The sequence below is a fragment of the Scyliorhinus canicula genome, chromosome 13 (assembly GCF_902713615.1).
Source record: "Scyliorhinus canicula chromosome 13, sScyCan1.1, whole genome shotgun sequence".
NCBI lineage: Eukaryota > Metazoa > Chordata > Chondrichthyes > Carcharhiniformes > Scyliorhinidae > Scyliorhinus > Scyliorhinus canicula.
In genome coordinates this window covers 143,525,399-143,597,487 of record NC_052158.1, presented here as the reverse complement: position 1 = coordinate 143,597,487, position 72,089 = coordinate 143,525,399, and positions in this window count along the sequence as shown.

Genomic DNA, 72,089 nt, shown 5'->3' with positions numbered 1-72,089 from the left:
TATCTGAAAGAGTATTCCACCCAAGGTCACTTACCCGCCCTGTTCCAATAACCCCTTAACATAATCTACACATCTTTTTTTTAACACTGAGGGGCAATTTATCATGGCCAATCCACCTAACCTGCACATCTTGGGACTGTGGGAGGAAACCAGAGCACTTGGAGGAAACCCACGCAGACACGGGGAGAAAATGCAGACTCCACACAGTCATCCAAGGCCAGAATTAAACCCGGGTCCCGGGAGCTATGAGGCAACAGTGCCAACCACTGTGCCACCATGCTGCCCAGGTCCCTTTATGTGTTAAATTTTGATAAAGCTCCTGTGAAACACAATGGGCTGAATTCTCCCAAAATGAGACTATGTGTGGCGTAAAAATGGTGGAGATGTACTCCCGAAATTCCTATTAAAAAGTTGACCTAATTCAATGCCTGGCAGGGGGCTAGCAGGGACCCGGAGTAAATCTCGCAGCTTTAGCTGTGGATACGGGCTCCCGCACTTCTGGTTTGGAGTCTGTGCATGCGCATGGCGGCGGCCTCCCCAAGCTCCGTGGCGGACTCGGACCGCAGAGCCAGACAGAAAAATGAGACCCACCCGATCGGCCGCACACCCGAACATCTAACGCCACACATCTAATCCCTAGCTGCCTATAGGGGCTCCCCTCCGGTCTCCGATCCCCCCGCCCCTGACCAGGGCGACTGCGGACTGAGTCCATAGATGCCACGACAGCATGCCGACTGCCAATAGGTGGTTAGTTCCACGCCATCGGGAACTCGGCCGGTCGGGAGCGGAGGATTACTGGGCGGGCCTCTGGCAAAGCCCCCCCCCCCCCCCCCCCCCCCCCCCGGCGGTGCGGCGTACTCCGCGGTTACGCCGATATTCGGGTTCCGGAGAATCGCCGAACTGGCGCCAGACCCTATTACGCCGTGAAAGTGGATTCTCCACCCCCGCGCCGGCTGCGATTTGACGCGACACTGCGGAGAATCCAGCCCCATGTATATATTTTCAAATTGTTGGCAGCCATCTACCTCCTCAGCCAATGGCTTGTGCCATTGTGGCTAACTCTGTGTTAAGCATAGCCTGGTGTGGCTCAGGAGCCTCACCTTGGCAGAGTAGTCTCTGCTGCATTTGCTGCCGAGGAAGACTATGAAGGTACAGGATTCACTGGCCTCTGTTTTCTCTGGACCCTCTTCTCAGCTAGCTAAGCTTTTTTGTTTCTACTCACCTATGTCAATGCCGTTCCAAACAGTCAACCTCCAGGGGTACAGCCTGGCATGACTGTCCCCCAGTTCTTCATATTTTGCTTGCAGACATCCTGATAGAGGAGGATAATGACCAGGAAATTGAGACCTAGTATCCAGTTCACCGCACAGAAGGTTTGGCTTTTCTCCTGCCTAGCTGGCATACATTGTCCAGGTCTCACCAAATTAGAGGAGTGCACTGAGGACACGGGCTTGGTCGACTCACAGTTTGGTGATCTCAGTCAGTTCGCTCTTGCCCACATGGTTTTTTATCAGCTTGGACATAACAACTGCTGCTTTTGCGGTGCGTGTATTGATTCAAACAGAAATTGACAGATTGCTGGTGATTGTCGAGCCTAGGTATGTGAATCTTTCAGCAACTTCCAGAGCCACATTGTCAATGCTGATAGATGGTGGCACGGAACATCTTGGACCATGACCTTTTCTGTCACATTTCAGAGTAAATGCAAAATGTTTCAAAAAGTACTTGTGCTTGTCATGACAACACTTCACATTCCGTCAATAGATTCCATCATGTAAATTCAGCAATATATCCAATGCATTTTAATTATAAATAGGATAGCAAAGTGTCTTTTTCACAAAGAAAAGTGCATCTTGGCACCAATTTCTGGATATCATAGATTTGGCTTTTGCCTGAAGTTTCTGTACCATTTACACGTCAATAACAGAAAGCACCCTGACCCTCGTCATCATTTTGACAGCAACATCTGGGCTAATGATACCAATCCAAGTCACAATATGGATCTCATACTTAGTTAATCATTCTGTTTTGGCTAAAAATTAGGTTATCTGTTACCAATATCCTTCAGTTCAGTGTGCAAAATGTACAATCACAAAACAAAAGATCAAAATGATAAAGCAAATTATTGTGGTTCATGTCAGGTAATATTCGGCACAGAATTGCAACCGATGTCACACCTTCAAAGTCAAGGGGAGGCGGTGGTGTAGAGGTAGCGTCACTGGACGAGTACTCCCGAGACCCAGGGTAATGTCCTGGGGATTGGGTTTGAATCCCATCACTGCTGATGTTGACTTTTGAATTCAAGAAAAATATGGGGTGCGATTCTCCGCTGCCCACGATGGGTCGGAGAATAGCGGGAGGGACTTCCCGACAATTTTCATGGCCTCCCGCTATTCTCCCCTCCCTCCGGCCGCCCCCTGACACGAATCGCTGCTCGCCGTTTTTTACGGCGAACAGCGATTCTCCGCAGGCCGATGGGCTGAATACCGCGGAGTTTACGGCCGTTTTCATGGCCGCGATCTCACCTGCTTTCAGCGTTCGTGAAAACGGCCGCAAAGTGCCCGTCCCGGACAACTATGGCACCGATTGGCACGGCCAAGGGTGGCATGGGCCTGCGATCGGTGGGCACCGATTTGTACCTATTTGTTCTTCCGCTGCCCCGCAGGATCAGTCCGCGGGGCGGCTGAGGGGCATGACGGTCCGCACATGCGCGGGTTTGACGCGTGAGCCGTCCAACCCGCGCATGCGCGGCTGACGTCATCGTGTGCGTCAGCCGCCATGACTCTTGGCGGATGGCGTTAGCGACGTTCGCTAACTCCGCGTCGCCGTGATTCCCCCGGCCCCGATATTAGCCCCGCCCATGGGGGAGAATCGGGTCCCGGGACGGAGCTCCGAGGCTGGTGTGAAACAAGGGCAGTTTCACGCCAGCCTTCACGGCACGCCGGATTTGTGGAGAATTGCGCCCATGGAATTAAAAGTCTAATAGTGACCATGAAACCATTGTCGAGTGATGTACACAACCGTCTAGTTCATCAATGTCCTTTAGGGAAGGAAATCTGCTGTCTTTACCTAGTCTGGCCTACACGTGACTCCAGACCCAGAGAAATGGGGTTGACTCTCAGACAAGCCACTCAGTTGAATGGCCATTAGGGATGTGCAATAAAAGCAACACCCAAATCCCACGAATGCATAAAGAAAAACTTTGTGCAAGTGATCCAGTAATGCAATTTTAGCTAATGAGTTCTAACCACCTTGTTTAATTCAACTGATTGAATACTTCAAACCCATATACTGCAAAAAAAAAAGACCTTAGAATTATTGGGAGTGTGAAGACTGCAAAGTTTGTAGAACTAGATATTTTTGTCCATAGGTAAGGATGTTTCTCTCGAAATCTCTTTGAAATGGGATAAACTTTATAATCTATTGGTGCATGGTCAGATGTACAGGACCCTGAAGAATGCTGGGTGGTGTTTTCAGCTACCTCTATTTTGAAAGTGGCCTGTTGCCTCTCGTTGAATGTGCTTTGGCACCAAAGCTTTTGCAAGTTCGTCAAGAATTCTTTAATCAAGCTCCATTGTGCACATCTGAAGACTAAAACAAAAAATGTTCAGCTCCTCATGCTGCCAAAGGCGGACCATTGTTTTATGTGATTAAAAAAATAAAAATAAAACCCGAGTAATGGCTAAATGGGAGAAGCATTTTAATTATTTTTGATGAATCGAGATTGGGAAAACTGGCGCTTTTTCCACGCACCGTTTGCGTATTCAGACCAATAATTATCCTGCGCAGCAATTTTATGATCAATCAGATAGGCGATAAAAGATTAAGCAATTTTCTGATTGGGCTGTGATTCTCAATTTTCTTTCCCTTTCTCTCTCTCTTTTTTAAAAACAATTCTGATAAATTAAACATTAAATAAAATGCTGGAAGTTTTGGCAGGCTTGGAAGGAAGCTGTCATGTCAGAGTCTGAATGAAGACCATATGAATGTCATACAGGCATATCATTATAGACTGATGAATATTTTACTAACTAATATTAAATATTATAATTTTTTTGTTGGATGGATTGAATAAACACAATCTAACCTGCAAGCTGCAAGATTACTAATTTCCGCTTTCTTAATAAAGACTATAAGTTAATGGAATTCCTGGGAGATGCTTTGTATCTGGTTAAAACTACAATATTTTTAATTATTGGCTAATGCAGGCTGAAATAACACAATCTTTGTGCTTGATATGAGACACTTTATTACAGTAAGTATCATATATAAATTACTTATTGAGCCATTCTCTGAAGACATTAGTAATACAGGATCGTAGAACCAGCTGGGTATATCTCAGAGAGCTATTATGCCAAAGATTGCTGAGCTGCATTTCGGAGTGCATCAAGAGGAAATCTGTCACATTTTGTTTGTAGTTTATTTAATTTAAATTTCATTTTAATTTTTTTTTGACAAACGGGCATTGATATTGTATCATTTTTTAAAAAACGGAATGATGTGATTCGAATGGTAGCAAGCCCAATGTCCCCACTCTCGCCAGTATTTCTTCGCTCCTGTAACAACTGCTGGGATGTACAGTTCGCCAAATGCCAGTATCTTGTCCAAATGGACACTGTACATCTATCAGTTCAGATTGTAAATGAATGAGAACAATTTCATTTAAATACTACCTCTCATTAAACAGTGCCCATTAAGTTCTTTTGAAGTTTAGTTGCAATAGAGGGAAATGTGGAAACCAATTTGAGCACAGCAAAATCGCAAGATTGGCAATGAATTAATGGCTTGATAATCTGTTTTAGTAATATTGGTTGAAGGATGAATATTGGTCTGGCCACTGAAATGAAAATCGCTTATTGTCACGAGTAGGGTTCAATGAAGTTACTGTGAAAAGCCCCTAGTCGCCACATTCCGGCGCCTGTCCGGGGAGGCTGGTACGGGAATTGAACCGTGCTGCTGGCCTGCTTGGTCTGCTTTAAAAGCCAGCAATTTAGCCCAGTGAGCTATGTAACTTCATGCAGTAGAATCTGATTCACTACTTCCAAAAATTGTCCAATTTGATGTTTCGAAAGAAATTAAACCATGAAAGCAATAACAGCTGATTTTCTTAAAATAGCACAATATCATTACAATCTGGTGGCTGTTCCTCTTGAATTAAGTCATTCGCCATGATCACACTTTACATTTATTTTACACATGCTAAGCACAATAAACCTGCCTAATTCTTAAACTGTTAATCAGACAATTTGCACCATGCCAGAAACTTAATACATTTGAAAATTATACTTTCCTTCCATTATTCAGAAGCTGAGAAACAGCTCCGCTGTGCAGAATATATTTTATTGTATCTATGCTGAATTCCAATTACAGGAGCAGTTGTAATAAAATTAAAATGTTAACCTTAAATGTACCTTAATCGGCTGAAGACTTCGGAAGCAAATTATGATAAGAATCAGAGAATTATTGAATGATGCAGCTACAGAGGGCGGACAGCACCAACATTTCAGGGAAACCAAACATGGAGAAGAAGGGTAATCTTGGACAGAATTCTCCGGCCATTGGGATTCCCTTTTCTCACTGATGGTGGGTTTCTCGACAGCATTGAGTGGCTTCAATGGGAAATCCCATTGACAAGCGGCAGGAAGAAAGAGAGCTCGCCGCCAGCGACCAATGCGCCGCCGAGAATCACGCGGCTGGGGGACGGGAGAATCCCACCCCTTGTTGACACCCTGAGAACAACTGGAATAATGACCATTCCACATAGAACATAGTACAGCACAGAACAGGCCCTTCGGCCCTCGATGTTGTGCCGAGCAATGATCACCCTAATTAAACCCACGTAACCCATATACCCGTAACCCAACAATCCCCCCATTAACCTTACACTACGGGCAATTTATCATGGCCAATCCACCTAACCCGCACATCTTTGGACTGTGGGAGGAAACCGGAGCACCCGGGGGAAACCCACGCACACACGGGGAGGACATGCAGACTCCACACAGACAGTGACCCAGCCGGGAATCGAACCCTGGAGCTGTGAAGCATTGATGCTAACCACCATGCTACCGTGAGGCCCCGTTACGTATAGCCTCACATATAGCCTCAAAATCACTCCTATTGTCTTTAATCTTTTATACGCATTGGCCTTCATCTGGTTGCACCATTTGGATGGTAGGGCCTTGCTTCTGAAGAGTCGGCGGGGAACACATTCCCCCGTCAATTCTGAGTGCCCCTGCTGCCATTTTACGCTCGACTGAGGGTTAAGTGGCTCAGCCGGGACTTCCGTCCCTCACTTGGGAGGAGGTCCCTCCTCAGGGAGCTGCAGTCGACTCAAAAGCAAGAGGGCGTCTGAGACTAAGTCTGGCCAATGGAGACTCGGGGGAGAAGTCCGGGGGTGGAGATCTGGAGGCCACCGGACTAAGGGGGCTTCTTATGGAGGTGCCCCCCCCCACCCCATCTCCCCCCCTTCCCGCCCCCCCCCCTCCCCACCCCAACCCGCCCCGGCCTCTGTCTTCCCCATCCAACCTGGGACTTAAGTCCATTGATATTCATGCTTCGTCCACGCAAGGTCAGTCCTCCTGCCAGCCCTAAGATTTTGAGGCTGGGCGGGAAACCACACATAAGTGGACAATACGGGCCACAATTGGGGCAAGGGCAGGCTTCCCGTCTGATGGCTTGCATGCTCCATCGTAAAATCGTTGCAAAGTTGGGATGGGCTGGTACCCGGAGGGAAGCCCGTTCTTTCAATTTCACGCTTTACCCGCCTAAAAACCCTCTGGCAGTGGAGCGTGAAGTTCTGGCCGATGCCCCTGTCCAGATCTCTTGAACAGAAAGGCTTGGACTTTCCGGTAAGTGGTAAAACAAGGGTGCTTGCCGCTGACCTTGAAGAAAACTGTCCACAAAGACCGAGCAATCTCTATGGTATGGCTTTCTCAATGACTGATTACATCTGGTGCCAGGTCAAGGGGATCTGCTGCCGTGTTACTGCAGTGTTATGTGACAAAAAGGGAGACAATCAGGTTGATACATTTACAGGCAGCATACCAGGATGTTAAACGCTACTACTATCATAAATTTTAAATTAAATTTTCAAATAGTTGAAAAAATAATTACATGAAGAAAAAAACTAATGCTGCCTCACGGCGTCAAGTATCCAGGTTCAATCTCGGCTCCGGGTCACTATCCGTGTGGAGTTTGTACATTCTGCCCATGTCTGCATGTGTCTCACCCCCACAACCCAAAGATGTCCAGGGTAGGTGGATTGACCATGCTAAATTGCCCCTTAATTGGAACAAAAGATAAAAACTGAAACAGAGAAAAGATTTTGGAAAGGAAAAAGGATTTTATTTTGAAAGTGGATTTTTTTGTATCGCTATGGAGATATTTGACATTCTACAAATGTAAAATTGGTATTCCAATTATCAAGTAGACACATTGTTAAAAACATTGTTACACCACATTCAACAAGGCTTAACTTTTATAAGGGTTTGTACCATGAAACTAACCGTTTTGGTGATTTCCATTGACTGCAGTTTGGGTCCTCAACCACACACCCTCTGTTGGAGTGCACAATCACTGACAGCAACTTCTGATTTCTACAGTATTCTGCATATGCACGGATTCTGCAAGCTATTCTAATCATAATAATCTTTATTAGTGTCACAAGTAGGCTTACATTAACACTGCAATGAAGTTATTGTGAAAATCTCCTCGTCGCCACAATCCAGCGCCTGTTCAGGTACACTGAGGGAGAATCCAGAATGTCCAATTCACCTAACTGTACATCTTTCGGGACTGGTGGGAGGAAACCAGAGCACCTGGAGGAAACCCACACAGACATGGGGAGAACGTGCAGACGCCACACAGACAGTGACCCAGTCGAACCTGGGACCCTGGCGCTATGAAGCAACAGTGCTAACCATTGTGCTACCATGCCGCCAATGGTGGAGTAATGACAGCAAACACTGACAGTTCTGCCATCATTCTTTCTTTCTCTCTTCGGGTACCATGTCATGTTGCACTGGATCTTTGTTGGTGGCACATTCATCTAGTTTGTGAGGCTCCTCAGAAAGATCATTCTTTGTCTATCCCCATCTCTTTCACTGATGACCCTTCCCATCAACGTCATTACTACCACAAGATCCACGCTAATCTGTCTGGAAAAAGCTAACAATCTACTTTCATACGATGCTTCCTTCACCATACACTTTCATGAGAGATGACGGGCAACAATTCAGTCATTTCTGATAAGCTGCCGCCTTTGCTTGTTCCTGGCCACGATTCTCCTGGTGTTCCCTGGTGGCGGGATTCTCTCATCCTGCCACCAGCAGACCCCCATCCATGGATTTCCCGGCAGCCTGGGTTGGCTTCAATAGGAATTTCCATTGACAGTACTGGGAGCAGAGAATGGTGCACCGTCTCCTGCTACCGAGAAACACAAGGCTGGGAGGCCAGAGAAGTCCACCCCGTCCTTGGTTCTTGTGGTAGTATTCTCTATTTTGAGTGTCAATGTCCCAGACACAACTATTACCATTCCTGGGTCTGCCCTCTCTCACCGGCAGGACAGACCCAGCAGAGGCGGCAAACAGTGATACACAGTCAGGAGGGAGTTGCCCTGGGAATCCTCAACATCATCTCTGGACCCCAAGGAATCTCAGGGCTTCAGGTTACAGATGGGCAAGGAAACCGCCTGCTGATTACCACGTACCGGCTACCATCAGTTGATGAATCAGTACTCCTCCATGTTGAACACCACTTGGAGGAAGCACTGAGTGTGGCAAGGGTACAGAGTATACTCCGGGTGGGAAACTTCAATGTCCATCATTAAAAGTGGCTCAGTAGTACCGCCACAGACCGAGTTGGCCGGGTACTAACTGACATCCCTGCTAGACTAGGATTGCAGCAGGTGGTGAGAGAACCAGCAAGAGGAAAGAACATACTTGACCTCATACATCTGCCTGCTGCAGATGCATCTGTCCATGACAGTATCAGTAGAAGTGACCACCATGCAGTCCTTGTGGAGACAGTGTTAACCACTGTGCTACCGTGCCGCCGATGGTGGAGCAATGACAGCAAACACTGAGAGTTTTCCCATCATTCTTTCTTTCTCTCTTCGGGTAGCATGTCATGTTGCACTGGATGCATGGATCATCTTTGTTGGTGGCACATTAATCCAGTTTGAGAGGCCCTTCATCGTGTTGGATGGCACTACCAATGTGCTAAATGTACAGATCTAGCAACTTAAGACTGGGCATACATGAGGTGCTGTGGGACATCAACAGCAGCAGAAATATATTCAACCACAGTCTGCAACCTCATAGGCTGGCATATCCCCCACCCTATCATTTCCACTAAGCCAGGGGGTCAACCCTGTTTTAATGAAGAGTGCAGGAGGGCAGGCCAGGAGCAACACAAGGAATATCGAAAAATGAGGTGTCAAACTGGTGAAGCTACAAAACAGGACTACTTGTGTGCCAAGCGGCAAAAGCAGCAAGTAATAGACAGAGCTAAGCGATTCCACAACGAACGCTGCTGGGACCTGCAGAGGTCTCAACTCTGTACTCGTGGATGCTCAGTTTGGGTTCTGCCAGGATCACTGATCTCCTGACCTTATTACAGCCTTGGTTCAAACATGGACAAAAGAACTGAATGCCGGAGGTGAGATGAGAGTGACTGCCCTTGATATCAAGGCAGCATTTGACCGAATATGGCATCAAGGAGCCCTCGTAAAACTGTGGTCAATGGGAATCGGGGAAAACGCTCCGTTGGTTGGAGTCATACCTGACACAAATTTTGTGGTGGTTGGAGATCAATCATTTCAACTCCAGGACATCACTGCAGGAGTTCCTCAGGGTAGTGTCCTGGCCCCAACCATCTTCAGCTGCTTCATAAATGACCTCCCTTCCATCAGAAGGCCAGAAGTGGGGATGTTCGCAGATGATTGCACAATGTTCAGCACCATTCACGGCTCCTCAGATAATGAAGCAGCCCATGTCCAAATGCAGCAAGACCTGGACAATCCAGGCTTGGGCTGAAGGTGGAATGTTACATTCATGACACAGGTTCCAGGCAATGACCATCTCCTACAAGAGAGAATCTAACCATCATCCCTTGACATTTAATGGCATTACTATCACTGAATCCTGCACAATCAACATCCTGGGGGATACCATTGATCAGAAACTAAACTGGACTAGGCATATTAATACTGTGGCTACCAGAGCAGTATCAAAGGCTTTGAATTCGATGAGTAACTCACCTCCTAACCCCCAAATCCTGTCCACCATCCACAAGGCACAAGTGAAGAGTGTAATGGAATACTCTCCACTTTCCTGGATGAGTGCAGCTACAATAACACTCAAGAAACTCAACACCATCCAGGAAAAAGCAGCCCACATGATTGCTCCCCATTCCACAAACATTCAAATCCTCCACCACAGATGAACAGTGGCAGCCGTGTGCACCATCTACAAGATGCACTGCGGGAACTCGCCAAGATTCCTTTGGCAGCACCTTTCAAACCCATGACCACTATAATTTAGAAGGACGAGAACAGCAGATACCTGGGACCCCCAACACCTGGAGGTTCCCCTCCAAGTCACTCACTAAACCGACTTGGAAATATATCGCTGTCCCTTCACTGTTGCTGGGTCTAAATCCTGCAATTATCTCCCGAACAGCACAGTGGGTGTACCTACACCACACGGACTGTAGTGGTTGAAGAAGGCAACTCACCACCACCTTCTGAAGGGCAACTACGGATGGGCAATAAATGCTGGCTAACCAGCGATGCCCACATCCCAGAAATGAACTTTTTAAAAGTTATTTGTATAACCTTTGAATCAAATGGCCTTTGGGAGCAGAATAAATTACATTGTCAGAAGACCTAATACTCATGTGTCTGGTATTGTAAGTTAATACAAATTATATAAAGCATCAATGCCTTCTGTGTGTGTGCAAACTCTAGGGGGGCGATTCTCCAGGCGCGGGACAGTGTCCGTGGCATCGTGAACGCCGTCGCGATTCACGATGGTGCGAAACGGGCACGGGCACTAGCGATTCTGTCCCCCAAAGGGGGTTTACGGAACGTGCCGGAACTGACGCAACATGGTGTGGGGGTTCTGGGGCCGGATGGGCAACAAAGTAAGCCCAGCGGAGGGAGAGTTCGGTGGGCACCGATCGCGGGCCAGACCCCATCGGAGGCCCGCTCCCGGGGACGGAACCCCCCCCCCACAGGCCGCTCCCCAACCCTTCACTCAGAGTTCCCGTTGGCTGCGACCAGGTGTGGACGGCGCCGGCGGGGCTCTGCTTTTTCCACGCGGCCGCTCGGCCCATCCGGGCCGGAGAATCAGCGGCCCAACCTCATGCAACAGCCCACGACCGGCGCTGTGCCAAACACACCGCCATAAATGGCACCGATTCTCCGCACCTCAGAGAATCGGGTGCCAGCGCCAGGGTGGCGTGGCACGCTTGTAGCGCTTCTCCGGCCTGGCGCGGGGCTGGGAGAATCGCGCCCCGTGTTTCCATTGTTCAAATGGTGCTCATTTTATGGAAATTATGCACTTCTCTATGAAAGATACATGGCCCTTGGCCAAATACTGTTTGTCCCTTACAGTGTTGCCCCTAGGTTTTCTTTGTTGTGCCCTGTGTTAGAGACATGGCTGCTGTTAAATGTCGAGTTATTACAAATCCAAGAAGGGAACCTTGAAACAACTGGCTTCAATTGTATTTTTGCATTTTATTGTAATTTTTGGAAAGAATTAAAATCCAGAGAATAATGCCCCAGATGCTTTGCGATGATTTCAAATGAAATAAATGCTTATTAAGCACCAAAACAAACAAAAATAAAGTAAACTGGAAGTACACTTGACTAAGACAATGGCTATACAAAGTATAACTAATTTTACACAGTTCCAAACAATTTTTACTTCATGACCTTCAGAACTAATTCTCCCCAAATGTTCCACAACACCTTATAGATTTTAAAAACCAAAAGAATCCAATAACTGTTACCACACCAGGCAGTTAAATCTATTTGGGGTTGCTGCTGAGGAAGAACAAGCAGTTGTCATTTCAAGGCAGGCTTTCTTCAGAGACACTGCTTGTTCGGAATTAAACATCTACTCCTGTAGTTGGCCGAGGTCTAATAAACAGCTTCTCTGCATAGGTTTACTGATTTCCTTGCAAATAGTTTCCCCTTTGACCTTCTCTTATGTGACCTAATTTCTTTAAAAGTAAGACCTAATACAGTAACACTAATTTCTAGATTTAAGAGTGTAACTGCATAGTGCACTGACTTTATGACCCTCGCTTCATACCTTGGGTGGGTTTTGCCGTCCTGCCACACCATAATACTGGTGCGGCACGCCGTCAGGATTCTCCATTTTGCCGGCTGGTCAGTGGGGTTTCCCATTACCCCCACGCCGTCGGGTAACTCCCGGGCTGCCGGTAAAACGGAAAATCCTGACGGCGGAAAATTCAGCCCATTGTCTTTACCTTTGAATCTTTAACACCTTATTCAAACCTCTACTTGTTCTGTCCCCCAATGTTATCCACCTACCTTAAGTAAACATCTGTTGGCAGTGTATCAACAGTACTTGTTCCATTAAAATGTCGCAAAGTGCCCCTGAATTAAGCAGCTTCATTTTCCCACAACTTTTAAAATATATAACAAGCAGAAATATTCCAATTTCTTGGATTTCCCTGATATTTTCATGTGACTACTGTTGTCCTGGCATCTGCGGTTGTTCCACCTTGCAGTACATTCTATGTTGCTGCATGCTATGTACCCTATCTATGTCTTTCATCATTGTATACACCTCAATCATGGGTTCAATTCCCGTACCAGCCTCCCCGAACAGGAGCCGGAATGTGGCGATTAGGGGCTTTTCACAGTAACTTAATTTGAAGCATACTTGTGACGATAAGCAATTTCATTTCATTTCATTTCAATCAGGTCCCCCCTCAGCCTTCTCTGCTCCAAGGAAATCAACCCCAGCCGAACTAGCATCTCTTCAAAGCTGAAGCGTTTCAGTCCAGGCAACACCCTGGTGAATCTCCTCTGTGCACTTTCTAGTGCAATCACATCCTTCACGAAATAACTGTTTTGCACAACTGCCAAGACAAAGTTATATCTGAGATTTTTATCCACTTGGTGGATATTAAATATTACAACATATTTGACAGCTTAACAATGGCCTGGAATATTTTATTTTCAATTACCTTAGAGGCAATCCTTCTTCTCCAGCTCTAATAAAGTTCACTTTAAATTTGTCTCTTTCATCCTGAATTTCAATTTGTCCCTAATTCTATCACTCAACCTCCTGCAAGGTGACTTTAATGTTTTATTATGCTGACGTGTGGTGTTTAGATGTGACAAAATCCTGCTCCCAGAAATAAGGATTCTCCATCCCGCCTGCCCCGTTTTCCTGTACGACGCCCCCCTACCTTCAGCCGGAACCTCCGTTCCGGCAGCTGGCCAATGGGGTTTCCCACTGTGGCCATCCCGTGCCGGTAGGATACCCGCTGGTGTGGGTGCGCTGCATGCAAAGCGGAGGATTCCACCGACAGAGAATCCCACAGAGAGTCTTCAACACAACCAGTGCACGCTGAAAAATCACAGGATTTCAGATATTCAATGGGTGTGTGTTTGTGTTTGTGTGTGTTTGTGTCCTGGTTAGGGGTGCACTGCCTTTACCCCCATATATTTATTTAAAGCAGAAATAAAGTGACCATAAGACCATAAGACATAGGAGCAGAAGCAGGCCATTCGGCCCATCTCTGTTCTTTAATAAGATCATGACTGATCAGTTATGATAATCCTCAACTCCACTTTCCTACCTTATCCTCAGCCTCTTGATTCCCTTATTGATTAAAAATCAGTCTATCTCAGCCTTGCACATACTGAATGACCCGGCCTCCACAACTCTCTGCGGTAAAGAATTCCACAGATTCACTCGCCTCTGAGAGAAGAACTTCCTCCTCATCTTTGTCCCTTACTCTGAGATTGTACCCTCTGGTTCTGTACTCTCCCACACAGGGGAACAACCTCTCAGCCTGTCAAGCTCGCTGAGACCCCTATGTGTTTGAATACGGTCATCTCTCATTTTCTGAACTCCAATGAGTACAGGCCCAATCTCCCCAACCTCCCCTCACAACAAAATCCCTCCATCCACAGAGTCAACCTAAGTGAACCTTCTCTGGACTGTCTCCCATGCCAGTACAGCTTTCCTTAGATAAGGGGATCAAAGCTGTTCACAGGACTACATTTCTAAACATAAAGCACCCTTGGGCAGCAATCTGTTTTTTCGGCTAACCGATTTTATAATGTTTTGTGCCCAATGTTATTTTTCCAATCAAATCAAACGCAAAATGAAATCTCTCAGCTGAGGAGTGTTTCAATAAATCAGCTTGTAGTTCCTGCTGGATGTGAGTGTGCAGCCTACACTAATTGGCGATCTCACTGTAAGAGGTCAATCAGATCAAAATTAAAGATTAGTACTGGAGGGATTGAGTTTCCAAACCCAAGTGTAGAGGGCGTCATGTTCTGCCCGGTAACTGGTGTGGGTGCGCTTTTGATACTGACACAACTGTGAAAACAGACGGAACGCCATTTTCCATTGGTTAACAGCATGAGGAGCACAAAAATTAATTGGGAATGAAAAGGCGGAATGGGCAATAAAACTTCACTCGCTTATCATCAAATTATTTCTCCTTGATGAATGAGAAGGATGTGTGATGGCAGAGCCCGATGGTATTATAATTGCGACTGGGGCTATCGACTTTAGAAACTGCTCAGTCTGGTTTCCTGTGTTCTCTGAGAATTGTGAAATACTAAATAAAAAATGACACCCCGCCCAGTGTCTGACCAAAGCAGGCCTGTGCCTGGGCAATGTCGCCGACGTCCCCGGCCATGGCCTGCTGTGACTGGGCCATGCTGAGGAGCGCCTCTGCAATGTCCACATAGCTGTCTGTGAGATGGCAGCCCTGCCATGGGCCTTGTTCCCCTGCCCTGCACAGAATGGCCCAGGACTTGGACACGCCGACCTCCGTCGCCCCCAATTCCCCCACTGCAGACGCCACTTGTACGGTGTCGGCTTGAGTGGCATGCATGACTGGCGCCACCCCCTGCTCCTGCATGCAGATGGATACCTCCACCAGCGCCTGCAGGTGCTGGATGCCCACCGTCATCCGCTCTTCTGGTCCCTGGGTCTGTGACTGCATCTCCACTGTGGCTGGGATTGGATGTTCCAGAGGGGTGAGGGGGGTGAGGAGGGTGAGCCATGTAAAATGGCCACCCGCAAAGGTTGATGGGAAGTTGGTCAACTCCGAGACGCAGACAGGCTGCAGCTTGCAAATATACAACGGCTGCAGTCCCGACTTTGCAGAAACTAACACAGGAAAAAGTCCGTTGAAAGGCCATCCCGGGACAATGAGCTCTAGGTAGAAGCTAACAAAATGTTGCAGACTTGGTGGCGTTGGTTTCCTTATTTGGGAAGGCCTAAGTGCCTCGGACACTAACGACCATGGCCGACCGGGACCGGCCCCGCCATCGAGGTATCCACCACTAATTGGTTGAGATCGATTAGGATGAGCAAGCCCTGATTGATCTATTGGACATCTACCTGGGACTGTGAAAAGTGCGCGAAGCCTGTAAGGGGTAAAAGGTGCTGCGCAGCCCACCAGTTGCACTCTTGACCTCCGACGATAACAAGGGTGATACCTTCAGCAGCTAAGGAGAGGACCATCCACACTGTCCACAGATGGACCAGAGCCAAGGCCACAGGCGATCAGCAGCAGACATCCAGCACTGCTAGACGACGGATCCCAGATAAGGCCATACCTACTCTGTGTTTTCCAGTCACTTGGAAGTTAAGTTAAGGTCTTTCTTGTGTGTTAGTTTAGAGTTCAACTTGTATGTGTGTGTGTGTTAACTTTGTGTGTGTATTAATAAACTATTATCGTATTAAACAAATTGCGTGGTCCATCATATACGGGTTAAAGACACACTGGTTTAGAAGGTACTGCAGGGGTGAGGGGTGTGTGGGGGGTGTGGGCTGAGGGGGGTGTGGGTTGAGGGGGGGGTGGGGGGGTGTGGGCTGAGGGGGGTGAGGAGGTGTGGGCTGAGGGGGGTGAGGTGGGTGTGGGCTGAGGGGGGTGAGGGGGGTGTGGGGGGTGTGGGCTGAGAGGGGTGAGGGGGTGTGGGCTGAGGGGGCTGAGGGGGGTGTGGGTTGAGGGGGGTGTGGGGGTGTGTGGGCTGAGGGGGGTGAGGAGGTGTGGGCTGAGGGGGGTGAGGTGGGTGTGGGCTGAGGGGGGTGAGGGGGGGGTGGGGGGAGTGGGCTGAGGGGGCTGAGGAGGTGTGGGCTGAGGGGGGTGAGGTGTGTGTGGGCTGAGGGGGGTGAGGGGGGTGTGGGGGGAGTGGGCTGAGGGGGGTGAGGGGGGTGTGGGCTGAGGGGGGTGAGGGGGGTGTGGGTTGAGGGGGGTGTGGGGGGGTGTGGGCTGAGGGGGGAGAGGGGGGTGTGGGTTGAGGGGGGTGAGGGGGGTGTGGGGGGTGTGGGCTGAGGGGGGTGTGGGTTGAGGGGGGTGTGGGGGGGTGTGGGCTGAGGGGGGTGAGGAGGTGTGGGCTGAGGGGGGTGAGGTGGGTGTGGGCTGAGGGGGTGAGGGGGGTGTGGGGGGTGTGGGCTGAGGGGGGTGAGGGGGTGTGGGTTGAGGGGGGTGAGGGGGGTGTGGGGGGTGTGGGCTGAGGGGGGTGTGGGTTGAGGGGGGTGTGGGGGGTGTGGGCTGAGGGGGGTGAGGAGGTGTGGGCTGAGGGGGGTGAGGTGGGTGTGGGCTGAGGGGGGGTGAGGGGGGTGTGGGGGGTGTGGGCTGAGGGGGGTGAGGGGGTGTGGGCTGAGGGGGGTGAGGGGGGTGTGGGGGGTGTGGGCTGAGGGGGCTGAGGGGGGTGTGGGTTGAGGGGGGTGTGGGGGGTGTGGGCTGAGGGGGGTGAGGAGGTGTGGGCTGAGGGGGGTGAGGTAGGTGTGGGCTGAGGGGGGTGAGGGGGGTGTGGGCTGAGTGGGGTGAGGGGGTGTGGGCTGAGGGGGGTGTGGGTTGAGGGGGGTGTGGGGGGCGTGTGGGTTGAGGGGGGTGAGGGGGGTGTGGGGGGTGTGGGCTGAGGGGGGTGTGGGTTGAGGGAGGTGTGGGGGGGGTGGGCTGAGGGGGGTGAGGAGGTGTGGGCTGAGGGGGTGAGGGGGGTGTGAGTTGAGGGGGGTGAGGGGGGTATGGGGGTTGTGGGCTGAGGGGGGTGAGGAAGGTTTGGGCTGAGGGGGGTGTGGGTTGAGGGGGTGAGGAGGTGTGGGCTGAGGGGGGTGAGGGGGGTGTGGGTTGAGGAGGGTGTGGGGGGTGTGGGCTGAGGGGGGTGAGGGGTGTGTGGGCTGAGGGGGGTGTGGGGGGTATGAGCTGAGGGGGGTGAGGGGGGTGTGGGTTGAGAGGGGTGTGGGGGGTGTGGACTGAGGGGGGTGAGGGGGGCGTGGGCTGAGGGGGGTGAGGGGGGTATGGGCTGAGGGGCTGAGGAGGTGTGGGCTGAGGGGGCTGAGGGGGGTGTGGGCTGAGGGGGGTGTGTGGGGGTGTGGGCTGAGGCGGGTGTGGGTTGAGGGGGGTGAGGGGGATGTGGGCTGAGGGGGCTGAGGGGGGTGTGGGCTGAGGGGGGTGTGTGGGGGGTGTGGGCTGAGGGGGGTGTGGGTTGAGGGGGGTGAGGGGGATGTGGGGGGTGTGGGCTGAGGGGGGTGAGGGGGTGTGGGCTGAGGGGTGTGAGGGGGGTGTGGGCTGAGGGGGGTGAGGGGGGTGTGGGCTGAGGGGGGTGTGGGCTGAGGGGGGTGTGGGGGGTGTGGGCTGTGGGGGGTGAGGGGAGTGTGGGCTGAGGGGGGTGTGGGCTGAGGGGGGTGAGGGGTGTGTGGACTGTGGGGGGTGAGGGGGTGTGGGCTGAGAGGGCTGAGGGGGGCGAAGGGGGTGTGGGCTGAGTGGGGTGTGGGTTGAGGGGTGTGTGGGGGGTGTGGGCTGAGGGGGGTGAGGGGGTTGTGGGCTGAGGGGTGTGTGGGGGGTGTGGGCTGAGGGGGGTGTGGGGTGTGTGGGCTGTGGGGGGTGAGGGGGATGAGGGCTGAGGGGGGTGTGGGGGCTGTGTGCTGAGGGGGGTGAGTGGGGTGTGGGCTGAGGGGGTGTGGGCTGAGGGGGTGTGGGCTGAGGGGGTGTGGGCTGAGGGGGGTGTGGGCTGAGGGGTGTGAGGGGGGTGTGGGGGGCGGTGTCTACACGTGTTATGGGGATCCGCAACCAAGCAGGATCTCACTTGCTCGCCCACCGCCGACCTCCACCTCCACGACCTCCCTTTCCTCCAGGCCACCGACCACATTCAGTGCCCTCTGCTCGGGCCTGGTGAGGGGCTGTAGGTCTGGTGGTCCCCTCCGGTCTTCTCCCGCTCCCAGCGACAGTGCACGGTCTTCTCCTGGGGGGAGGCAGCACTTAGTCTCAAAATGGGAGAATCCAGCCCCTCAGCTTTAAATCGGCCATTACATTTATAACCCAATTTTCTTCACATCTTCCGATCCTCACATCACAAGTGGATACACTTGCCCTGTGTCTACCTTGCCAAATCCTTGCATCATTTGAAGTTCTATATTAGGTCACTCTCCAGCTTTCTCATCTCAAAGGTAAAGGGAAGCAGCCTGCTCTTTCCTGACAGGAATAAATTCACATTTCAGGTGTCATTTTTGTAAATCTTTTTGCACCTTCATCTCTGTCTCGACACCCTGTTTATAATATGGTAATAAGAGCGGCATACAGTACCCATGTTTGGTCTAACCAAAGTTCGATACAGGTTCGACGATACCTCTTTGGTTTTAAATTCCAGTTATAGACATAGAACAGTACAGCACAGAACAGGCCCTTCGGCCCTCGATGTTGCGCCGAGCAATGATCACCCTACTCAAACCCACGTATCCACCCTATACCCGTAACCCAACAACCCCCCCCGTAACCTTACTTTTTAGGACACTACGGGCAATTTATCATGGCCAATCCACCTAACCCGCACATCTTTGGACTGTGGGAGGAAACCGGAGCACCCGGAGGAAACCCACGCACACACGGGGAGGACGTGCAGACTCCGCACAGACAGTGACCCAGCCGGGAATCGAACCTGGGACCATGGAGCTGTGAAGCATTTATGCTAACCACCATGCTACCGTGCTACTCTAGTTCTGAAATCTTTTGCAATAAACCTTGCAGCTTACTTATTTTTAAATGTCATTGTTAACCTGTCGCAACTTCTGGAGTCCCCACTTGCAGAGCAGTAACTGCTGTGGAGTGGCGATCAGAGTCGGAGTGCCACTCCGCACCTGGTTTCCGACTATGAAACTCATCTGTTCCTTTCTCATTCGACCTTCCGACTCAGGCCAGGCGATAACAGTGCAGCACAGAGGTTCCTGAAGTGCCAAAGGAAACTGAGTTGGAGTTAAGGAAGCACGAGTTGCAATAAAGCAGGTAGATTTAATGGTCACCTTGAGAAGTCAGGGAGGAGGTGGGTGAGTAAGATAAGGGTTTGGGGCCCTGCGATGGGTGGGGGTTTGGATTGTCAGTGGGGGGGGGGGGGGGGGGGGGAGGAGGTTGAGTAGTTATTGGGACTGTGAAGTGGTCAGTGGGCGGAGGTGGTCAGTGGAGGACTGGTCAGTGGGGCGGTGTCATAATATCCCTCATGGATATAATGAGATGTAGACCGGCAGTGATTGACACATATGATGACCAATGAACACACAACACAGAACAACCAATCACCAGACAAGACACCACCACTATAAAGCTCACAGGACATTAAGACTCCCGCTCTTTTAGGGACCCAGACACTGAGACAGAGTGCACAAGTCAGTGGACATTATTGCCATGTGGTAGCTAGTAAGTCCAGTAACAGGTCATCAGTAGGATTAGTAGAGTGTCACCCCACAGCTGAACATGTACAGCCGTTCATAGTTTAAATAAAACCGTGTTGCATCATCTCCGGTGTTAGACGTTTGTTTCCAGCTTCCCTGCATCCAGTTGCAGTCAACGTCAAACCAACCCGCCTAACACATCAGGGGGAAGTGGCGGTCAGTGGGGGAGTGGTCCATGGGAGGTGATATGTGGGGGGGTCTGGTGGTCAGGGGTTAGTCAGTGTGGGGGGGGGGGTGAGTGCAGACTAGTCGGGGGGGGATCATGTAGTCAGAGGGTGGTCCATGGGTGGTGGCCTCTAAGGGGCTGGTCAGTCAGGTGGTCTGGGTCCAGCCAGAGGGGGAGGTGGGGATGGTAGGGAAGGAAAGGGAAGGGTAATTGAAAGGGGTTAGTTGAAGGGGTAGTCATAGGGATATTCATTGGGGAAGGAAAGTCAGTGGGGTTCATTCAGTGAGGGAGGTTGGTCAGGGGTAGGGAGGAGAGTTGGGTGGCGTCCAAGGTGGGGTTGGGGTGGTGGTTGGAGGGGGGGGGGGGGGGGGTGGTAGGCTCGTAGGGGGTTACTGGGTGGGAGGTGGTAGTTCCTTGCGGGCTGCTGTGGGTCAGGAGTATGGTTATAATTCTTCTAACCTTGTGTTTTATACAATTCCCATTATAGGGCAATTACCCAAAGCAGGTTTAAACATCCTAAGCAGTTGCTTTGCAATCTTTATGTGAGGACTTCCATGGGGTGTGTGGCGGGGTCCTTCAGTACATCTTTGGGGTACCCTCCCTTTTACGACGTCCTGGAGTTTGGAAGCTACAGGCCATTGTGATTTGTGTATTTGTCCTGGATTTGCTCCTCTATCCTATTGAGATTCTCATTTTCTAGGCAATTTGTGGCCCCCTTATTTCTCTTACCAAAATATAATACCCCACTTGTCTACAATGAAATTAATTCACCAATTATATGCCCGCTCTGCAATGTTATTGATGTCATTTGTTGCAGTCCTCCTCAGTGTTAAGAATCACCCATCCGAAAAATTAGAAGTTGTGTTTTTGATTCCAAAGTCTAAATTATAAATGGAAATTGGGAATAGCAGCCGTCCCTGGAGTGATGCTTATGGGACCTCCTATCATTTTGAACCGCTACTCTTTATCCCTTTCAGCCAGCCAGAGACCCATTCTGCTTTTTGTATCCTGATTCTGCATATCCTGACCTTATTCATTAGTCTGTTAAGTGATGCATTGCCAAAGGCCTTTTCTGATATTGTAGCCAGGAATGCTAACCTGTTTATTGTAAATGGACTAATGCCAACATTTGAATAGTTGACCAAGAAATTTAAACAAATGCTTTCAATGATAGTGATACAATAATGCAGCACAGAAGGAGGCCGCTCTGTCCATTGAGTCTATGCTGGTTCTTTGTAAGAGCTATCCATTGACCCCACTGCAACTTCTCCCACCCTGGATCTTTCCCCTCAGCACTGGGAACAGTAATTCTAGGCTAATACTCCAACACGAGTGGGGTCCTGTGATTTTAAGTATCAGGCACTTCATAGCAATGCTTCATTCATCTCTGCTGATAACAATCCAAATCTCAGTGAACACAGATTGCAATCACACTGAAATCGTTAAAACACTCCACGTCATATCTCCTTAAGATTCGAAGCTCAGCTCAAAGTGGAGGTTTTACCTCAGAATGCATTTGCATTAGTTAAATAACCATACAGTCCCTTCCCGTGGACTTGCTTGACTGAGAGTGTGCGATCTGAGTGCAGAATTACAGAATATAAACCTGTTGCTGCATATAGCAGCCCCTGCTGCTTCTTCCGCCCAGTAACAGGACCCACGCTGAAAGTCTGGCAGAAACCCCTGTAGTTTTATTTTGTTTGTGAATAGCATTTTCCTGTTTGCCAGGCAGTATAGGTTGCCCAGTCCTGTCGTAAAAGCACACCCAGCTCGCTGTGCACCATATGTAGAGATGAGACAGGACCTCGACACATGTCTGTATGATATCACAGTAAAGTTCTACAAAGGGATGTTCAAGCGTTTAACTAGGCAGCATGACATCTTGATGCAGTATTCCATGACAAAACGGAATAGGATCTCAGCTTTAAAGTCAGCACAAAAGAATGGATCGAGTTTGGTTGGAGGGCTGTTCGTCATTGAAGAATCTTATGTGATTATTTTTCACCTTAAGCGCTCAACAAGCCCACACGCCCAGTGGTGGCAGCCACACTCCGAACCTGGAATCAAATGAGACAACACTATCCGAAATGTCCATTATGGCCCCCATCTGCGGCAACCACAGGTTTGTTCCAGCCATGTTGGACACCACCTTTAAGAAGTGGAGACAGGACAGGGGGGCACTGACTGTTAGGAACTTCTATACGAGGACAGACTAGCGACTTTAGAGAAATTGACAGAGAAACTACAACTACTCAATGGGAATGAACTGTGATACCGACAGATAAAGAACTTCCTCCATGAAGATACAACATCATACCCACGGACCCCAAGACACACAATCTGAGAGGAACTACTGGTCGCTGGCAATCTGGGAGGGGGTAACTTTGGGAACCTGTATGGAAGACAACTAGAAGGGGCATGCTTCCCACTGGATGAGACAAGGGAAAAGTAGAAGGAAGAACTAGGGATTGAAAGAGGATGGGGCTCTAAAGCAAAGCACTGAGCATGGCCAACTCCATCTCCACTTGCACAATGCTGAGCCTCATGCAACTGGTGCACAGAGCACACCTAACCCGAATGAACAGGTTCTTTCTGGAGGTGGAGGACAAATGTGAACGGTGCCAGGGAGACCTGGCCAACCACGCCCACATGTTCTGGGCCTGCCCCAGACTTGTTGGATTCTCGACAGCCTTCTTTGAACAATGTCCAAGGTTGTGGCGGTGAGGGTGAAGCCAAGCCCGAAAGTGGCAGTCTCCTGGGTATCAGACCAGCCAGAACTATTTCTGGGGAAGGGGACGGACGCCCTTGCCTTTGCTTCCCTAATCGCCCGCCAAAAGCTGCAAAAGCCGACGTGTCGGAATTTCTCCACCTGGAGAAAATAAAATTCACAACCTGAGAGTCGGTGGAGGGCTTTCACAAGACGTGGGAGCCATTCACCAACTTGCTCCAGGAACTGTTTGAAGTCCACAGCCAGTAGAGCGAGGGGAGGGGTGGGGGCCAATAAGAGAGCAAAGAACAGGAAGAGGGAGGAAAGGGGGGAGGGGGAGGGTAGGGAAAGGGGAGGTGGGAGGGACAGCTGGAATAAATAATGGTGGGGGGTGGAAGGGGGCAAGAACAAGGCCTCAAAGACTGGGCCCTGTGGCTGGGACGAAGGGCCCCAGGTCAAAATGGGGGCTGGAAAAGCCACACCATCGGCAGACTAACAGAGCCGGTTCTTGGGCCTGAGGCCCACACAAGCAAATAAGACAAAATAGACCAAAACACCAAGGGAATACCTGAAACAAGGGGGGAGGGGCTGCAGAGGGAGAGCGGTGCTAATCGATAGGGGGGAGGAGAGGAAGGGCGGGGGAAGGAGCTATACTTTGTAATCACCTTTTGTAAACTATGTATAAATTGCAAAATTCAAATAAAAATAAATTTTTTCAAAATTATTTTTCACCTTGCACTCTCTCGAGGCACCCAAAGCATTTGAAGATAACAAGCTACTTTTTGAGCTAAGGTTTTAATGTTGGAAATGTGGCAACCAATTTGCACACAGTGAGACCTTCCAAACAGCAATGAGATGATAACCATTTTTGTGGCTTCGGTTGAGAGACAAATAAAGGCAGTGATGCTAGGGAGAAGGCTCCTCTTCTTCCTTGAAGTAGAAGCATAGCATCTTCTGCAGACTGTTGAGAGAGCATAGGTGGCCTCGACAGTTTAATGTGTAATCTGAACGATGGCGCCTTTGCAAACACAGCACTTCCAAAGTACAGCAATGAATTGTCAACCCAGATTTGGTGCTCAGGCCTCTGAAACATCAACTTACAGCAAGAGGCCGGTGTGCGACTACTGCTCCCCAGCTGATTAGCAGAATACAACGCACAGATGCAACACTTTGTGAGGATTTAAGAAAAATAGCCGAAGGAGTGCCCAGATGGTCGGTGAATTGAAGCACCATGCTAGACTAGAGACTGGTAAAGCACCCTGTGACCATTGACAAAACAGTTTAAAATGGTTAATGGAGAGACACAGATATGCTCAGAAATGCTGGAGACGAGGTGCTGACGCTGGGACCTGTTGGCGGGTGCTCCATGGCCTCCATGGGGGTGCGACTGGCTGAGCCATTCAGCATTTGCTAATTGGCCAGCACTGCAACGCATGCCAGTGTGTGCTTCACTGCCCCCCCCCCCCCCCCCAGAGGATGACCCCCCCAGGAGAAGGCAGCCCAGAGCGGACGGGAGCGGGGGAAGACCAGAGGGGGACCGTCGGACCCATATCCCTCACCGTCACAGAACAGAGGGCAATCGACCTGATCGGTGGGGTTGGACAGCGGGCAATCACAGTGGCGGAGGTAATTTATCTCCATACATTTAAATCGGCTCACCCAATTAACCGACTCTCCCTTCGGACCTACCTAATTATCTTTGCTTAAGTTTAAGATTCTTGTGGCTGATTGGATTTTGTCTCTTTCAAACCTCACATAAAATTCAATGGTATTATGATCACAATAATAATCTGGTTCATATTGTGGTCAATAGCTTTCAGTGCCTCCTTCGGGAAGCTAACTGGGGCCTCAAGAAAGCACAATGGAAAAATGAATAGTAGCAGAATAACAGTGAGTGCCTATCCATCACCTTAACTTTCTTCATTTTGTTTAAACGAGATAGTGAAATGTGCCTGAAATGAAGCTTTTTACCAGGAGTCCACATTTCAAGATTCAAGATTAAAATGTGTACTGCATTCCTGACACCCAGATTGCAGCATTCCGCTTGTCTGTGGTGACAAGTGAATGTTGGAAAGTGCATCTCGACAATAACAATTGCATTCAATTTACTCCTGGCAATGGACAAGGCTGAGGAAGGCCAAGAAGGAGGCTGCTGGGGATGTCGAATGACATGCAAAGAGCAAGGCGGTTGGCACGCAAGGCTACGCTATACATTTCAACAATCACTACTTGGGATTGATTGAAGAGCAGTATCTAAAGGGGCTAGACATAGCAGGACAACGCTGAGAAACCCAGACCAACAGTAGTCAGAAGACCCGAGGCAAGGCTTAACATCACAAAGTCATTTCTAATTAATATCAAGGTCACTGTGACCCTCAGTGTTTATGCATTTGACTTCCTCAAAGCTATCACTGGCGATAGCTGCCGTGTCGGTAAGATGACTTTCCACAGATACATGACAGATGCATTATGTAGTAAGACCAACACCATCGTGACATTTGACAGTAAAACAACAACAGTTGCACGAGAGAATTGTGCCAACAGTATGGGGATGCACCCATGTGGCTGTTCCGGCCCCAGTGGATAATTATACAATCAACTGAAAGGAATTTAACACTCAATATACAACTGTTCTGTGCCCATAAGCACAAAAATCATATAAGTCAACATCATGGCAGCTCCAAAAATACTTTTGTCTTGCGTCAATCATTTGTGTTAACTTTATTTAAAGAAAGGAGAAGAAGCGATCTCACGGGAGCTCATAAGTGCCTTCTGCAGATAAGATTATACTGATACCCGTACAAAAAGAATGGGTATAGATACAGAACAGATACAACCATTGGGACGATGGTACAATGTACCATTTGGGATCTTGAAACGCTGCAGATATCTCAACAGCACAGAGCTTCATTTCAATGTAATTCATTGACTACTGCACCCACACTACCCCACATCCCCCCAGCCCAGATCTTAAGAAGCATCTCCATTTGCTCCGTGCCAGTTTGGGTAAGGACAGCCTGTTTCATTGCCGAGGAAACATTCACGAACCAGTTGATTTTTAATGACCAGCAGTTAGCTTTGTGGTCATTGTTATTGATAGCAGCTTTTATATTTCCAGATTTCTTTACAGAAAACTATTCAAATTCTCATATTATCAGAGTGGGATTTTTGAAACATTCTGTCATGGGATGATGCTGTCGCTGGCAAGTGCTGAATTTGGTACCCATCCCTATTTGCCCTTCAAAGTTGCGGTGAGCTGCCTTTTTGGTGTGCTGCAGCCCATCTGCTGTAGACACATGCACAGTGCTGTCAAAAAGAGAATTTGAGGAATTTGATGCAGCAACAGTGAAAGAACAGCGATATAGTTCCAAGTCAGGATGGTATGGAGCTTGGAGGGGATTTTGCATCTGTTGTCCTTGTCCTGCTAAGTAGTAAAGATCATGGGTTTGGTTGGTGCTATTGAAGTAGGCTTGGCAAGTTGCTTCAGTGCATCTAGTATACGTTACGCACTACTGCTATTGTCTACCAGTGGCAGAGGGACTAAGAATTTAGGGGTGGATGGGCTGTTGATCAAGTAGGCTTACAGATGCACCATAGAAAGCATCCTATTGGGCTGCATCACAGCCTGGCATGGCAACTGCTCGGCCCAGGACCGCAAGGAACTTCAGAGAGTCGTGAATACCGCCCAGTCCATCACACAAACCTGCCTCCCATCCATGGACGCCATCTACACCTCCCGCAGCCGGGGGAAAGCGGGCAGCATAATCAAGGATCCCTCCCACCCGGCTTACTCACTTTTCCAACTTCTTCCATCGGGCAGGAGATACAGAAGTGTGAGAACACGCACGAACAGACTCAAAAACAGCTTCTTCCCCGCTGTCACCAGACCCCTAAATGACCCTCTTATTGACTGACCTCATTAACACTACACCCTGTATGCTTCACCCGATGCCATAAGACCATAAGACATAGGAGTGGAAGTAAGGCCATTCGGCCCATCGAGTCCACTCCGCCATTCAATCATGGCTGATAGGCATTTCAACTCCACCTACCAGCATTCTCCCCGATAAGACCATAAGACCATAGCCAATGCTTATGCCGTTACATTGTATCCTTGTGTTGCCCTATTATGTATTTTCTTGTATTTTCTTGAATTTTGTTTAATTCCCTTTTCCTCCCATGTACTGAATGATCTGTTGAGCTGCTTGCAGAAAAATACTTTTCACTGTACCTCGGTACACGTGACAATAAACAAATCCAATCCAATCATTTGTCCTGGATGGCATTGAGCTCCTTGAGTGTTGTTGGAGCTCCCCTCACCCAGATAATAGAGAGATTTCCAACACAATCCTGAGTTGTGCATTGGTCAGACTGGTTGACAGTCAGGAGGTGAGTTACTCACCACAGAATTCTCAGCCTATTCTTGTAACCGCAGTGTTTATATGGCTGGTTCAGGTCATCTTCTGGTCAGTGGATGTTGATAGCGGGGGATTCAATGATCATAATAACATGGAATGTCATGGGAAATAGATCATCTCTTGTCAGAGATGATCATCGCCTGGCACTTGTGTGGTGAGAATGTTACTTAAAGTCGTGTTCTCTGGATTATTAGCCTAAACCCTCTGGATTGCTAACCCAGTGAAGCATTCACTATGCTACTTTACCCATGGATGCAATATGGACATTAGTGTAAGATGGATGGTATTTGCATGTTACACATGTTCTAAGCTCCCCCCAATATTCAGCTTTATTAAATGCAACACAACTGAATTTTGTGAGGGTCATAGAGCAGGAAGTTGATGGGTCACACCCAATACCAGTACCCAAAACAAATTTCTGTTCCAATGTACATCATTCGGAAGTCCAAAGAATATCATCGACGTTCAATCATTTTTTAAAAGTATTTTTATTGCAAAAAATAATTGTACATTATTACAAAATACGTCCACACTAACCAACAAATACATACAAGTAAGATACATGAATGTCGCCTTCAAGAAAAAGTTAACAACACCACTGGCCCCCCTCCCCCCCCCCCCCCCCCCCCCCCACTACTAACCACCGACTGATAACCCCTCTAACTACTGACGGTGACCAGCTCTCTGAAAAAATAATGATCTTGAATATTCTGTGCGGAGCTTAACTTGATAAATGTTAAATATAGATGTCAGTGTACGGATCTGACTTCTTAATGTGTGATGTTTAGTATTTGAATCTGCATGCCAGCTTAAAACAGCACGGGGAGGAATTTGGTAGAAAGACTTGAGGCATTTGATTGAGAATAATATTAATCAGAATTTATACCCAGCAGGTCTAAATATGTTGGCGTGAGAATGCTGGAGAAGACCTGAAGTTTTCCTCTGATATTAAAGGTGCTGGTGTGGAAATACCATAAGAGAACGTTTGGAAATTTTCACGCATGGGCATTGATTCTTCCAACCTGATTTTCCTGTATTCATTATAGAACATAGAACAGTACAGCACAGAACAGGCCCTTTGGCTCTCGATGTTGTGCCGAGCAATGATCACCCTACTCAAACCCACGTATCCACCCTATACCCGTAACCCAAACAACCCCCCTTAACCTTACTTTTTAGGACACTACGGGAAATTTAGCATGGCCAATCCACCTAACCCGCACATCTTTGGACTGTGGGAGGAAACCGGAGCACCCGGAGGAAACCCACGCACACACGGGGAGGACGTGCAGACTCCGCACAGACAGTGACCCAGCCGGGAACCAAACCTGGGACCCTGGAGCTGTGAAGCATTCATGCTAACCACCATGCTACCGGTGCTTGAACTACCCTAGTCTATAGGATTTAAAGATTCATCTCCAGTACACTGTTGCAAATAATCCAGGAGAAAAATGATAGGGGCACTGCAATGTTGTGCTTTTAGAACATTTTTATTAGAGCAGTTTTATTTGTTCATTAATTAAACACTGGACATGGGAGGAAAAGGATGTTAGGTTGACAATCAAGAATCATCCAATCAGATTGCTAAGAGTTTGCATGTTTTCCAATCGGAGAGATATGTTGGCTGACCCATGAAAGGAGATAGGAATGTTGGGTGAGGGTGGTTAATAGAAGGAGGTCATGTGATGAGAAATCCAGGAATATATATGCTTTCCTGTTGTTTGTTGTCTCAGCATAGTCTCTTATCTATTCATACCCTCAGCTTATGATTGAACTTTAGGCAGCCTCTTTAATGTACAACTCGGCCACTGGGATTTTCTTTTGCTGCTGGCTTTGAGAACAATGGCTTCTATCTTTCCAGCATTTAACTAAAGGAAATTTCTGCTCATCTAAGGCGGCATCGGTGACATGGTAGCACCGTGGTTAGCACAGCTGCTTCACAGCTCCAGGGTCCCAGGTTCGATTCCTGGCTTGAGCCACTGTCTGTGCGGAGTCTGCACATTCTCCCCGTGTCTGCGTGGGTTTTCTCCTGGTGCTCCGGTTTCCTCCCGCAGTCCAAAGATATGCAGGTTAGGTGGATTGGCCATGCTAAATTGCCCTTAGGTTAGGTGGGGTTGCTGGGTTACGGGGATAGGGTGGAGGTATGGGCTTAAGTAGTGTTCTCTTTCCAAGGGCTGGTGGCGGTTCGACGGGCCGAATGGCTTCCTTCTGCATTGTAAATTCTATGATTCTACGATAGCACTGGATGTCAGATGGCAGTGTGATAATTTAGCAACAGTGGAGGAGTTGAGCGAATTGGAGATGCGATAAAGCTGGGTGTTGTCAGTGTATGGTACATATGAAAACCAAACCTGCTCTTTCAGACAGGATAAATCATCGCAAAACACCAGAGGTAACTGTGTGGGAGCAGGAAGCCATTGCAATGATACAATGGCTACGTCAGTCATTATATATGCTAATATCTTCATTATGAAATGTTGGGACTTAAAACATTCTGTGCACAAGGAATTGATTCAATCTCTTTCCTCTCTCAAGGACTATCTTAACAAGCCCTTAAATGCTGGACACGTGCAGGATTTCTGATCAGAACGTGTTTTTGTCCTTTCATTTTAAATATAGAAAGAAAGAAGCTGTTAATTTTATTTCATTTGAATGTAAATTACTCCTAATGCAACGTCTTGCTTAAATGGATTCATAGTTGAAAATTAAGGCGATTAAAATATTAGTTCCTTTTTAATGAAGCTTTTTGGTCACAGAAAATATGAGTAATCTGATTAGGCATTCAGGCTGCCCTTTCTGTCTTTGCTTACATTAACTGGGTACAAAGCAGCTGCCTGCAGATTATGGTTTAAATGTGGATTACTAGATAAAGCCTGGACTAAGCAGGGTTACTTTGAATCGGAGAGAAAGCGACAGGGTTGGATTTACCTTTCACCTTATTTTATTATATTTTATTTTTGAAACGCCACTTCTGGTACGTTGATCTCGTCAACTCAACCTCTGAGTTACAGGTATATTATTAATGCCACTGGGGATGAGTAGGATACCGAGACTGTCCACAAGGAGATGAAAAAGTGGGGGAAATAAAGCAAAGTGGCAACCCAGTGAACAATTGGAGAAGTTGGTCTGATAGTTATTATGAACTGATATCAATGCTACACTGCTTTACATTGATTCTTGTGCATGACCAGACCAAAAATAACAGCAAAATGATTTTAATGTCTACTCATTATTTTAATTGAGTTTTATGGCGGCACGGTAGCACAGCGGTTAGCACTGTTGTTTCTCAGTGCCAGGGACTCGGGTTCGATTCACGGCTTGGGTCACTGTCTGTGCGGAGTCTGCACGTTCTCCCCGTGTCTGCGTGGGTTTCCTCCGGGTGCTCCAGTTTCCTCCCTCAAGTCCTAAAAGACGTGTTGGTTAGATTAATTGGACTTTCTGAATTCTCCCTCTGTGTACCTGAACAGGTGCCGGAATGTGGCGACCTAGGGGCTTTTCACAGCAACTTCATTGCAGTGTTAATGTAAGCCTACTTGTGACAATAATAAAGATTATTATTATTAGAGAGAGAAAAAACCCTTTGACAACAAACTTGCCTGGTTGGCACAAGTCCAACTGAATTAATTTAATAAATTCCAATATGTTTTATTTTATATCATTTTCTTTGCTTCAGGATTGAGAATACACTTGTGATTGGATTTAAATTGATGCCTGTTTCTTCCCCTTAAAACCTGATGACTGGAATTATCTAGCCTGCTTCTTAATACTCAATACCCCCTTACGTCCTTCACATAGGAAACACTTAGAATCCTAGAGCAGAGAGGGAAGACATTGCTGAAACAAAAATCTATGTGGAGCAGAACTGGCCAAGAATTTATATTTTGCAGAATTTGCCAAAAATGGACATGTTCAAAGATTTTCAAGGATTTCTTTAGAGCAGAACTGGACAAGGATCGATATAAAGAACCACACCATAATCTATGCATGCAGAACTGCACATGAATCTATATGGATAAATCGGCAAGAATTTATCCCCTCCAAGTCACTCACTCTCCTGACTTGGAAATATGCTGTCGTTCCTTCACTGTCGCTGGTTCAAAATCCTGGAACTCCCTTCCGCACAGCATTGTGGGTGGACTGACACCACATGGACTGCGGCGGTTCAAGTAGGCAATTCACCACCACCTTCTCAGGGGCAATTAGGGATGCCAGCAATGCTCACATCCTGTGAACAAGTAAAGAAAAAACGCTAGCCAAGAATTTAAAAGTACAGATTGTGCCAAGAATTGAGGCACTCAAAATTAATTTACGCAAATACACTTCTGTTGTCGAAGTGTGGGGATACCAGGGCCACGTACTATGTGGCAAGAGACAACGGGAGTGGCACAATCAAGCGTGCTCCCTGCATGCGCCAAAACAGGTGGCAGTGTGAGGTCATATGGGCAGCCGCATACATTTTAATTCAATTGAATGATTAATTAAAAATCAGGAATAAAATGCTAATCATGTTATTAATGTAGTGATTTGCCTCTGGGCTATATCATACTGGGATGGTACGAGACTTCCAGCCAGCAGGTGGCGGTACAGACACACCATGCGGCCTCCAGACCAAAGTCATGTGACATGGGGCCTGGATATAAAGAGAGGCCCATCTAGTCATCTCCAGAAGAAGATTGAGAGGGTAATATGACGTACATGTAATTGGTCAGCAGAAGGTGTATGTTCCATAGGAATAGCAAGACTCCATGATAACGTGCTCTGTAGCAGATTGCTATCCTATCGCGTGAGACACAATAAAAGGGTCTTGGTTTGGTCAGATACAAGTGTTTGGTGAGTTCATCATATCTTGAAACTACTGGATTGTCGTAAAAAACATAACTGGTTCACTGATGCCCTTTAGGGAAGGAAGTCTGCCATCATACCCCGTCGGGCCTACATGTGACTCAAGACCCACAGCAATGTGGCTGACTTTTAACTACCCATTGAAGGGACCAAGCAAGCCACTCAGTTGTATCAAGCCACTGCAGAAAAAAAATCACTGTGGGTGTACCTACTCCACATGGACTGTGGCGGTTTGCGAAGGCAACGCACCATGACCTTCCCAATCGCAATAAATTCTGGGCCCAGCCAGAGACGCTCACATCCCAAAAACAAATGAAAAAAAAGATTTGTCACGCGTGTACAAAAATTTTGCATTCAATTCTGAAACGACGAGTATTAGTAAACAAGGTGAAGCTTGTTACGGGGCAATTGAAAGGACGACTGAATGTTTTGCAGCTTTTGACTTCGATTGGCTCAGGCAGTGTGGAAGCAATGTGATGAAGGTGTCTGCTGCTCACAGAAAGGCAGCTAATTACATTGCCCTGTATGCATATGGGAGCAGTCGGACTGCGTCACTTGGTATGCAACATGAGCAGTATAAGTAGAGGAGGAGCCAGAGAAGGAAAGCTCTGTGAGGGGGCCTCTCTTTTGACCCTCCTGAGAGGATCTTCTGTGAGCACCATTTGGATTAGCATGGGGGCTAATTGACTCAGGAGACTTTGCTTTAAGGAGCTAGTGATGGAGTTGGACCATATATCTTTTACAAAGACCCGAAGCTTCAAACCAGGATGAGGGTGGCGCTCCCAGTGACTGTGAAAATCATTGTTGTCCAATCATTCTGGACAACGGAGCCCTTCCAAGCAGAAACTGACAAAAGCTTCATGACAAAATCCCCTTGGTTTAAATCGGAAGGCAGCAGGTTCAAGACCCAGTCTTATGACCCCACACTAATCCAAGAAAAGACTGGAGTGCATGATTCAAAAAAGAGAACGGTATTCTCCGAGAGTCCTGGTTGTTATTTATCCCTCAACTCAGATCACAAAGAGGCTGACTATTTGACCATTTAAAGTATGGTTCAGGCTTTCCAGCATCAATCTGCCCCTCAACTCCATTGACCCACCTTAGCTTCATATCCCGACCATTTGTTGCCTGACAAAAATCTATTGATTTAGTCTTGAAAGCTCCAATTTTCTCCCCACAGGCAGAGAGTTTTCCAATCTCATTCTTGTGGATGAGAGTTTTCTGTGTCCAAATGCCTGGCGAACAAATAGCAGAATGATTCCCAACACAACAGGCTCAATCTTTACACAATGTTTTACATTTTGGTCCATGCACTTTGCAATTCCTCTTCCCCCTGCACCTCAACTAATCAATAGCACTAGGGACGTACCACCAGCAGTACCTTTACAACACCCACCCACACTCAGCTAAATCGCTGGCTTTTAAAGCAGACCAAGCAGGCCAGCAGCACGGTTCAATTCCCGTACCAGCCTCCCCGAACAGGTGCCGGAATGTGGCGACTAGGGGCTTTTCACAGTAACTTCATTGAAGCCTACTCGTGACAATAAGCGATTTTCTTTTTTTTTTTCAAGTGGCAAGTAACATTCGTGCCACACAAGTTCCAGGCATTGACTATCTCCAAAATGAGAGGATCTAGCCATCGCTCCATGACATTAAAAGACATCACCATCACTGAATCCCCCACAATCAGCATCTGGGGGTACCAGAAACTGAACTGGACTAGCCACATTAATACTGTGGTTACAAGAGCAGGTCAGAGACTAGGAATCCTCCAGTGAGTAACTCACCTCTTGACTCCCCAAAGCCTGTCCACAATATGCAAGGTAAAAGTCAGGGGTGTGATGGAATATTTTCCATGTGCCTTGATAAATGCAGTTCAAGAAGCTCAACACCATCCAGGACAAAGCAGCCCGCTTGATTGGCATCCCTTCCACAAACATTCACTCCCTCCACCACCGCCACACAGTAGCAGCAGCACTCATCATCGACAAGATACACTGCATCTCACTGCGGCTCCTTAGACAGCATCTTTGAAATGCATGTTCGTTAGCATCTAGAAGGACAAGGGACGCATATACGTGGGAACACCACCACCTAGAAGTTATCCTCCAACCCAATCACTATCTTGGTTTTAAAATATATCATCATTCCTTCACTGTCCCAGTGTAAAAACCCTGGAACTCTCTCCCGAACAGCACTGTGGATGTATCTACACACCACAGGGACTGCAGCGGTTCAAGAAAGTAGCTCACCAACACAGTTAGGGTCAGGCAATGAATGTTTGCCTTACCAGAGGTTTCCACATCCTGTGAATGAATAGAAAAAAATGCCAGGGGAAGCAATAACTTTACACTGTATAAGAAGAGAGTGCTGACTGGTTGAAAAGTGGACTCTGAAGCATGTTCACTTCAGTTATTCCAAAAGACATCTTCATAATTTTCAAAACCTCCATTAAATATCCCCTTAAACTTCCATGGTCTCCTTCCAGGGTGCTTTTAGACACCTTTCACATGTCTACGTTTATGAGGAACAGTGTGGTTTTAGTTACTTATTGTTTCGCCATATCTCCAACTTGGAGGTGGAAGTGTTCACACTTGTTTTTTTAAAAAATAACCTTTATTGAAAATGTTTTACAAAATATATAACAACCAACAGTAAAAAACAACAATAAAACAACATAGTAAGCATAACACCCCCAAGACCGTAACAATGCATATATCGAGCCCCCCTACCCCCCAAACCCGGTATACAACAAGAGAACTTGAAAATAAATTAAATTAAATAAACATAGTCAACACCCCCCCCCCCCCCACTTTTTCCCCCCCCTGGGTTTTTGCTGCTGCTGACCTAGTTCCCTATCGTTGAGCCAGAAAGTTGAGGAAAGGCAGCCACCGCCTAAAGAACCCTTGTACCGATCCCCTCAGCGCGAATTTGACCTTCTCCAGTTTAATAAAACCCGCTATGTCATTGATCCAGGTCTCCACGCTTGGGGGTCTTGCATCCTTCCACTGTAGCAAGATCCTCTGCCGGGCTACTAGGGACGCAAAGGCCAAAACACCGGCCTCTTTCACCTCCTGCACTCCTGGCTCCACCGCAACCCCAAAAATTGCGAGTCCCCAGCCTGGCTTGACCCTGGATCCTACCACCCTCGATACCGTCCTCGCCACCCCCTTCCAGAACTCCTCCAGTGCCGGGCATGCCCAGAACATATGGGCATGGTTCGCTGGACTCCCCGAACACCTGACACACCTGTCTTCGCCCCCAAAGACCCTACTCATCCTAGTCCCGGACATATAGGCCCGGTGCAGCACCTTGAATTGGATGAGGCTAAGCCGCGCACATGAGGAGGAAGAGTTAACCCTCTCCAGGGCATCCGCCCATGTCCCATCCTCGATCTGCTCCCCCAGCTCCCCCTCCCACTTAGCCTTTAGCTCCTCTACTGACGCCTCCTCCACCTCCTGCATTACCTTGTAGATATCAGATACCTTCCGGTCCCCGACCCAGACCCCGAAAGCACCCTGACCCTCACCCCCCTCGCGGGCAGCAAAGGGAATCCCTCCACCTGCCGCCTAGCAAACGCCTTTACCTGCAGGTACCTGAACATGTTCCCCGAAGGGAGCTCAAATTTCTCCTCCAACTCTCCCCGGCTCGCAAACCTCCCATCAATGAACAGGTCCCTCAGCTTTCTGATGCCCGCCCTGTGCCACCCCAGGAACCCCCCATCAATGTTCCCCGGAACGAACCGATGGTTCCCCCTTAGCGGAGCCTCCATCGAGCCCCCCCACTTCCTCCCTATGTCGCCTCCACTGCCCCCAAACCTTGAGGGTAGCCGCCACCACCGGGCTCGTGGTATACCTCGTAGGAGGGAGCGGCAACGGCCCGTTACCAGGGCCCCCTGGCTTGTGCCTCCACAGGACACCATCTCCAACCTTTTCCATGCTGCTTCCGCCCCCTCCATCACCCACTTGAGCACCATCGACACATTGGCCGGCCAATAATACCCCGAGAGGTTGGGTAACGCCAGCCCCCCACCATCTCTGCCCCGCTCCAAGAAGACCCTCTTCACCCTTGGGGTCCCATGCGCCCAAACAAAGCTCATGATGTTGCTAGTCACCCTCCTGAAAAAGGCCCTAGGGATAAGGATGGGCAGGCAGTGAAACAGGAACAAGAACCTCGGGAGCACCGTCATTTTGACGGACTGCACTCTACCCGCCAGCGACAGCGGCACCATGTCCCACCTTTTAAATTCCTCCTCCATCTGCTTCACAAGCCTGATAAAATTAAGCTTGTGGAGAGTCCCCCAACTCCTGGCCACCTGGACCCCCAGGTACCTAAAACTCTTCATTGCCCTCTTAAACGGGAGCCTACCAATTCCCTCCTTCTGATCACCCGGGTGCACTACAAACACCTTGCTCTTACCCAGATTCAGCTTATAGCCTGAGAAGCCCCCAAACTCAGCCAACAGCTCCATCACCCCCGGCATTCCCCCCACTGGGTCCGCCACATACAGCAGCAGATCGTCCGCATACAGCGATACTCGATGTTCCTCCCCACCCCGCACCAGACCCCTCCACCTCCCCGACTCCCTCAACGCCATAGCCAGAGGTTCAATTGCCAGTGCAAAAAGCAAGGGGGACAGGGGGCACCCCTGCGTGGTCCCACGGTAGAGCCTGAAGTACTCTGACCTCCTTCCATTAGTAGCTACACTTGCCATCGGAGCCGCGTAGAGCAACCTCACCCATTTGATGAACCCCTCCCCAAATCCAAACCTCTCCAGCACCTCCCACAGGTACCCCCACTCAACTCTATCGAAGGCCTTCTCTGCATCTAGCGCCACCACTATCTCCGCCTCCCCTTCAACCGCCGGCATCATAATAACATTTAACAACCTCCACACATTCGTGTTAAGCTGTCTTCCCTTGACAAATCCTGTCTGATCCTCATGTATCACCCCTGGCACACAGTCCTCTATCCTGGTGGCCAGGATCTTCGCCAGCAACTTAGCGTCCACATTGAGGAGCGAGATAGGCCTGTATGATCCACACTGCAGGGAGTCCTTATCCCGCTTCAGGATCAAAGAAATCAGTGCCCATGACATCGTCGGGGGCAAAGCCCCCCCACCTCCTATGCCTCATTGAAGGCTCGCACCAACAGGAGGCCCACCAGGTCCGCATACTTTTTATAAAATTCCACCGGGAACCCATCCGGCCCCGGCGCCTTCCCTGACTACATTTGGCCAATCCCTCTGACTAGCTCCTCCAACTCTATCGGCGCCCCCCAGCCCCTCCACCAGCTCCTCCTGCACCTTTGGGAAACGTGGCCTGTTCAGAAAGCTCTCCATCCCCCCCCCCTCCTCCCACCGGTGGCTCCGACCAGTACAGTTCCTCGTAAAAGTCCCTAAAGACCCCGTTCACCTTTGCCCCCTTCCGCACCACATTCCCACCCTTATCCATCACTCCACCAATTTCCCTAGCCGCATCTCGCCTGCGGAGCTGATGCGCCAACATCCTGCTCGCCTTCTCCCCATACTCATAAACCGCGCCTTGCGCCTTCCTCCACTGTGTCTCCACCTTTCTGGTGGTCAGCAAGTCGAACTTGGCCTGCAAACTACGCCGTTCCCCCAACAATCCATCCTCCGGGGCCTCCGCGTAGCTCCTATCCACATCTAGGAGCTCCCCCACCAGTCTCTCCCTTTCCCTCCTCTCCCTCCTTTCCCTATGGGCCCGGAAACATCCCCCGCCTAACACAAAACCATACCCAACAAAACAACCCGGAAACAGAGCACGAACCAGCATAGAAAAAACATATCAAAATTACAACAGCAACAGCAAAAACAGCAACAATAGTAGTACACAAGACCCCGCAGCCCCCAAACCCTAGTTCGAGTCCAGCTTCTCCGCCTGCACAAAGGCCCACGCCTCCTCCGGGGACTTGAAGTAGTAATGCCGGTCCTTATATGTTACCCACAGACGTGCAGGCTGCAGCATTCCAAATTTAACCTGCTTGCTATGAAGTACCGCCTTCATCCGGTTAAACCCGGCCCGCCGCTTAGCCACCTCCGCCCTCCAGTCCTGGTAGATTCGCACTACCGAGTTCAGAGCCTCCCAAACCATCCCCACCCGGACCTCCGCCATATCGTTGGCCTCAAGGTACCCCTCAATACTTCCCCGGACCCTCCTACACACCTCCTCATCAGCCAGCAACCCCACGTCCAGACGCCACAGCGGGCGCTGGTCCCGCTGCTCCCCCATCTCCAGAACGACCCAGTGCGGAGCATGGTCTGAAATTGCTATGGCCGAATGCTCGGCATCCCCCACCCTCGGGATCAATCCCCTGCTCAGAACAAAAAAATCTATTCGGGAGTAAACCCTATGTACATGGGAGAAAAAGGAATACTCCCGCGCCCTTGGCCCCCCAAACCTCCAGGGATCCACCCCTCCCATCTGGTCCATAAACCCCTTCAGCATCTTGGCCGCCGCCGGCCTCCTACCCATCCTTGAACTGGACCGGTCCAGTGGGGGATCTAGCACCGTGTTAAAGTCTCCCCCCATAATCAGTCCCCCCACCTCCAGGTCCGGAATGCGGCCCAACATACGCCTCATAATCCAGCGTCATCCCAATTCGGGGCATACACGTTTACCAGCACCACCTTCTCTCCCTGCAGCCTACCCTTCACCATAACAAACCTGCCCTCCTTGTCCGCCACCACCTCAGACGCCTCGAACGCCACCCTCTTCCCCACCAGAATCGCCACCCCCCGGTTCTTCGCATCTAACCCTGAATGGAAAACCTGCCCCACCCACCCCTTCCTCAGACGAACCTGGTCCGAAGCCTTCAGGTGGGTCTCCTGGAGCATAGCCACGTCCGTCTTCAGCCCCTTCAAATGAGAGAATACCCTAGCCCTCTTGACCGGCCCATTCAGCCCCCTCATGTTCCAGGTGGTCAGCCGGATCAGAGGGCACCCCGCGCCATAGCCCATCGACTGCTCGCCCCAGGCCAGCACACCCCGCCCGACCCGCTCCCCATGACGATAGCGCCTCCCCTCCACCCCCCCCGGCTCACACCAGCTCCTTCCTGACCATTCCAGCAGCAACCAGTTATCCCCCCCCCTCCCCAGGCTAGGACCCCTCCTAGCCGCGACGCACCCTCCATGGTACTTCCGTGAGCCAGCAGACTTCTGCTGACCCCGGCAACTCCCGCCAAAACCCGACCCCTCCCGACATGGGGTCATCCCCCCTCCTGCCACTCCTCCTTGGCACCGCTCCAGCGCGGGAAAAAACCAGTAGAGACCACGCCAGCTCCACCCCTCCTGCCCCGCAGCGCAGGAAACCAGAGGAAAGCCCGCACTTTCACACTGCCCCACCCCACCCTTCTGACGTAGCTCCCAAATACCAGCTCCACCCCATCCCCCAGCCCTGTACAGAAAAAAAAGCAAACCCCCAACATCCCCCGCCTAACACAAAACCATACCCAACAGAACCACCCGGAAACAGAGCAAGAATCAGCATTGAAAAAACGTGTCAAAATTACAACAACAACAACAGCAAAAACAGCAACAACTGTAGTACACAAGACCCCGCAGCCCCCAAACCATAGTTCGAGTCCAGTTTCTCCGCCTGCACAAAGGCCCACGCCTCCTCCGGGGACTCGAAGTACTAATGGCGGTCCTTATATGTCACCCACAGACGCGCAGGCTGCAGCATTCCAAATTTAACCTGCTTGTTATGAAGCACCGCCTTCGTCCGGTTAAACCCGGCCCGCTGCTTAGCCACCTCCGCACTCCAGTCCTGGTAGATTCGCACGACCGAGTTCTCCCACTTGCTGCTCTTCTCCTTCTTGGCCCAGCGCAGCACACACTCCGGGTCACTGAACCGATAGAACCGCACCAGCACCGCCCGCGGGGGTTCATTCGCCTTGGGCCTCCTGGCCAGCACTCTGTGGGCTCCCTCCAGTTCCAGGGGCAGATGGAAAGACCCCGCTCCCATCAACGAGCTCAACATCGTGGCCACATAGGACGGCAGATCCGGCCCCTCCAGTCCCTCCACAAGGCCCAGGAGCCTCAAATTCGTCCGCCTCGTGTGAAAGTCCAGCTCCTCCAAGAGGTCTTGCCACTTTTTGTGAAGTGCCTCGTGCATCTCTACCTTCCGCACGAGGACCACGGCCTCCTCCTCCTGATCAGCGGCTTGCTGCTGCAACTCCTGAATGGCTGCTCCCTGGGTTGTCTGGGTCTCAAGCAGCTTGCTGGTAGTCACCTTCAGGGAGTCCAGCAACTCAGCCTTCAGCTCCGCAAAACAGCGCAGAAGAGCAGCTTGCTGCTCCTGCGCCCACTGCCTCCAATCCTCGGGTGCTCTGCCGGCCGCCATTTTTTCCTCCTTCCCCCGCTTTTTCTGGGCAGCTGCTGCCGCCTTTTTCTTTGCCCCACTCCGAGTGAGCACCATAAATTCCGGGGAATATTCCTCCAAGCACCTTCCCCCACCGGGAATCGTCAAAACAGCGCCGTTTGGGGCCCTAAAACGGGCCCGAAAGTCCTTTGATGGCGGGAGCTGCCGAACGTGCGGCTTAGCTCCGCATCACCGCAACCGGAAGTCCGTGTTCACACTTGTTAGGCAGAAGATGTTGTGACATTTTCCTGAATGACCCGAACCTTAAAATCGGTAACATCCTTGTGACATCCTTGGCAGGCATTGTGAGCATGCAACATTCCCTCCGCAGCCATCTTTTAAGGGCAGGAAGTCAAACATACGGCTTGAGGGTGCCACGTGTGCCTGCTTTGTGATTCAATCCGGCCTGCGCAGTGTTATTGAGGAAACAACAGCATCGGGACTCCACGGGAAACGGCAGCATTTTGCAAGGCAGCCATGGCTACGTGAAATGGGCTCTCCAAAAATGTCGCCCAACAAGGAGCGAAAGCCTGACAATGAGTGTCAAAACTCCTCACAGCGAAACTGGGACTGTGGGTCGGGTATTTTTGTGCTGAATTATTGTTGCCTCATCTATCAAAAAAAAAACTGTTGCTATATCAAACATGAAATCCAATGTCAAATCGCATGTTGTGAGAAAAATCTAACCTGCTGGAAGGGGAGTAACATGAGGACACGCATTGTACATTAAAGCCTTTTATTTTTGCTTCAGGAAAATATTATTTTTTAAAAAGAAATAGAAAAATGTTAATGAGTCAGCTGTGAAATCCAGCTGTGCAATGTTCTAGTTAACAGCCTAGTCATCAAAAACCATTTACTAAAGGCACATTTGTGAAGAAATACCTGGTCACAGTGCCAGAAATTTGTCTGGCCTGATGAGGAACAGATTTCTCTCAATGCAAGCCTCTTAGTGCAACAATCGAGCGAGTGAAAGAGCCGCTTGACAATCTGCTGCAAAAATTGAGTCAAAGGGCCAGGATGGTGTAGGTTGTTTCTCGTTCCTCTTTGGTTCTGAACTAGGGTAAAGGCATTTCCAATACTGAACAATTAACTTTATTAAAGAGCAGATTATTTGAAGGTCACTGAAGAGTGGCCAGGGCGGCTGCCTGGGCACTAAACCCACAACAATACATTCAAGTGTAAGATCTTCAGCCGCTTAATTGATTGTTAAAAGCAGAGATTTAACAGTGCCCTCACAAAATGTTAATATTTTTCAATCATGAATTTAAGCCGGGAGCTAACTTTGCCAAGTGCTCAGTTACAATTGTGTTTCTCATTTCCTCACAGAGCTATCCTTTCTTCATTCATTTCCGCTGCCATTTCCCATGCCTTTCCCTCCTCTAACCAAGGCTTTGGTTCCCTGCCTGGGTCCAGTTACCTAAGTGTCAAGCACCCTCCAATGCCCCGACCGTGTACAAGCTTACAAGATGAGAGTCGGTGGGCTAGTCACCCACTGGGGCATCACGATCTCGTCCAATTTTGTCCTCACTGGAGTGAGATTCCGTGAGATGTCGCCGATTCTGATCAGAAGTGGAACTCCTCCTTGTTTTCTCTCGTCTTACCCAAGTGATATTGAAGCTAAATGTAGAGACCTGATTATCAATTTCGCTAATGGCAGTGAATTAAGCACAGACTGGGGATCAAAATTGGGATCATCTTGGTTTGTGGCATTCAGCAACCCAGCACATACCAGTCACTGACCTAATGAGACCCTAGGTGTGCACATCACCAAAAATCTGTCCTGGTCCACCACGTCGACACTAGAACTAAGAAAGCACAACAGCGCCGAGACTTCCTCAGGAAACGAAGGAAATTCAGCAAGTCCACATTGATTCTTAGCAACTTTTACAGGTAAAAGCAGGTGGCCCACATAACGTCACATTCAGTTTGCCCCTGAATGGGTTAAAGTGGCTGCTTGACTGTCGGTGTGCAAGCTTCCATCTCTCACACAGACAGAGGTGTTGTGCGAGTGCATGATGATGTCGGGACTCACTCCCAACATATTCCAGCACAAATTCCCGCACTTCCTGGTTAGGCCCACCTACACAATGTAAAATCTGGACCTGGACTTTCAAGTTACTGATAATTGAAAAATGCTGTAAGGTGGCTCAGATCCAATCACAGGTTGATTCCTGAACCCCAAGAGAAAATGCTGGAAAATCTCAGCAGGTCTGGCAGCATCTGGAGGGAGGGAAATGAGCAAATGCTCCAGCTTTGACACAGGGTCATCTGGACTCGAAACATTAGCTCTTTTCTGGGCCCAGGAGAAGCAGCTGGAGTGGCAATGCCAGGCCCAGCTGGAGTGGCAATGCCGGGTCCAGGCGAGGCAGCTGGAGTAGCAATGCCGGGCCCAGCTGGAGTGGCAATGCTGGCTCCAGGTGAGGTAGCTGGATGGCAATGCTGGCTCCAGGTGACATAGCTGGATGGCAATGCTGGCTCCAGGTGAGGTAGCTGGATGGCAATGCCAGGTCCAGCATAGGCAGCTGGAGTGGCAATGCTGGCTCCAGGTGAGGTAGCTGGATGGCAATGCTGGCTCCAGGTGAGGTAGCTGGATGGCAATGCCAGGTCCAGCATAGGCAGCTGGAGTGGCAATGCTGGCTCCAGGTGAGGTAGCTGGATGGCAATGCCAGGTCCAGCAGAGGCAGCTGGAGTGGCAATGCTGGCTCCAGGTGAGGTAGCTGGATGGCAATGCCGGGCCCAGGTGAGGCAGCTGGAGTGGTGGTGCTGGGCTCAGGGGAGGCATGGGAACAATGGTGCATATCCCAGGTGAGGTTGTGGGATGGATGATGCGATGCCCACGTGAGGCAGCTGGCACAGCGGGGCCCAAACAAGGCTGCTGGAGTGGCAGTGCAGGGCCCAGGTTAGATAGTCAGAGAAACGGGGCTGAGCGGGAGCAGTGGGGCCCATTGGTATCTGAGTAGATGTGTGTGAGAGACATTGGGGGCAATCTTACTAAATAAAAACAGAGTCTGTTCTAAGTGGGATTAGAGGGGCCGTTCCCGGCGCTTGCAGCTATCTAATGGCACTTTGGCTTTTTTTGATGACCCAGCACCAAGTGCCCCCTCCCAAGGCTGCACTCAGTCACATTTCCTGCACTGAGGAGCTCCATTTTTAAATAACGCCCTGATCTTTCAACCCCCAGATCCCCCAATGCCCCAAATCCCTTATAAGAGGGCCCTTGAGCCCCCTGCACCACACCTCACATAGGCAGGTCACCTCCAAGGTGCCAGTACTAAGGTGGCGCCAGCAGTGCCAGGCTGCCACCATGTCCAAAGGCCAAACATCCGGGGCCTCCAATCCCCTGAGACCCCCCTACCTGATCCATGTTTGTGGGGAACAGTGCTAAAGTGCTCACCTAAGGTCTCCGAGACAAAGGGATTAGATCCCCAAACCGTGGGTAGATCAGGTGAGTGTATATTAGAGCTGTTCAAAATCCTGCTCAAAATCCCACTCGATCCGGCAAGGCAAGGAGAGCTGGATAAATCTCAGACGAAGCCTCTCCCGGGATCTACCAGCCTCATCGCGTCTGAGTTTGGGCAGGGCGCGGCCGGTAGATCGCTCTCAAGTGCCAGCCTCCCCGGACAGGCGCCGGATTGTGGCGACTAGGGGCTTTTCACAGTAACTTCATTGTGACAACTACTCGTGACAATAAGCGATTTTCATTTCATTTCATTTCAAGTGTGAGGAGATGGGGTAGAGAGATTTCAAGGGAATGGAGAAAGAGAGTCTGAGGAGTTGGGGAGACAGGTTGCGAGGGGATGGAGAAAGAGAGTCTAAGGGGATGGGGAGAGGGAGTCTGAGGGGATGAGGGTGGAGAAAGGGTGAAGGGGTGAAGGAGACAATGTGAGGGGATTGAGGGAGGAAGAGTATGGGGGAGCGAGAGTGTGGGAGAGAGAAAGAGTGTGAGAGAGAGAGCGAGTGGGGGGAGTGAGCGAGAAAGTGTGGGAAAGAGTGTGTGGGAGAGAGAGTATGTTGGAGAGAGAGAGTGTGGGAGAGAGAGAGAGTGGGATTGAGAGAGTGTGTGGGAGAGAGAGAGAGCGTCGGGAGAGAGAGGGAAAGAGAGTGTGGGAGAGAGAGAGAGTGTTGGAGAGAGAGTGTCAGAGAGAGAGAGAGAGGGAAAGAGAGTGTGAGAAAGAGTGTTGGGGAGAGAGAGTGTGGGAGCGAGAAAGAGTGGAAGAGAGTGTGGGCTGAAAGTTTGGAGGGAGAGAGTGTGAGGGGGAGAAAGAGGATGGGGGAGGGAGTGATTCATATTAATTCCTTGGCTGTGATGGCCTGAGAATGTGAGATGGGGTATATTGTTTGTATTTCCTGCTGGCAGCATCAGGTAGTATTTACAGCACAGAAGCAGGCCATTTGGCCAAAACCCATCGATAATGGCGTTTATGTTCCACGCAAACTTCCTTCTTCATCACACCATCAAGTGTAACCTTCATCTTCTTCCTCCTGTGTTCATCAAGTTCTTTGAATGTATCTATACTAGACTCATGGAATGATTACAGCACAGAAAAGGCCATTCAGCACGTGATCTCTGTCAGTTCTCTGCAACAGTAACTTGGTTAGTCCCAACTTTTACCTGGAGCCCAGTGAAATATTTTCTCTTCAGATAATTATCCGTTTTCCTTCCGAAAATCATAATTGAATCTTTCTGCAACTCACGTTCAAGCTTCTAGACCTTTTGCCGATGGGAACTGGTTCTCTGCATTTACACTTTCCGTCCTGTCTTAATCTACAACAAATGAAATAAATCTCCCCTCATCCTGGGGATGGTTTAGCTCACTCAGCTAAATCGCTGGCTTTTAAAGCAGACTAAGCAGGCCAGCAGCACGGTTCGGTTCCCGTACCAGCCTCCCCCGACAGGTGCCGGAATGTGGCGACTAGGGGCTTTTCACAGTAACTTCATTGAAGCCTACTCGTGATAATAAGTGATTTTCATTTCCTTCTCTTCTCCGAGACGAACTGCCCCAGTTTCACCAATGTGTCCAGATAAGTGAAGTCTCAACCTCTGAATCTTTTACGCACCCTTTCAAAAACCTTCACACCTTCCCGTTGCAGCTGAATAATGGTTCATAGCTTACTTGCTTTTGTAGTCTGTGCCCCTATGTATAAAAAGCAGGATTTGTTATAATCTATTAGCTGCTTTCTCAACCTGTTCTGCCACCTTCAATAATTTATGCACTTATATATCCTGGTCCCTCTACAGAGAAGGCTCGAAGGGCTTAATGACCTCCTCCTGCTCCTACTTTCGAAGTTTCTAAGTCCACTTATTAGCAAATGTAAGCAGCCTAATGCCTGTTTGTGAGGGCCACCAGGACTATAAGGCAGCCAATCTACTTCATGTGCCCTTGGGTTATAGGAAGTTGGACATTCTTCCTCACATTTCATGCCTGAGAAACAAATAGCGGAATGAGCTCAAAGTTTTTCCCCTAAAACTACATAGAATCTACAGTTGGATCATTTCACTTGGCCCGAATGACTTATAAGGTATTTATGTTCCACATTAGCCTCCTCGACCAACATGGTGTGGACATGTCAGAACTTACCTTCGCGAAGGCCTGGGCAGCCTGTGAATATTGGGTGGAAGATGGAGGTCACCAGAGACCATGGACTGACTGCCCTGGAGACTTCCTCCCAAGTTGGGTTGTGACAATAGCCCAGGCTCCTCCTTCTAACCTCTGGGTAGAGGACAGCCCTCCTGTCCTCCATTGCATTGTGAAGCATTTCCAAGGATGCGTCACTCAATCTGGGGGAACGTGCTGCTGCTCCTTGAACAATGCCATGAGATCTTTAATGTCCTTCTGAGCAGGCAAATGGCCACCAGTTTTAAAGTTTCCTCCAAATGATGCCATCCCTGACCCTGCTGTACTCCCCTAACACTGTGCTGCTTTGACAACACAGATCTTGTGCTCAAGTCCTAGAGGGAGATTTAACCCATAACGTAACTGGGAAGCAAGTGGGCTACCATCACACCAACCTTAAATTATTTAATCACCAGCTGTGACAAGAAAGGTCTCCATTTTGAAAATATATACTGTAAAGTTAATGTATATAATTTTAAATATATAAGCAATTTCAAAATAATTGGTACTTTTCCCGTTAGTTTCTGCAAATGATTTTGAAAATTCATGGCTTTGATAGAAATTCAAAGATCATTAAAACTTATCCTGGAGGATCCGATCGAGAATAGGGAACAATTTGGGTTACATTCAAAGTCTTTAAAGTCTTCAAAGTGGTTTAGCACAGAGGGCTGAACAGCTGGTAGAACAAGGCCAGCAGCGCGGGTTCAGTTCCCGTACTGGCCTCCCCGAACAGGTGCCGGAATGTGGCGACTAGGGGCTTTTCACAGTAACTTCATTGAAGCCTACTTGTGACAATAAGCTATTATTATAGATTGTAGTTTCAATCAAGCCCGACATAAATTCCGCTACCTGGGGATCCAAATAGCCCTTGACTGGAAAGGGATCCACAAATGGAACCTCACCAGCCTGACGGAGGAAGTTAAAAAGGACCTGCAAAGATGGAACACACTCCCGCTCTCCCTCGCGGGGAGAGTTCAGACGATCAAAATGAACGTACTGCCCAGGTTCCTCTTCCTGTTTAGATCCATTCCGATCTACATCCCCAAGGCCTTTTTCAAAGCGCTGGACAAACTCATCATGGCGTTCGTATGGGGGGGTAAAAATGCTAGGATCCCAAAGAAGGTCTTACAAAAAACAAAAACCAGGGGAGGGCTAGCCCTCCCGAATCTACAATTCTACCACTGGGCAGCAACAGCCGAGCGAGTAAGGGGATGGATCCAGGAGCCAGAGGCTGAGTGGGTGCGTGCGGAGGAGGCCTCCTGCATGGGAACCTCCCTTCGGGCCCTCGCCACGGCAGCACTCCCATCCCCACCCAAAAAACACTCCAGCAGCCCAGTGGTGACAGCCACCCTCCAATCCTGGAACCAACTGCGGCAGCAACTTGGCCTGACCAAAATGTCGAACAGGGCTCCCATCTGCAACAACCATAGGTTCACACCAGCACTGACTGACGCCACCTTCAAAAGGTGGAGGCAGGACGGGGGGACACTGACAGTCAGGGACCTATACACGGACGACAGGATCGCAACACTGGACGAACTGACAGAGAAATTTCAGCTAGCTGGGGGGAACGAGCTACGGTACCTGCAGCTCAAAAACTTCCTACGAAAGGAGACAAGGACGTACCCACAACCGCCACGACAGACACTACTGGAAGACCTACTGGACGCAAGTATCCTAGAGAAAGGGAACTGTAGTGACATGTATGACCGACTGGTAGATAGGGACGACACCGTACTGGACGCAACAAGAAGGAAATGGGAGGACGACCTGGGGATGGAGATAGGGTGGGGACTCTGGAGCGAAGCACTGCATAGGGTCAACTCCACCTCCACGTGCGCAAGGCTCAGCCTGACGCAACTAAAAGTGGTACATAGAGCCCACTTAACGAGAAACCGTATGAGTAGGTTCTTCCCGGAGGTGGAGGACAGATGTGAGCGGTGCCAAAGAGGCTCGGCCAACCATACCCACATGTTCTGGTCTTGCCCCAGACTTGTGGAGTACTGGACAGCCTTCTTCGAGGCTATGTCCAAAGTGGTGGGGGTGAGGGTGGAGCCATGCCCGATAGTGGCGGTCTTCGGGGTTTTAGACCAGCCAGATCTATTCCTGGGGAGGAGGGCGGACGCCCTTGCCTTTGCCTCCCTGATTGCCCGCCGTAGAATCCTGTTTGGCTGGCGGTCAGCAGCACCACCCAGAGCTGCAGACTGGCTGTCTGACCTCTCGGAATCTCTCCAAATGGAGAAAATCAAATTTGCCATCCGAGGGTCGGACGACGGCTTCCACAGAACGTGGGAGCCATTCATGCAACTGTTCCGGGACCTATTTGTGGCCAATGTACAAGAGGAAGAATAGTCGGGGGAAGGTAGCGGGAGGGGGCTACAGGTGCGGTACGGGGGTTCGATGGCTAGCTAAGGCCCAAAACCAAACTAAATAAACATGTTGAGGGGGGGGGGGGGGGGGGGGCGGGCGCAGTTACTACTACGAAGATGCTTACCTGTAAATATGTATGTTAATTTTTGCGTGTTTGTTTGTTTTTTTTTTTGTTCTTTTTCTCTCCTAACAATTTGTAATTTGTTCAATATAAAATATGAAAACTGAATAAAAACATTTATAAAAAAAAAAAAAATTATAGATTGTAGTTTGAAGATAGTGGATTAGGTAAATTACAAGAATGATTTCCAGTCCAATAGCAGATTTTAGGATGGTGAGAGACAGGGAGAATGAATTTGAAGAAGAATAGTCAGAACAAAAATAAATGAAATCAAACAGTAACAGCAATGAGCCAAAAATAAACACAAAATCGAAAAGGATAGTGGAACAGCATATGTGGGATGTTCTGTATTTCACAGGATCGTTTTCAGCTTATGCACAGTATAAAGAAAGTAAATGAATCTGATAACTGACAGGACAATGACAGACACAACGAGTTAGAGGAAAGACAGGTCCATAGGAAATTTTGGTCCATAGCACCGCTTCCTGTACGCTTTCCAAAGGGGTTACACTGTGCCTCTGGTCACTTCCAATTTGCTCTGTGCAGTATACCATTTTCAGAAGTGAGCAACAGAAGTAATTGAACCAGCTCCTCGCTGATGTGCCACAGTCCGATCAGCTCAATTGATATCACTTTCCAAATTTCCTAATTTGGACTATGCCAGTCCTTTTAATAAATTTACACTCCACCCAGCAAAGGTCAAATATTCAGTTACAAGGAGGGCCTGGCATTAACATTATCTCAAGGGCCAGATGGCCAGCTTGCAAGTAATGTAACGTTGCAGTACTGCTATTGAAATGTGTCCGCAAGTGGAGTGCAGTGTCTTGGCGGGCTTGTGGTGAGTTGCTGGATTTGATGGGGAGTGATATGGCATGCTCACAGGGAGGGCAGAGGAATAGATCACCTCTTCACACAAAGTCAGAAACAGCTATGGAGGCTGTGACAGTGCCTCTGGGTCCGCAATGTGACAGGGAGTCAGAGCAGAGCCTGGAGAGAGGGCATGGACTGCTCAATGCACTCAGCATCTTGGTGAGCATGCCCATCAATCTTTCAATTGTATACAATGTAGAATAGCACTTTATCCAGTGAATAATCTATTCTGAGGCATGTGAAGACTTTTCAACTTTTACACTGCTATCCTGTCACATGACAGATTGTCAGAAGTAACAACATGTCAACTACATTATTTAATGGTCACTTAACTTTTCCGATCACAACACTATCATCATGTTAGTAAACATAGATACAACTCCATAACATCTTATGATGAGCTGTAAAGGAGGCACACTATTTCACTCACCTTTTACATACTTCCCACCTCAAATCCATAGTTCATGCCTCTACTCTGTAGGGCCGATTTAGGAGTTATGCCTAAAAATTGCAACTCTCTCAGTGAAAATTTTAGAAGTTCTGAAGTGCCCATTTCTAGAATGGTACTGGTTACTCCTAAATAACAATGTGTGGGATTCATTACCTGCCCTCTTTTCTGTGCCATTGAAAGTAGGTGGAGATAAAAATAGGGCTTCAGCTTTCATGGCAAGACTCAGGATAAATGTAGATGAGGAAAGCCATTTGGCCAATATTAGCTCATCCATATTAAAATAATTAATACTCCCTCACTGTGGCACAGAAGCATTACATGACGCAGCACAAAAGGCCATTTGGCCATCGATGCCTGTATTGGTTATTTGAAAGTGCTTTCCAATCAGTCCCACTCTGCTGCACTTTCCTTTTTGATCTGTGCATCACGAGTCTCAGTATCAGTGAGGGCCTTTGAAGCTAAGGCTATTGGTCTGAGATTCTGGATGCAGACCGCACCAAGTCCGTGCTGGGAGGTGTCTGCTGATATGAATACGGATGCTCAAACATGAAAGTATTGCAACACCGATGGATTTGCGACAGCTTGTTTGAATCTGTTGAAGATTCTGTGATGCTCTTGCCAACACCATTTGACGTCTTGGTTGAGATGTTGTCAAAGAGCTCCAGTGATATGGGATCAACTCAGAAAGATAATTTGTCACACCGGCAAACTGCGGTAAAGAGTGTTTGTCTACGGGGATGGCCATCTGTTGTATACAGTGTCTTGTCTGGATTGTGCATTACACCAGTCGCTGTGATTAAATGACCCACGTAAGGAACCTGGTTAACCCTGAATCAGCATTTTGAAGGGTCAAGCTGGGTGGTCCTGATTCGGTCCTGGATGAGATGAAAATGTGCATCATGTTCTTGCATAGTAAGACCCCAAACCAAGATGTCCAGGATGATATCACCAATGAACTCGCAGGGTTGGCCTGCAAAATGTTGCTTCATGCACCCTAGGAAAACCTCACTGCCAGTGGAGATACCATTGGGTACATAAAGACATCAATATCTGTCTGCAGGAGACATGAATGTTGTTAGTTTCGTGGATTCACCATCTAACAGGATCTGCTAGAACCCACATTTTGCATCGAGAATGTGGAACACCTTGGCATTTGGCATGTCTGCTATCACCTGTTCCACTATCTCATAGGGTGATATGGTCTGAGCAGTGATTTGTTCAAGTGCACTGTGTCAATGCATATCCTGACCGGCTCATCTTTTTTTGACTGCGGCCACCATTGCTGAAACCCATTCTGTGGCCTCGTCTGTAGAAGCTATGACACCTTATGCTGTCTTCTGATGGAGCTCTTTCTGCGTCATGGCTACTGGTCCTCTACTAAGTGCACAGGCTGTTGGTGGTATCAGGTCGCCTAGGTTCATGTGGTATATATCTGGTAGCTTAGCAGTGAAGAGGTCTCTAAATGCTGTCATCTCTAGGGATCTTGGTGTTGTAGAACACCCACTTCTGGACCAAGGTAAATAAACCCCATTGCAATGCTGTGCTAAATATCTAATAGTGGCTTTACATTCTGATCAATTACATTGAACTTGAAATTTCTCTTTGTGCACTGGAGGTAGCTCTACCATCAGTGCGGATTGCCTGTCTGCCATAAGCCACGAGGTGCATCTGGGTGCTGGGAACTGGTGCTGCATATGGGTCTAATTCCTGCAACCTTTGGCTGGATAGTATATTATGTTATGGGCCAGGGATTAGAGAACCCCAAAGTGTATCATGGAGTTCACCTGACCCACAACCTTTAATAGATTGTGGTATGGGGAGCACACAGCCCAGTCTACAGGTGTGGTACAGCAGAAATGGAAAAGTATTTTTTAAAGCAAAACAGTGTTTATTCTGTGAACTCAAGTTAACCGTTTTGAAACATACAGTGAACATCTTAGCAACCATTAGTTCAAATACAACCCCCAAAGAATACAACACTAAGTAATCCTTAATAACTTCCAAAACAACAAGTAGAAGACAGAGGAAACACCTTTTACATGGCAGAGAGATCAACAGTGCATCTGTTCTGTCTGGCTTCAGCTTCAACACTGAAAACAAAACTGAAACACACCCTGCAGCAAACAGCCTAAAATGAAAGTAAAAAGCTGGCAGACAGCCCAGCTCCACCCACACTCTGACATCACTGATAAACACCCATTTCTTAATGGTACTCTCACATGACAGTTACCCTTGGTTAGACTCCAATTCATTCACCTTACTGATGCTCCTCCCTCTGGAGGACCAACCAATGGCCATGTTGCTGATGGCAGAGGAAAGCTGATGAGATTTGGAAATGCAGCAATCAACAAAATGGTTCCATTTCCTGCATTTGTTGCATCTTTTACCATATTCAAAACAAGCTGCTCTATTCAGTGCTGGCCACTGCAGTTGGAGCAGGGTGCCCCATGTACTGCCAATACTTCTGTTTCCCACCTACAATCTCTGCTTATTTTTTCTGATTGTTCATTTCACGTACAGATATTGATGCCTGCTCGTAATGTAAAGTTTTTCTCTCTCACCAGTTGCTTGCGGACTAAATCACTAAAGCTTCTACAAATTACCTGATCCCTGATTAATTCTTCAGTGAACGTTCTGATAGTACTTTCCTTTGCCAATATTTTTCGGGTGGCCAGGCATTGACTCATCTGCTCTTTGGTTCGTTGAATTCAATTGAATGTCTATCAGGGATTATGGGCGGGAGTCTCCGTTTTCCGCATGTCGCGTCCCCACCGGCAGCGGGATCCTTATGAGATATTCAGGAAAAGTATGGAGGGGACAAAAAAGAAGCAAGGACAGAGTCTGGCTGGACTGATCAAAGAAACTTCCAGCTCCAGAAGGGGTGTGATGCATTTGAAAGACAGAATCTATTTTCACACTAAAAAAGATGGTCCAAGTAAGGGGAGGGCTAATAAAGGATTGGAAAGATAAATCTTCTGGTGGATTGAGGGAATAGAGTATGAGTGTTTTTCCTCTAGCCAAAAGCTTGATCAAAGAACTAGGGGCGCAATTCTCCGCACTTACGACGGTGCGGAGAATAGCGGGGGTCGTAAATTTTTACGGCCACGCTAGTCCGACGCCCTCCCGCTATTCTCCCCCCCCCCCCACGCCCGAGTCCCGACACGAATCGCTACCGCCGTTTTTTTACGGCGAGCAGCGATTCTCAGCTGGCCGATGGGCCGAATTCCAAGCCCTTTACGGCCGTTTTTACGAACGGCAAACACACCTGGTCTGGCCGTTCGTAAAAACGGCCGTAAAGTCCCGATCTTGGCAACCATGGCACCGATTGGCACGGCAGTACCACGGCCGTGCCAAGTGTGCCATGGTCCCGCGATCGGTGGGCACCGATTGCGGGCAGCGGATCCGATTCCCGCGCACTCTTTGTCCTTCCGCCGCCCCGCTGTATCAATTCGCGGGGCGGCTGAGGGGCATCCCGGCCCGCCCATGCGCGGGTTTCACGCAGATGCGCGATGACGTCATTCGCGCATGCGCGGGTTGGAGTCTTCCAATCCGCGCATGCGCGGCTGACGTCATGCGACGCGTCAGCCGTCGCAAACTCTGGCAAGCGGGCTTAACGAAATTCGTTAAGCCCGCGATGCCGGAGTTCACGGCTGCGGCATGCTAGCCCCGACCGGGGACCAGAATCGGTTCCCGGTCGGGGAGGGGAAGGCTGGCGTCAAACCAGCCCGTTTTGACGCCAGCCTTACGATTTCTCCCTGTTTGGGAGAATCGCGCCCCAAAGGGATGTCTGACAGAGGGGTGAGAGAGCCACAAAGGTTCAGGGACTAATGCATTCTAGGTTGGCCGTGCAAATAGATTAAGGAGCAATTTGTTTAAGATTTTTAACTTCTCTCTACTTTTGACAGAAACTATTTCTGTTGGTTGCAAATTAAAGGACAAGTTGACTTTAAAATCGGAGGACGGCCATTGGCGAGAGAACGTCATGTGTATCTGGTGATGACGCACAAACTCCCCTATCAGTTGCAGTTCATCATTGGTAGCCATTTTTAAAGAGTACAATTATTAGCATAAACCAATCACAGATTAACATGATATATTACTTCACTACAATTAACTAACCAAGAGTTATGCTTGTGCACTGTGATTGTACTTTCACAGGAAAGACATGTCCATGACGGTTACGACTTTCTACAGACTTACAATGAACAAAGCAGAGTCTTGTATCTTCGCAGAAAACTCCCACCCTGCTCAGGTCCCCTCTGTGCTAGCAACTTCACCTTGAGTCGTTACAATACAATTTTACTTCAATGCTGTTGTTAACTCTTATTTTCCCCTTTTTAGTTCACGTCACACTGTCCAAAGTGTTAGTGGGACTAGAGCATACCGGATAGTGGACTGGATCAGGAATAACTACTAAAAAGGTTCCCCCTGACTTTTCTGAAGAAGAATCATATAGACGCAAAACTTTAACTCTGTTTCCCTCTCCGCAAATCCTACCAGACCTGCTCAGTTTATCCAGCCTTTATCTACTTTCATTTCAGAAAAAGGTTTTGTTATGGCTCCGGTGCGGAAATTTCAAATTCAATTCTGCATCATATTGTGTCAATTCAGGACAAACCTTAATCGATAGAGTCAAAGTTTTACAGCATAGAATGAGGCCCTTCTTTGTGCCTGCATTGGCCCTTAAATGTTTCTCTATTCTAATCCCATTTTCCAGCTCTTGGTCCGTTGCCTGATTTGCTATGTTGTTTCAAGTGCTAATCTAAAAGCTTCATAAATGCTGTGAGGGTTCCTGCCTCTGCCACCCTTTCAGGCAGTGAGCTCCAGAATTCAACCACCTTGTGAGTGAGATTTTTCTTCAAATCCCCTCTAACCGCACGGTAGCAGAGTGGTTAGCACAGTTGCTTCGCAGCTCCAGGTCCCAGGTTCGATTCCCGGCTTGGGCCACTGTCTGTACGGAGTCAGCACGTTCTCCTCGTGTCTGCGTGGGTTTCCTCCGGGTGCTCCGGTTTCCTCCCACAGTCCAAAGATGTGCGGGTTAGGTGGATTGGCCATGATAAATTGCCCTTAGTGACCAAAAAGGTTAGGAGGGGTTATTGGGTGACGTTATAGGGTGGAGGTGGGGCTTAAGTGGGGTGCTCGTTCCAAGGGCTGGTGCAGACCCAATTGGCCAAATGGCCTTCTTCTGCACTATACATTCTATGATTCTATGATATTCTACTGCCACTTACCTTAAATCTATGCCCCCTGATTATTGACCCCTCTAATAAGGGGCGGCATTCTCCCCTACCCGGCGGGGCGGGGGGTCCCGGCGTAGGGGAGTGGCGCCAACTACTCCGGCGTCGGACCTCCCCAAAGGTGTGGAATTCTCTGCACCTTTGGGGGCTAGGCCCGCGCCGGAGCGGTTGGCACAACGTCGACTGGCGCGAAAACCGGCACCAGCGGCCTTTAAGGCCCGCCGCCAGGGCTGGCCGAAAGTCCTTCGCCGGTTCGCGCATGCGCGCTGGGAGATTCTCTACTGCCTCCTTCATGGCGGAGGCCGTGGCGGCGGCGGAAGAGATAGAATGCCCCCCACGGCACTGGCCTTCCCACCGATCGGTGGGCCCCGATCGCGGGCCTGGCCACCGTGGGGGCACCCCCCGGGGTCCGATCGTCCCGCGCCACCCCCAGGACCCCGGATCTGCGCACAATACTCTAGCTGTAGCCTAACAAGTATTTTATAGAGTTCCGTCATCACCTCCCCGCTCTTATATTCTGTGCTAAATGCACTGATTAATTTTCAGGAAGGAATTGAAGGCACCATTCTCCTATTGATGATTATGGTATTGTAATAGGTAATAAAAAGAATCTTGTTGCATCTTTCCTATTTAATTGGAACCATGCTCTTCCCATCAACCTTACAAGTGACCCTTCTGGAAGATACATGATTTGGAAAACAGTGTGTTAACCTTGTAGTAGTTATATAATTGTTAAACCATTTAATTAATACAGTGGTTTGCATTAAAATATAAATTGTATTACTTTACACCGCATCAACAACTTACAAGTATTTTTGAAGTAAGTACGTTTGAAGAGGAGAATTTGACAAAGTAAGAAGTCTTGTCAAAGGAATTTACTTGGAGAAATGTTTCACATTGATCAGCATGAGCTCTTTCATCTGTGACTTCTTACATCTGATAGACATCAGCAGAGAGACATCAATAACAAAATCAAGTACCAGGGCTGCGATTGGAGGGGAAATGGAATGCGCCTCAACATATATTCACAAAAGACTCCCACTGATATTTGAAGCCAGAGAAATTGAAAAAAAATGTTTAAATCCAACATGGAATCTTGCAAAAGGCACTGAGAGAGAGAGAGATCATTGGATTAATTCTGATGGTGTATTGAGGGCAGGCGGACAGATTGAAAAGAACTGCAAGAACAAAAAGAGGAATCTGCCTTTGTGTTTGTTTCAGAGAGCAAACACTGTCTTAAAATGATCTTTTTTTTCCTCCCCTTGAGTTTTGCAGGTAGTCTAGATCAGTGCTTCTCAAACTATCTGATGTGGCGTACCAGCAGTTTTTTTTTCAATGTGCCAGGGACCGATGCCGGAACCTTGGAACCCCCCCCCAACCGAGGACGGAGCCTGGACCTACCCCCCCCCCCCCCCCCCGCTCAGCACGGCCCGAGGACGCAACCCCCCCCCGCTCAGCACGAGGATGGAACCTCCCCCCCCCCCCCCCCCCCCCCCCCAGCTCAGCACTCACCGTTGCGCTGTATCAAGTGTGAAAGTGTTTCTTTTCTGGGAGTACTCCACATACCGGCACCGGTACGCGTGCCACACTTTGAGAAGCACTGGTCTAGATTCTTTGGACCCCAAAGGTTACATTTGATGAATTTGCTCCCTAGCGATTCGGATTCAGCCAACATTGCAATACAAAATTTCGCAGCATCTCCATGCAGATGGTATTATTAGTGGTCCGTGTAGATGTATTTCTTACTGGACAGGAATCACGGCCTAGTAAATCATTCGAGTGGAGCAGTAATGTTAGTCTCTTGCGCATTGCCGAATTTAATTGTTCCATCTACGCTGGCACTGCCTCCAGCTGCCTAGGCTCGAAGCTTGGGTAATCCCGTCATAATTCTCTCTGTCTGTCTACTTTTCAATCCTTCTGTGAGATGCTCCTGAAAACCTATTTCTTGGACCAAGCTTTAGTAGCTTCTGTGGCTGTGTGTCAACTTTCTCCTGATTCTACTTGGCAGGTTTTACGATTATTAAAGCAGCTATAAGTTGGTGAAGGTCCAGTGTATTGTCACCCATTAGATTTCGCATACTGGCTTGAACAACTGGCAGGAATCTTAGCTCACTTTGTCAAAGGGAATTTTCGTTCCCTCTGCCTGGCCGAAACTGGGTGGAACAAGATTTAAAATTTATGCAGTGGACCTCGGCTCCCTTATCGCCCTGCAGCCTTTTTTCATCACAGCTGATCTTTTGGGCGGACGAGCTTTGACACGCCTGCTATTTAGTCAATTCAATGGGCCGAATGGCCTCCTTCTGCACTGTAAATTCTATCTATGTCTATTTTATTTAGTCAATTCAACACTCGTCACAGTTGTGTGAAATGAGCAGTGGGTGAAGAGCTGAATTCCACTGCATCAGCGTCTTGTGTAAACCCACCTGTTACAAATTTCAGGTTTGCTTTCGACTTACTATCACTGGCCTCTCCCATAACCAGACAGTGTCTGTTACATACTGAAGTGTGCCGAGTTCTCAGCATCTAGTCACATCATAATGTGACCTGGAAGATCCTCACAATGGGATCCCATGTTAGATGAGCCAGTAACCGCAACCTCGCACATACTGACAAATGTGGTTCTCCAGAAGGCAGACAAATTGACACTTTAAGGAGAGGCGGCAAATCCACAAACTAGTTTATTCCGCAACTGTTACGTGATGAAACTGAGAAATATTTGAAGTAAATCTCACCAGAATCTGACTTGATTCTTTGGTGACAAGGAAAATCATACACACCATTCCTCTTTAATGTTAACATTTCAACTCAATGATGACCCTTCATCATTCACCCAAAATGTTGGACTCCGTTTCTCTCCACAGATGCCGCCAGACATATATTAACTTACAGCTCACTCCAAATGAAAAGACTACGCTGCTGTAGCTGACCTGTGATCCCACATTAAAATCATACCAAAAGCTCTTGAAGCTCTCAGCATACTGGAGCAGCAGCTCCCAGGAGTAACCAGTGCTGAGTAAAACAAGCTTTCCGTTGCTATTGTCTTTCATAACGACCCACATATGCGAGGTTGGATTTTCCATTTTCATATAGATGAAGACAGCACAAAGGAATGGGCTGATGTCTGCACCTGATATGCGCATTTCCCTCTCCTCTTGTGAACCTGACTCATGTGAGATAGTGAGGACCAAGCAGCCTCCCCTTTCGCATTATAGGTAAGCGAAAGTGGCATGGGTATCGAAGGTTGGCCCGTTTGCAAAAGTGAGTGTCAAGAAAAACAGTTTAAAAATTACTGGCTTATACTACTCCTGATGCCCAAGTATGCCATCTACTTTTTCATAAAAATATGAAATCATGTCCTTAACTATTTATATTGCATTTTTGTAAAGTTACTCCCTATTTACTACTGCAGATTCCACCCAACCCCTAGTCCTACTCTACTCCCTCCCCAAATGACAGTCCTGAGGGATTCAGTCTCTCACAGTATTGTCGGCACTTAGGCAAAATGTCTTGGAGATAAGTGAGTTTACTTCCTTCCCATGGAGGACAACATGATCAGCAAAATAGGACAGCGACTTTGCAGTATTGCTAGTAAACAGACTGCAGTCTTCAGAGCGACTGAATGGCAAAGAAAATTATTAATTTCAAAGAGAGAAGACTGAAGGGCATCTACCTTTGGAATCCCTGTGATTAGAAGAGTAGAAATTAGGCCTTTGAGAAATCTGTTGCTTCCTGAAAGTACACAAGAAAAAGCCTTTAGGAGATAAATGATCTTCAACTCCATTGAAGACTCTCACAGCTGTCTCATTCACTGCTGTAGCAAAGACAGAAAAGCTATTGAAGATCTTGGATTGCAATGAATCTGGACAATGAAAAAAAACGACAACAATCCAGTGAGTCTTTCAGGAAAAGAAGAAGAAGAATATTTTGGAAGGAATGTCCATTTCCTGTCAGCAGTGGTATCACACTTTTCTCTGTGAGAAGCCACTCCACTGAAATGAAATGAAAATGAAATGAAAATCGCTTATTGTCACGAGTAGGCTTCAATGAAGTTACTGTGAAAAGCCCCTAGTCGCCACATTCCGGCGTCTGTCCAGGGAGGCTGGTACGGGAATCGAACCGTGCTGCTGGCCTGCTTGGTCTGCTTTAAAAGCCAGCGATTTAGCCCAGTGAGCTAAATCAGCCCCTCGAGCTAAATCAGCCCCTACTGCAGGCTTTGGGAAGCATTTTTGAGGATGCAGAAACAAGACAATATCATTTTCTGCAAGGGACAAGTTGCAATGGAAAAATTAAGATAAATTTCCCACAGGCGAATAACTCATGGACAGAATTGCTGTCACAGCTTTAGAAATTCTGAAGAATGTGCCGCAGCTTCTGTACTGAAATACAGCTCTTGATGGAAGAAGATTTTCTGCGACTAATGTATGGGCCTCAATTGACTTTCACCCCTGGGAATAGGTGAAACCAAATCTTTGGCAGTTTGATCCTCTATGGATTGTGGCATGGAATCAGGCAAGCCATTCTCTGGAAGACCATAAGACATAGGAATTAGACCATTCTCTCTGGAAGACCTTTCATGGACAACCAGCGACAAATTACATATTGCATTTGTAATAATAATAATCTTTATTGTCACAAGTAGGCTTACATTAACCCTGCAATGAAGTTACTGTGAAAATCCCCAAGTTGCCACATTCCGGCGCCTGTTCGGGTACACAGAGGGAGAATTCAGAATGTCCAATTCACCTAACAGCACGTCTTTCGGGACTTGTGAGAGGAAACCAGAGCACCCGGAGGAAACCCACGCAGACAAGGGGAGAGCATGCAGACTCCGCACAGACAGCGGCCCAAGCCGGGAATCAAACCTGGGACACTGGCCCAGTGAATCAACAGTGCTAACCGTGCCTCCCTTAGATTCAATGGAATGAAGATCGGAATGCTGCTTGAGGTGATATGCATCACTGTAAATACACAAGGGGTTAATGTAAATACACTACGACTATGTAAACACTAGAGGAAGCTCCAGAGACGTCCTGACATGCAGACATACAGCTAATGAACACAGAGAATAGGACACGACCAATGGGCAGTCAAGACATCCAGAGGTGACACTACCACAAGGGGGCATTTCACAACCCATATATAAGGACAGGGCACACATGCTCTGTCTCTTTCCACAGGTGACACTTAGAGAGTAGGAGAGGGGCAGACCAGAAGCATCACACCCACCACTTAAAGCAGACTTAGAGCAGACTGGTTAGTTAGACTGGGTTACTATAGCAAGATTAGCAGGAGAGTCAAACTCAGAGAACTGTGCCAATGGTTCAATAAATCACATTGAACTTACTTCAAAGTCTGGAGTATCTTCTGGTCAAAGCTGCATCAAGTTGCAGCCTGTGTTATCCCAGAGTACATAACACATCACTGCTCAGCTGCTAGAAGCAGAGCTGACTTCTCAAAAAAGGCAGCAGAGGCTTCATATGAGTCACCCAGTTTACACAGTCACTCTGGTGGGGCGGGGCCTCGTAGGACTGGGAACCGCTCGAAACAGATCTGGATGCCATTTTGATAGGGTGGCCCAACCAGCGCTGCAGTTTAAGCCCCCAAATCAAATCATGAAGGTCTCCGGGGTCTCCCCCCTCCCGCCCCCACCCCACCCCCCGCTGACCCATGACCAACAACATCATCAGCGCCGGGATTCCGCCCCCACCTGATCAATATTTTGCTCTCCCCATACCAACCACACATCTACGCACTCCATCGCCATGGGACCCCCACTACGGTTTGCCCCTGGCAGTGCCAACCTGTGCCAGGGGCTGTGCCAGGACACTACCTAGGCATGTCCCTCTTCACCCCCCCCCCCAGCCATACGTAACCCTCCACCCCCAGAAGGATCCCAACAACTACCTCACGCTTGACCATCCCTGTTGCAAATGACGCTAGCGTGACCTCATGCCAGCACTCGGTGAATATTCCGTGAGGGGAGAAGATCTGGAAAGAGTGCTCGATAATAACATGCTAATGTATTAAAATGAGGTTCCTAGGATTCCGTGGCGCGATTTGAACGTCACCACCGGAGAAGGGGGATTAAAATTCCAAAATCCAATCACGTCGGAGAGAATCGGGTTTTTCGATTGTCTCTGGATTTTGAGCCTTTACCGCGTTTCTCATGGGCGAAGATTTCAGCCTCGAACTCGCCTCCATTGTTTTGCTTCAGGCTAAAATGTATCAACGGCTCTGAGAAAAGTATTAAAGTCCATAGTACGCTCCTGCACCCCTCAGGAGAACAGCACCTGATAATGGGCCTACAGCATAAAGAAGGAAACTGCCGTGATATTCTTGCTCCTTTCCTTGAAGGTCCAATGCTTCTTGATATTGAAATGCCATTTCCATAGCTCCACCTTTTGGCCCCTCTGCAGGTCCCGCCCTTTGCCGGTATCGGAGAAAATTTAGCCCTCTAAGTTTTGATGTTCAAAGAAGTTTATATGCTTGCACATGGACTGCGGAAAGTTAGCTCGCAGGTGCAGCAAGCCGTTAGAAGGCAAATGGCACGTTCACCTTTATTGCAAGAGGAATAAAGAACTCTTGTTGTAATTGTACAGGGTTTTGAAGTGACCACATCTGGAATACTGTACGCAGTTTTTGTCTCCACATTTAGGAAAGGATATACTTGGGTTGGAGGAGTGCAGCAAAGGTTCACTGATTGGTTTACCAGGATGAGTTTGTGATACATATAAATGATACGGATGAGAATGTGGGTTGGATGATAAGTAAGTTTGTGGATGACACGAAGATTGGCAGGGTGGTTAATAGTGAGGAAGATGGTGTTAGGTTGTAGGAAGGTATAAGGGGATTGGTCAGATAGGCAGATCAGTGCAGATTAAATTTAACCCTGAAAAATGAGAGGTAATGCTCTTTTGAAGGAGTAAGTAGACAAGGGAGTACTCAATGAGTAGCAGGACACTAGGAAGCTCAGAGGAACAGAGGGATCTTGAGGTGCATGTCCACATATCCCTGAAGGCTGCAGGGAAGGTTAATAGGGTAGTTAAGAAGGAATACAGGACACTTGCCTTATTAGCCTTGGCATGCGAGCTGTACAACACTTTGGTTAGGCCACAGCTGGAGTAGTGTGTGCGGTTCTGGTCACCTCAGTGTATGTAGGAGGTGATTGCACTGGAGAGGGTGCGGAGGAGATTCACCAGGATGTTGCCTGGGATGGAGCATTTGAGTGTGAAGAAGGGCTGGATATGCTTGGGTTGTTTTCCTTGGAGCAGAGAAAGCTGAAGGGCGACCTGATTGAGGTGTGTAAGATTATGATGGGTATGGATAGAGTGGGTAGGAATCAGCTGTTCTCTTTAGTTGAAGAGGCAATAATGAGGGAGCATAATTTTGAGGTGAGGGGCAGGAGGTTTCAAGGGGATTTGAGGAAACGTTTGCTCAGTCAGAAGGTGGTGGGAGTCTGGAATGCACTGCCTGGGAGGGTAATGGAGATGGGAAACATCGATGACACTGTAACTGCATGACAACCTTTAAAATGTATGCGGATGAGCACTTGAAATGTCATAAGATTCAAAGCCATGAGTCAAGTGCTAGAAAATGGGATTAGTGTAAATATAGTGTATTTTGTCAGTGCAGACCCGATGGGCTGAAGGGCCTCTTCTGTGCTGCATGACCTTGACTCTATGTGTCAGAAACATTAAAGGCCAATACTGCGGTGAGGCCTGTAGGAAGGCATGCTGCATTGAAGCCTGGGATAGAGGTAAGTCTGGAGGTCTCACCTGTTCCAGGCTGGTAGGCCCCATCAAGGGTTGGCCACAAGGAGGGAACAGGAGAAGGGAAGGCCTTGAGGGGGGGGGGGGGGGGGGGGGGGGGGGCTATTTGCCTGCAACAAGCTCAAGAATGGATCATGCAGCAAGGACCATTATCTTCACCATCTCCATAGCCCGGCAAATTCATCCTTACCAGGTAACAATCCAATTCTCTCTTGAATACCTGAATAACACATGAGAGAGAAAGAAACAGAAAGTTTTATTGCCACCGAAGGAGATTAAGTAGAATTGAAGAAAGCTCATGTGGAGCATAAACGCCGACATAGATCAACTGACCTACTGTCAGAACAAACATGTTCAGTACAATACAATGCTGCTGAAAAAAAAAGACAGAGATAAACCTGCAAACCACAAGCCCATCAATGATGCAGAAACATTTTGAAAAATAAGGGTTAATAAATGAAAGTTAATGAAGATATGTTAAAAGCAAATCATGTGCGATTGACTTGACTGAATTCATCAATGAAGTAACAGTGAGCGTTGATAAGTGTAGTAAGATTTGTTTTTATTCTATCAGGGGATGCCAGGGGCCAGCGTTTGTTGCTCACCCCTCATTGTCCTTGAACTGAGTGGTTTGCTAGATGATTGCGGGGGACATTTCAGGGTCAAACGGGTTGCTATGGATCTGGAGTCACACATAGGCCCGAGCAGGTAAGGAGCCAAATGGATTTTTATGAAAATCGACAATGGTTTCATCGTCATCATTGGACTTTAAATTCCAGCAGCCGGATTCTCCGTGTAGGTCGGCATCGGCTTGGGTGACTGTCTGTGCGGACTCTGCATGTTCTCCCCGTGTCTGCGTGGGTTTCCTCCCACAAGTCCCGAAAGACATGCTGTAATTTGGACATTCTGAATTCTCCCTCTGTGTACCTGAACAGGCGCCGGAATTAGGCTACTAGGGGATTTTCACAGTAACGTAATTGCAGTGTTTATGTAAGCCTACTTGTGACAATATAGATTATTATTAAAGATTATTATTAACCTAATAACCCCACCGAACCTTTTTGGACACTGAGGGCAATTTAGCACGGCCAATCCATCTAACATGTACGTCTTTAGATTGTGGGAGGAAACCGGAGCACATGGAGGAAACCCACGCAGACACGGGGAGAACGTGCAGACTCCGCACAGACAGTCACCCAAGCCGGGAATCGAACCTGAGAAACTGGAGCTGCGGAGCAACAATGCTAACCAATGGGCTACCGTGCCACCCTGGATCTCACTCCAGCAGTCCCTCAATCCCATGGAGGAGCACAGGGGCCTCTGGGCACCTGAGGGGAAGAAGCTCGGCAGGAACTCAGCCGGTGCCCTCCACGCAGGGGATCATCTGAAGCTGCCCTCCCTGTGACCGACACACCTCCTGCTCCGCACACTGAGGAGGGCAGCACTGCAGCACATAATGCTGCTAGTGAGTACACCGGACCCCCAAGGTCCAGGCCCCATGGGGCACCTGCCAAAGTCTTCTCAGGCAGCAAGGGATGGAAGGCAGACTGCTTTAACCTCAGCTGTGGATCCTGGGCAGATATCTCGACAGAGTGTGAGGGTGAGGAAGAGTAGGAAATGGTGGCATCTCGAGGGCATGGGTGAACATGGGCATGGACGCCCTGCCTGCAACAGTAGTAGACTCGCCAACTTTAAGGGCATTTAAGTGGTCACTGGATAGACATATGGATGAAAATGGAATAGTGTAGGTCAGATAGGCTTCAGATGGTTTCACAGGCCGGCGCAACATCGAGGGCCGAAGGGCCCGCACTGCGCTGTAATGTTCTATGTTCTATGAGTTAACCATTGTAAATAGGCACTTGTAAATAAGCATCGGGTAGGATTCTCCGTCCCACTGCGCCCGTTTTCTGGTACGGCGCCCCCCCGCTGGCAGCCGGCCAATGGGGTTTCCCATTGTGGGCACATCCACTCCGTCGGGAAATCAGCGGGTGTGAGTGCGCCGCCAGTGAAGCAGAGGATCCAGCCAGTCATTTTGTTCACCACCAGATCCTCTATCCTATCATTTCATGGTGCCATGCTCCACAAACCACTGCGCACATTCAGTTCTTCATCCCTGTGCAGCGTGAGAGGGTCAGCGCTCTGTCTATGCCAGCTTCCACACTCATCCTTCAGTGAAGCTGAACATAGAACAGTACAGCACAGAACAGGCCCGTCGGCCCTCGATGTTGTGCCGAGCAATGATCACCCTACTCAAACCCACGTATCCACCCTATACCCGTAACCCAATAACCCCCCCCATAACCTTACTTTTCAGGACACTATGGGGAATTTAGCATGGCCAATCCACCTAACCCGCACATCTTTGGACTGTGGGAGGAAACCGGAGCACCCGGAGGAAACCCATGCACACACGGGGAGGACGTGCAGACTCCACACAGACAGTGACCCAGCCGGGAATCGAACCTGGGACCCTGGAGCTGTGAAGCATTTATGCTAACCACCATGCTACCGTGCTGCGTCATTAAACCCCATGAAAAGCCTTTTCCTTGGCAGGACGTGTTCAGCTCTCCGTCAGGCAGAAGTCAGACATAACGCTCATTTTCCTGCAGAATCCGGCCAATGGCTTCCGAGCCCTGCCCATGGAATCGAAACCAACCGCTATTACCACACTGATACTGAGATAGCAGTCCCCGTGGTTGGAGATATCTTCACCCCTAGTCCTGCTCATCCTCATGCCTAGAGGCTATGAAACAATCCCTAGTCCGATGGCACAAGCGAGACATGGCCTTGGCCCAGGGTCTTCCTCCTCCTCCAACTCCGCAGGTTGCCCCTCATCGCCCTCCTCGTCTGATGAGATGTTACGTCCCACCATCTCCTCCAGGTCCAAGTGGTCCCCCCCCCCCCCCCCCCCCACCCCCCCCCAACAACGGCAAGTTGTGGAGAGCGCAACAGACAACAGTAATGTGGGACACAATCTGAGGCTGTACTGGAGGGCACCCCCTGACTGGTCCAGGCACCAGAAACGCACCTTCAACTGCCTAATCGCCTGCTCCATTATCACACGTATTAAAGCAAGAGCTCTCCGCCTCAGTGAGTTATCAGCGAGTTCCTTCTTTTATACCCCTTGTCCCCGAGAAGCCATCTCTCCAGACACTGCCCTCCTGAAAGACATCTGAGTTATGCAAGTGTCCCAACATGTAATTTTCATGGACACTCCCTGGGAAACCACCCACACACCTGCGTGATTCTTATCGTGTGGTCACAGATGATCTGCATGTTCATAAATGGCACTGGATGGTGCCATGGAGACTTCAGGGCTATGTGGATCCAGTCTATCAATCCCTACACTTGGGCATGCCTGCTAAATGGGTGAAACCCATAGCCCTGGCATCTTGGCTCTCCAGGTTCCGGTCCAAGTTAATATAAATGTGGGCCCACACGTAAAGTACTTCTGACACCTCCCTAATGCATTTCTGTACAGCTGACTGGAAGATGCCACGTAGACCGCCGGTGTTGCCCTGAAATGAGCTGTTCACATAGACGTTCAGAGCAGTGGGACTTTAAGGATCACGGGCAGTAGGTATCCTCCCATTCCATGTGGTGCCACCTCTTGCAGGATATGGTAAAGGTGGCCCACCATACCCTGGGGCAGACACAGTCTTCCCCGGCACTGTGGCTCCAACACAGGGGTGGCACGATGGCACAGTGGCTAGCACTGCTGCCTCACAGCACCAGGGACTCGGGTCCAATTCCGGCCTCGGGTGACTGTGTGGAATCTGCATGTTCTCCCCGTGTCTGCGTGGATTTCTTCTTGGTGCTTGGATTTCCTCCCACAGTCCAAAGATGTGCAGGTTAGGTGGACTGGCCACGCTAAATAGCCCCTTAGTATCCAAAAGGTTGGGTGGGGTTTTGTGGATAGAGCGGGGAAGTGGGCTTAGATAGGGTGCTCTTTCAGAGGGTCTAAGCAGCCATGATGGGCTGAATGGCGTCCTCCCGCACTGTAGTGACTTTATGATTCTGTTTGTAGGTACGAAGTCTGATGTCGGAAGACCCTTGGCCGTTGCAGTCTCAAGCGAGGCTGTTCCCTCTGTGGTGCTGCTTCCTGTCCAGCTAAGAGCCCAAGCCCCTCTCCTCAGCAAGGCACTGGTCTTGGCTGCATCCAGTGGTACGTCTCTGTCTCTGCTGCTCTATCATTATGTGTAGAAACATCAACTCAACAGGCCTCATGATTCTCCAGAATCAGCCACTGAAAAGAGAAGGGAAACAAAGTGCGAGGTGAGCATTCCTGAGAAATGCTCTGCATCTGCCAGCCCTCTATTGCTGTGGAACCTCCACCATCTGCTTCGACCTGAGTAAGTGCCTCTCCACTAAGCCTCACACCCTCCCCTCTCACACTGGCATGTCCCCACTCCTGTCCCTCTCAGGTCCACCAGAGTACATGCCTGAACACTGGAGGGTCTCACTGGCACATTTCCCAGGGCCATTCTCCAACCCCCCTCCCCCCCCACCGATACTTGCATTAGATGACAGGGCTATTGCATCTGCATCCCCACAGGGTACTTCAAAGAACCCCCCCCCCATCATAAAATATAACCCAGGTGAGTGACAAAACTTCACTATGAAGTCTTACTTTGGGCGTCATGTTAGTGCATCTTGTGGGCTGTAAACTCTTGATTGAGCATTGGGGTTCAATGATTGGGATTATTTTGATGGAAAACAATTGAACTAAATTAAATAAACTGAAGGACAAAGTAAAGGGGCAGCCCCTTAAAGGGATGGCGTCTTAAACAAAAACAAGTTGCAAAAGAAATGTAAAACACCAAACCATAATATGATTAAAAGGATCAATAAAGCAGATCCCTGAAGTACCCACCGGGCATGGTTGGCCTTGACGGGTCCATGGTTTCTCTCCAGGGACATCTGGCCTTGAATGTAGCAGCGTCAGAGAGGCAGACAGTCTGGTCAGAAAAAACCCTCTCGGTCGTCCACAGCCGGGCCCTGTTTATGGCAAGTTTAGCCTGGCCCAGGAGCAGGTTCACGAGGAGGGTCCTCCTCCCTCCCCACCCCTCTCCACACTGAGTACCTGTAGATCAGGAAGGTGGGGCTGAAGCGCAGAAAATACTGTAACAAAAGGTTCTTCAAAGAACTGAAAAGGGGGTGCAGCCGAAAACAATTCCTTTTTTTTATAAATGTTTTTTTATTGGGTTTTTGAGCAAGGTATAATTACCGTTATGTACACAGAATAAGAAACATATGTATATATATACACATATTTAGAAGACTAGGGCACACCCCAACATAAAATACAATAAAATATGAAATAGAATAACTGGTAGGGTATTGTGCACCAGCTCGACAGCGGCAGCTCTGTACACCTGGCAAAATTATTTACACCATGTAAGTAGGCGACTGTTTGCGGGGGGGGGGGGGGGGGGGGGGGGGGGGGGGTTTGGGGAGGCAAATGTACATTTGGGAGCTGGGGAGATAATTACAGTGTGCGATACTAGGCTGTGTTTTGTGTTGTTGTCGCCTGCTTCTCCCAGACGGGCCTCGCTACCGTCCCGTGCTCGCCTCCGCTTCTGCGGCTCCTCCAGTCCTCCATCTTTATTTTCCTCGTTCCCCGCTCCTGGAGATGTCATGCATGTTTTGGCATACCGTGCCTTCCTTCCGGCTCCCGTTTCCCCGCCCCCCCGCCCCACCCCGCTGGTTCTCCTCTCTTGTCCCCCCCCCCTCCACAGTTCGCCTTTCGAAAACAATTCCTATACACATGGTCTACGGACTCCACTTAAGTGGGTCGGTGCAGACTTGATTTGCCGAATGGCCTCCTTCTGCACTGTATGTTCTATGATCCAAATATAAGTACCTTTGCTTTCCTAACACCTTCCCCTTTGAAAGAAACAAATCTTCACAATCACGAAGATTCCTTTACATTAGTGTTGCAGCTCCTTCACACAAATGTAACAGGACAAACATCTAACCATATAACCTATTACATTTTTATTACAATTCTTTATTACATTCTATTACAACAGGTACATTTTTCTTAGTTCACAATTACACATGTTATATTATATAATTATAATGAGTTACCCAAAACAAAGACAATACTTTCAACAGCATCACCAGAATCTTTACATGATAACATTATCGTAACTCAATTCTTCTGTTTCTTTTTCTTCTGATTTCCAGTTTTCAACTCAGAAAATAATGTTTCATTTAAATCTGCAATGCAATTGTCCTTTTCGTTACTTGGAGGCATTTTGATTTGATCTGATTTATTGTCACGTGTACTGAGGTAGCGTTATGGGCCAAATCTTAAAAACTCCAAAGTGTATTCTGAAGTTCACCTGACCTGTAATCTTTTATGTTGAATTTGGCTAAAATGAGCACAATATCCTTCACTTCAGGTGTGATTCATCAGACATCCTAGGCGCTTTTATCAGAACAAAGTTTATTATAACAATGCAGTTAACATATATAAAACAAGAATTTATCAATAACATGAAATAACGCACAGCAGCTACAGTAATTTATATAAATAACTCTTAATGAATCCCCCTTAGTAACTGTTCCAATTCAATACAAAATCCAATAAACCAAAACCCCTTTCAAGGGCGTGGCCCAGCACACTGTAATCTCACTTGAATGGGACTGGTCCTTTCCCTGAGATTCTGATCCAGTTTCAACCATCAGATTCAAAACTCCTTCCGGAAAGCAACTCTATCTTTAGAGTTACCATGGCAGTTTGCCACACCCAATGTGCTGTCAGTTCACTGGAACAGCTTTAAAATAAAAACAGAGAAAAACAGGGAAACACTGCTTCTTTTTCCTGCAGTCCAAAACCAACGCACCGAAACTGAAACCCAAACACTAAAGTAAGCCCACTCTCACCTGACAGCCACAGCCCAGCTCCACCCACAAATGACATCACTGAAGCCGTGCTCAGGTCATGTAAGACCAAATGGACACTCACACGACAACAGGGAAAAGTGTTGTTCTGCGTACAGTCCAGACAGATCGTTCCATACGTGAAAAATATAGGACATATGTAAATACAAAATGTAAATACATAGACACAGGAATCGGATGAAGCATAGAGTGTAGTACTACTCAGTCGAGGATATGTGTGGAGAGATCAGTTCAGTCCATAAGAGGGTCATTCAGGAGTCTGGTAACAATGGGGCAGAAGCTGTTTTTGAATCTGTTTGTGCATGCTCTCAGACTTTTGTATCTCCTGCCCGATGGAAGAGGTTGGGAGAGAGAATAACCCGGGTGGGAGGGGTCTCTGATTGTGTGCCAGAAAGATATCTGAAGTGATTTCGAGGTTTGTGAGAGTTTACTTCAGTCTGTGGAACGTGAATAGAAATAACTATGTAAACCGGCAGCGGGATCTTTGAGTTTGTGTAAAAGCAGTCAAGACAAATGAAACCTAAAAGGTGGTGCAAAATTCTGTGCTGGATTCACTGTTTTTGTAAATAAATTTAGAGTACCCAATTATTTTTTTTTCCAATTAAGGGGAAATTTAACGTAGCCAATTCAGCTACCCTGCACATCTTTAGGTTGTGGGGATGAAACCCATGCAAACACGGGGAGAATGTGCAAACTCCACACGGACAGTGACCCAGAGCCGGGATCGAACCTGGGACCTCGGCGGCGTGAGGCAGCAGTGCTAGCCACTGCGCCACCGTGCTGCCCTAGCTTTGTTTTGCCGATAGTACGTTACGTTTCTTCTGTGTTGCAAGGGTCCCTGTGATCCGAGTGCAGCTTGAAATGGCATTGATGGCCTCAGGATGAACCAGTGTTGGAGCAGGGACCTCAGTCTAGCATTAGGCCCCTTATTTGCATATTTTAAGGGCTCAACACCTGCCTCAGTCATCGGTAAAGGGCATATCTCATTTGTCTTTGTCCAGCATGGGGAGAGGTGTTTTATGGCCCAGGCTGTGTGCGCCCGTCTTGCCCACCAGTTTGTCACCTTCATAAACTGCATAGTGCTGCAAAATCGGCTGCTCCACAGTACAGTTTATCTGTCTAGATAGCCTGGAAACCCTTTTAATTTACTAAGAAATGAGCCCCTATCTACATTATAACCGTGGCTGTGCTTCCAAAGTACTTAATTGGCTGTGAAGTGCTTTGTGGTGACTCCTGGCTCATGAAAAGCACAATGCCAATGTTCACCTTTCACTATAAAAAAGTGTGGGCAGGATAGGGAATAAAATTCACTTAAAAATCAGGGCTGGAACCATAACCAATTAATTATTTTTAAAAAGTAGAACGAGATATCTACAATCTTTTGCCAGACATCTTCTTAAAGTTAACTGCCCTTGCTCATATTTCTTTTGAAAACTTTTGAATATGAACTCTCCTGTGTTTCCACTCTTGGGAGCAACATCTGCATGAAAGAGTCCAGTGCACAAAAGTATAGAAATGTCAAAAAAAGTATAAAAAGATTCCTGGTCTCATTCAAAAACTCGCATCCTGCTCTCTGCATACTTTCCAACTCGAGTTCTTTTAGGAATTCTGTAAACGAGTCATTGCTTTACACTGTAGTCTTTATGCTCTGCAGCCTCTCATTAAATTATTCCTGGACAGACCAGACGCTCGAATCATTAAATTTCACAAGTTGTTAAGATAGCGCACCATAGAACCTCCAGACTGTGAGGAGATAAAATGGGCGACACATATCATCGTCTTCTGAGATGCTTAACAAAGCATGAAAAGCAACGACATCAATACTGCTAAAACACAAGGGAAAATGAATGATGTTATTGTAGATCTTAACATCAATCACTGCAAATACAATGGGAAACAATATAGTTTTGTTTGCATTTCAGAGGTGACAAACAACTCTCCTGGCTGGGTTAACATAGTCACTTGCCATTAGTTAACACAAGAGGCAAAGTTGGAATTAAAATGTGGCTCTCAGTTGCTAAGCATTCAAGTCGCCTTGATATGGTGGTTAGATTCCCATTCATCAACTGACAACAGCAAAATGAAAGAAGTTTGGGAGAGAGGAAAAAAGCTGATAATAGTGTTCAAAGGAGGGGGATAATTAGTGCTGCTGGCCTGTGTGGCTGTGTGTGGAAACTTTCAAACTGCTGCAAAGTGAAGACTGTCACAGAAAATTCAAAACTCCTGTATACAAACTTGACCTGGACACTTCTGTAGGAAGCAGTTTCTTTGCAGTGCA